We start from the raw sequence: 72,089 nt of genomic DNA on the forward strand, positions 1-72,089 counted from the left end.
GCTAAACATCTTCACAAATCACCTTATACATATATTTACAGCCACAGAAGCATGTTATAACACTTCAAACATTAAGAAAACCATTCAGACAGAAGTTACATGCCAAAATTTGTAAATGCATTGAAAACGCTATTCAGGAGCTGAAAAGCACTTTAGAGCAATACAAAAATGCAAGTCTCAAAAACTGAATCTAGGGGCTAAACATCTTCACTTAACACCTTTTCCATATATTTACAGCCACAGAAGCCTGTTATAACACTTCAAACATCAAGAAGACCATTCAGACAGAAGTTACATGCCAAACTTTGGAAATGCATTGAAAACGCTATTCAGGAGCTGAAAAGCACTTTAGATCAATAAAGAAATGAAAGTCTCAAAAACGGAATCTAATGGCTAAACATCTTCACAAATCACCTTATACATATATTTACAGCCACAGAAGCATGTTATAACACTTCAAACATCAAGAAAACCATTCAGAAAGAAGTTACATGCCAAACTTTGTAAATGCATTGAAAACGCTATTCAGGAGCTGAAAAGCACTTTAGAGCAATACAAAAATGCAAGTCTCAAAAATTGAATCTAGGGGCTAAACATCTTCACTTAACACCTTTTCAATATATTTACAGCCACAGAAGCCTGTTATAACACTTCAAACATCAAGAAGACCATTCAGACAGAAGTTACATGCCAAACTTTGGAAATGCATTGAAAACGCTATTCAGGAGCTGAAAAGCACTTTAGAGCAATACAAAAATGAAAGTCTCAAAAACTGAATATAGGGTCTAAACATCTACACCAAACACCTTTTGCATATATTTACAGCCACAGAAGCATGTTATAACACTTCAAACATCAAGAAGACCATTCAGACAGAAGTTACATGCCAAACTTTGGAAATGCATTGAAAACGCTATTCAGGAGCTGAAAAGCACTTTAGAGCAATACAAAAATGAAAGTCTGAAAAACTGAATCTAGGGGCTAAACATCTACACCAAACACCTTTTGCATATATTTACAGCCACAGAAGCATGTTATAACACTTCAAACATCAAGAAGACCATTCAGACAGAAGTTACATGCCAAACTTTGGAAATGCATTGAAAACGCTATCAGGAGCTGAAAAGCACTTTAGAGCAATAAAGAAATGAAAGTCTCAAAAACGGAATCTAATGGCTAAACATCTTCACAAATCACCTTATACATATATTCACGCCACAGAAGCATGTTATAACACTATAAACATCAAGAAAACCATTCAGACAGAAGTTACATGCCAAACTTTGTAAATTCATTGAAAACGCTATTCAGGAGCTGAAAAGCACTTTAGAGCAATACAAAAATGAAAGTCACAAAAACTGAATCTAGGGGCTAAACATCTACACAAATCACCTTATACATATATTTACAGCCACAGAAGCATGTTATAACACTTCAAACATCAAGAAAACCATTCAGAAAGAAGTTACATGCCAAACTTTGTAAATGCATTGAAAACGCTATTCAGGAGCTGAAAAGCACTTTAGAGCAATACAAAAATGCAAGTCTCAAAAATTGAATCTAGCGGCTAAACATCTTCACTTAACACCTTTTCCATATATTTACAGCCACAGAAGCCTGTTATAACACTTCAAACATCAAGAAGACCATTCAGACAGAAGTTACATGCCAAACTTTGTAAATGCATTGAAAACGCTATTCAGGAGCTGAAAAGCACTTTAGAGCAATAAAGAAATGAAAGTCTCAAAAACGGAATATAGGGGCTAAATATCTTCACAAAACACCTTTTCCATGTATACACAGCCACAGAAGCATCTTTATAACACTTCAAACATCAAGAAAACCATTCAGACAGAAGTTACATGCCAAACTTTGTAAATGCATTGAAAACGCTATTCAGGAGCTGAAAAGCACTTTAGAGCAATACAAAAATGCAAGTCTCAAAAATTGAATCTAGGGGCTAAACATCTTCACTTAACACCTTTTCAATATATTTACAGCCACAGAAGCCTGTTATAACACTTCAAACATCAAGAAGACCATTCAGACAGAAGTTACATGCCAAACTTTGGAAATGCATTGAAAACGCTATTCAGGAGCTGAAAAGCACTTTAGAGCAATACAAAAATGAAAGTCTCAAAAACTGAATATAGGGTCTAAACATCTACACCAAACACCTTTTGCATATATTTACAGCCACAGAAGCATGTTATAACACTTCAAACATCAAGAAGACCATTCAGACAGAAGTTACATGCCAAACTTTGGAAATGCATTGAAAACGCTATTCAGGAGCTGAAAAGCACTTTAGAGCAATACAAAAATGAAAGTCTGAAAAGCTGAATCTAGGGGCTAAACATCTACACCAAACACCTTTTGCATATATTTACAGCCACAGAAGCATGTTATAACACTTCAAACATCAAGAAGACCATTCAGACAGAAGTTACATGCCAAACTTTGGAAATGCATTGAAAACGCTATCAGGAGCTGAAAAGCACTTTAGAGCAATAAAGAAATGAAAGTCTCAAAAACGGAATCTAATGGCTAAACATCTTCACAAATCACCTTATACATATATTCACGCCACAGAAGCATGTTATAACACTATAAACATCAAGAAAACCATTCAGACAGAAGTTACATGCCAAACTTTGTAAATTCATTGAAAACGCTATTCAGGAGCTGAAAAGCACTTTAGAGCAATACAAAAATGAAAGTCACAAAAACTGAATCTAGGGGCTAAACATCTACACAAATCACCTTATACATATATTTACAGCCACAGAAGCATGTTATAACACTTCAAACATCAAGAAAACCATTCAGAAAGAAGTTACATGCCAAACTTTGTAAATGCATTGAAAACGCTATTCAGGAGCTGAAAAGCACTTTAGAGCAATACAAAAATGCAAGTCTCAAAAATTGAATCTAGGGGCTAAACATCTTCACTTAACACCTTTTCCATATATTTACAGCCACAGAAGCCTGTTATAACACTTCAAACATCAAGAAGACCATTCAGACAGAAGTTACATGCCAAACTTTGTAAATGCATTGAAAACGCTATTCAGGAGCTGAAAAGCACTTTAGAGCAATAAAGAAATGAAAGTCTCAAAAACGGAATATAGGGGCTAAATAACTTCACAAAACACCTTTTCCATGTATACACAGCCACAGAAGCATCTTTATAACACTTCAAACATCAAGAAAACCATTCAGACAGAAGTTACATGCCAAACTTTGTAAATGCATTGAAAACGCTATTCAGGAGCTGAAAAGCACTTTAGAGCAATACAAAAATGAAACTCTCAAAAACGGAATCTAGGGGCTAAACATCTTCACTTAACACCTTTTCCATGTATACACAGCCACAGAAGCATCTTTATAACACTTCAAACATCAAGAAAACCATTCAGTCAGAAGTTACATGCCAAACTTTGTAAATGCATTGAAAACGCTATTCAGGAGCTGAAAAGCACTTTAGAGCAATAAAGAAATGAAAGTCTCAAAAACTGAATCTAGGGGCTAAATATCTTCACAAAACACCTTTTCCATGTATACACAGCCACAGAAGCATCTTTATAACACTTCAAACATCAAGAAAACCATTCAGACAGAAGTTACATGCCAAACTTTGTAAATGCATTGAAAACGCTATTCAGGAGCTGAAAAGCACTTTAGAGCAATAAAGAAATGAAAGTCTCAAAAACGGAATCTAATGGCTAAACATCTTCACAAATCACCTTATACATATATTTACAGCCACAGAAGCATGTTATAACACTTCAAACATTAAGAAAACCATTCAGACAGAAGTTACATGCCAAAATTTGTAAATGCATTGAAAACGCTATTCAGGAGCTGAAAAGCACTTTAGAGCAATACAAAAATGCAAGTCTCAAAAACTGAATCTAGGGGCTAAACATCTTCACTTAACACCTTTTCCATATATTTACAGCCACAGAAGCCTGTTATAACACTTCAAACATCAAGAAGACCATTCAGACAGAAGTTACATGCCAAACTTTGGAAATGCATTGAAAACGCTATTCAGGAGCTGAAAAGCACTTTAGATCAATAAAGAAATGAAAGTCTCAAAAACGGAATCTAATGGCTAAACATCTTCACAAATCACCTTATACATATATTTACAGCCACAGAAGCATGTTATAACACTTCAAACATCAAGAAAACCATTCAGAAAGAAGTTACATGCCAAACTTTGTAAATGCATTGAAAACGCTATTCAGGAGCTGAAAAGCACTTTAGAGCAATACAAAAATGCAAGTCTCAAAAATTGAATCTAGGGGCTAAACATCTTCACTTAACACCTTTTCAATATATTTACAGCCACAGAAGCCTGTTATAACACTTCAAACATCAAGAAGACCATTCAGACAGAAGTTACATGCCAAACTTTGGAAATGCATTGAAAACGCTATTCAGGAGCTGAAAAGCACTTTAGAGCAATACAAAAATGAAAGTCTCAAAAACTGAATATAGGGTCTAAACATCTACACCAATCACCTTTTGCATATATTTACAGCCACAGAAGCATGTTATAACACTTCAAACATCAAGAAGACCATTCAGACAGAAGTTACATGCCAAACTTTGGAAATGCATTGAAAACGCTATTCAGGAGCTGAAAAGCACTTTAGAGCAATACAAAAATGAAAGTCTGAAAAACTGAATCTAGGGGCTAAACATCTACACCAAACACCTTTTGCATATATTTACAGCCACAGAAGCATGTTATAACACTTCAAACATCAAGAAGACCATTCAGACAGAAGTTACATGCCAAACTTTGGAAATGCATTGAAAACGCTATCAGGAGCTGAAAAGCACTTTAGAGCAATAAAGAAATGAAAGTCTCAAAAACGGAATCTAATGGCTAAACATCTTCACAAATCACCTTATACATATATTCACGCCACAGAAGCATGTTATAACACTATAAACATCAAGAAAACCATTCAGACAGAAGTTACATGCCAAACTTTGTAAATTCATTGAAAACGCTATTCAGGAGCTGAAAAGCACTTTAGAGCAATACAAAAATGAAAGTCACAAAAACTGAATCTAGGGGCTAAACATCTACACAAATCACCTTATACATATATTTACAGCCACAGAAGCATGTTATAACACTTCAAACATCAAGAAAACCATTCAGAAAGAAGTTACATGCCAAACTTTGTAAATGCATTGAAAACGCTATTCAGGAGCTGAAAAGCACTTTAGAGCAATACAAAAATGCAAGTCTCAAAAATTGAATCTAGGGGCTAAACATCTTCACTTAACACCTTTTCCATATATTTACAGCCACAGAAGCCTGTTATAACACTTCAAACATCAAGAAGACCATTCAGACAGAAGTTACATGCCAAACTTTGTAAATGCATTGAAAACGCTATTCAGGAGCTGAAAAGCACTTTAGAGCAATAAAGAAATGAAAGTCTCAAAAACGGAATATAGGGGCTAAATATCTTCACAAAACACCTTTTCCATGTATACACAGCCACAGAAGCATCTTTATAACACTTCAAACATCAAGAAAACCATTCAGACAGAAGTTACATGCCAAACTTTGTAAATGCATTGAAAACGCTATTCAGGAGCTGAAAAGCACTTTAGATCAATAAAGAAATGAAAGTCTCAAAAACGGAATCTAATGGCTAAACATCTTCACAAATCACCTTATACATATATTTACAGCCACAGAAGCATGTTATAACACTTCAAACATCAAGAAAACCATTCAGAAAGAAGTTACATGCCAAACTTTGTAAATGCATTGAAAACGCTATTCAGGAGCTGAAAAGCACTTTAGAGCAATACAAAAATGCAAGTCTCAAAAATTGAATCTAGGGGCTAAACATCTTCACTTAACACCTTTTCAATATATTTACAGCCACAGAAGCCTGTTATAACACTTCAAACATCAAGAAGACCATTCAGACAGAAGTTACATGCCAAACTTTGGAAATGCATTGAAAACGCTATTCAGGAGCTGAAAAGCACTTTAGAGCAATACAAAAATGAAAGTCTCAAAAACTGAATATAGGGTCTAAACATCTACACCAAACACCTTTTGCATATATTTACAGCCACAGAAGCATGTTATAACACTTCAAACATCAAGAAGACCATTCAGACAGAAGTTACATGCCAAACTTTGGAAATGCATTGAAAACGCTATTCAGGAGCTGAAAAGCACTTTAGAGCAATACAAAAATGAAAGTCTGAAAAACTGAATCTAGGGGCTAAACATCTACACCAAACACCTTTTGCATATATTTACAGCCACAGAAGCATGTTATAACACTTCAAACATCAAGAAGACCATTCAGACAGAAGTTACATGCCAAACTTTGGAAATGCATTGAAAACGCTATCAGGAGCTGAAAAGCACTTTAGAGCAATAAAGAAATGAAAGTCTCAAAAACGGAATCTAATGGCTAAACATCTTCACAAATCACCTTATACATATATTCACGCCACAGAAGCATGTTATAACACTATAAACATCAAGAAAACCATTCAGACAGAAGTTACATGCCAAACTTTGTAAATTCATTGAAAACGCTATTCAGGAGCTGAAAAGCACTTTAGAGCAATACAAAAATGAAAGTCACAAAAACTGAATCTAGGGGCTAAACATCTACACAAATCACCTTATACATATATTTACAGCCACAGAAGCATGTTATAACACTTCAAACATCAAGAAAACCATTCAGAAAGAAGTTACATGCCAAACTTTGTAAATGCATTGAAAACGCTATTCAGGAGCTGAAAAGCACTTTAGAGCAATACAAAAATGCAAGTCTCAAAAATTGAATCTAGGGGCTAAACATCTTCACTTAACACCTTTTCCATATATTTACAGCCACAGAAGCCTGTTATAACACTTCAAACATCAAGAAGACCATTCAGACAGAAGTTACATGCCAAACTTTGTAAATGCATTGAAAACGCTATTCAGGAGCTGAAAAGCACTTTAGAGCAATAAAGAAATGAAAGTCTCAAAAACGGAATATAGGGGCTAAATATCTTCACAAAACACCTTTTCCATGTATACACAGCCACAGAAGCATCTTTATAACACTTCAAACATCAAGAAAACCATTCAGACAGAAGTTACATGCCAAACTTTGTAAATGCATTGAAAACGCTATTCAGGAGCTGAAAAGCACTTTAGAGCAATACAAAAATGCAAGTCTCAAAAATTGAATCTAGGGGCTAAACATCTTCACTTAACACCTTTTCAATATATTTACAGCCACAGAAGCCTGTTATAACACTTCAAACATCAAGAAGACCATTCAGACAGAAGTTACATGCCAAACTTTGGAAATGCATTGAAAACGCTATTCAGGAGCTGAAAAGCACTTTAGAGCAATACAAAAATGAAAGTCTCAAAAACTGAATATAGGGTCTAAACATCTACACCAAACACCTTTTGCATATATTTACAGCCACAGAAGCATGTTATAACACTTCAAACATCAAGAAGACCATTCAGACAGAAGTTACATGCCAAACTTTGGAAATGCATTGAAAACGCTATTCAGGAGCTGAAAAGCACTTTAGAGCAATACAAAAATGAAAGTCTGAAAAGCTGAATCTAGGGGCTAAACATCTACACCAAACACCTTTTGCATATATTTACAGCCACAGAAGCATGTTATAACACTTCAAACATCAAGAAGACCATTCAGACAGAAGTTACATGCCAAACTTTGGAAATGCATTGAAAACGCTATCAGGAGCTGAAAAGCACTTTAGAGCAATAAAGAAATGAAAGTCTCAAAAACGGAATCTAATGGCTAAACATCTTCACAAATCACCTTATACATATATTCACGCCACAGAAGCATGTTATAACACTATAAACATCAAGAAAACCATTCAGACAGAAGTTACATGCCAAACTTTGTAAATTCATTGAAAACGCTATTCAGGAGCTGAAAAGCACTTTAGAGCAATACAAAAATGAAAGTCACAAAAACTGAATCTAGGGGCTAAACATCTACACAAATCACCTTATACATATATTTACAGCCACAGAAGCATGTTATAACACTTCAAACATCAAGAAAACCATTCAGAAAGAAGTTACATGCCAAACTTTGTAAATGCATTGAAAACGCTATTCAGGAGCTGAAAAGCACTTTAGAGCAATACAAAAATGCAAGTCTCAAAAATTGAATCTAGGGGCTAAACATCTTCACTTAACACCTTTTCCATATATTTACAGCCACAGAAGCCTGTTATAACACTTCAAACATCAAGAAGACCATTCAGACAGAAGTTACATGCCAAACTTTGTAAATGCATTGAAAACGCTATTCAGGAGCTGAAAAGCACTTTAGAGCAATAAAGAAATGAAAGTCTCAAAAACGGAATATAGGGGCTAAATAACTTCACAAAACACCTTTTCCATGTATACACAGCCACAGAAGCATCTTTATAACACTTCAAACATCAAGAAAACCATTCAGACAGAAGTTACATGCCAAACTTTGTAAATGCATTGAAAACGCTATTCAGGAGCTGAAAAGCACTTTAGAGCAATACAAAAATGAAACTCTCAAAAACGGAATCTAGGGGCTAAACATCTTCACTTAACACCTTTTCCATGTATACACAGCCACAGAAGCATCTTTATAACACTTCAAACATCAAGAAAACCATTCAGTCAGAAGTTACATGCCAAATTTTGTAAATGCATTGAAAACGCTATTCAGGAGCTGAAAAGCACTTTAGAGCAATAAAGAAATGAAAGTCTCAAAAACTGAATCTAGGGGCTAAATATCTTCACAAAACACCTTTTCCATGTATACACAGCCACAGAAGCATCTTTATAACACTTCAAACATCAAGAAAACCATTCAGACAGAAGTTACATGCCAAACTTTGTAAATGCATTGAAAACGCTATTCAGGAGCTGAAAAGCACTTTAGAGCAATAAAGAAATGAAAGTCTCAAAAACGGAATCTAATGGCTAAACATCTTCACAAATCACCTTATACATATATTTACAGCCACAGAAGCATGTTATAACACTTCAAACATTAAGAAAACCATTCAGACAGAAGTTACATGCCAAAATTTGTAAATGCATTGAAAACGCTATTCAGGAGCTGAAAAGCACTTTAGAGCAATACAAAAATGCAAGTCTCAAAAACTGAATCTAGGGGCTAAACATCTTCACTTAACACCTTTTCCATATATTTACAGCCACAGAAGCCTGTTATAACACTTCAAACATCAAGAAGACCATTCAGACAGAAGTTACATGCCAAACTTTGGAAATGCATTGAAAACGCTATTCAGGAGCTGAAAAGCACTTTAGATCAATAAAGAAATGAAAGTCTCAAAAACGGAATCTAATGGCTAAACATCTTCACAAATCACCTTATACATATATTTACAGCCACAGAAGCATGTTATAACACTTCAAACATCAAGAAAACCATTCAGAAAGAAGTTACATGCCAAACTTTGTAAATGCATTGAAAACGCTATTCAGGAGCTGAAAAGCACTTTAGAGCAATACAAAAATGCAAGTCTCAAAAATTGAATCTAGGGGCTAAACATCTTCACTTAACACCTTTTCAATATATTTACAGCCACAGAAGCCTGTTATAACACTTCAAACATCAAGAAGACCATTCAGACAGAAATTACATGCCAAACTTTGGAAATGCATTGAAAACGCTATTCAGGAGCTGAAAAGCACTTTAGAGCAATACAAAAATGAAAGTCTCAAAAACTGAATATAGGGTCTAAACATCTACACCAATCACCTTTTGCATATATTTACAGCCACAGAAGCATGTTATAACACTTCAAACATCAAGAAGACCATTCAGACAGAAGTTACATGCCAAACTTTGGAAATGCATTGAAAACGCTATTCAGGAGCTGAAAAGCACTTTAGAGCAATACAAAAATGAAAGTCTGAAAAACTGAATCTAGGGGCTAAACATCTACACCAAACACCTTTTGCATATATTTACAGCCACAGAAGCATGTTATAACACTTCAAACATCAAGAAGACCATTCAGACAGAAGTTACATGCCAAACTTTGGAAATGCATTGAAAACGCTATCAGGAGCTGAAAAGCACTTTAGAGCAATAAAGAAATGAAAGTCTCAAAAACGGAATCTAATGGCTAAACATCTTCACAAATCACCTTATACATATATTCACGCCACAGAAGCATGTTATAACACTATAAACATCAAGAAAACCATTCAGACAGAAGTTACATGCCAAACTTTGTAAATTCATTGAAAACGCTATTCAGGAGCTGAAAAGCACTTTAGAGCAATACAAAAATGAAAGTCACAAAAACTGAATCTAGGGGCTAAACATCTACACAAATCACCTTATACATATATTTACAGCCACAGAAGCATGTTATAACACTTCAAACATCAAGAAAACCATTCAGAAAGAAGTTACATGCCAAACTTTGTAAATGCATTGAAAACGCTATTCAGGAGCTGAAAAGCACTTTAGAGCAATACAAAAATGCAAGTCTCAAAAATTGAATCTAGGGGCTAAACATCTTCACTTAACACCTTTTCCATATATTTACAGCCACAGAAGCCTGTTATAACACTTCAAACATCAAGAAGACCATTCAGACAGAAGTTACATGCCAAACTTTGTAAATGCATTGAAAACGCTATTCAGGAGCTGAAAAGCACTTTAGAGCAATAAAGAAATGAAAGTCTCAAAAACGGAATATAGGGGCTAAATATCTTCACAAAACACCTTTTCCATGTATACACAGCCACAGAAGCATCTTTATAACACTTCAAACATCAAGAAAACCATTCAGACAGAAGTTACATGCCAAACTTTGTAAATGCATTGAAAACGCTATTCAGGAGCTGAAAAGCACTTTAGAGCAATACAAAAATGAAACTCTCAAAAACGGAATCTAGGGGCTAAACATCTTCACTTAACACCTTTTCCATGTATACACAGCCACAGAAGCATCTTTATAACACTTCAAACATCAAGAAAACCATTCAGTCAGAAGTTACATGCCAAACTTTGTAAATGCATTGAAAACGCTATTCAGGAGCTGAAAAGCACTTTAGAGCAATAAAGAAATGAAAGTCTCAAAAACTGAATCTAGGGGCTAAATATCTTCACAAAACACCTTTTCCATGTATACACAGCCACAGAAGCATCTTTATAACACTTCAAACATCAAGAAAACCATTCAGACAGAAGTTACATGCCAAACTTTGTAAATGCATTGAAAACGCTATTCAGGAGCTGAAAAGCACTTTAGAGCAATAAAGAAATGAAAGTCTCAAAAACGGAATCTAATGGCTAAACATCTTCACAAATCACCTTATACATATATTTACAGCCACAGAAGCATGTTATAACACTTCAAACATTAAGAAAACCATTCAGACAGAAGTTACATGCCAAAATTTGTAAATGCATTGAAAACGCTATTCAGGAGCTGAAAAGCACTTTAGAGCAATACAAAAATGCAAGTCTCAAAAACTGAATCTAGGGGCTAAACATCTTCACTTAACACCTTTTCCATATATTTACAGCCACAGAAGCCTGTTATAACACTTCAAACATCAAGAAGACCATTCAGACAGAAGTTACATGCCAAACTTTGTAAATGCATTGAAAACGCTATTCAGGAGCTGAAAAGCACTTTAGAGCAATAAAGAAATGAAAGTCTCAAAAACGGAATATAGGGGCTAAATATCTTCACAAAACACCTTTTCCATGTATACACAGCCACAGAAGCATCTTTATAACACTTCAAACATCAAGAAAACCATTCAGACAGAAGTTACATGCCAAACTTTGTAAATGCATTGAAAACGCTATTCAGGAGCTGAAAAGCACTTTAGAGCAATACAAAAATGAAACTCTCAAAAACGGAATCTAGGGGCTAAACATCTTCACTTAACACCTTTTCCATGTATACACAGCCACAGAAGCATCTTTATAACACTTCAAACATCAAGAAAACCATTCAGACAGAAGTTACATGCCAAACTTTGTAAATGCATTGAAAACGCTATTCAGGAGCTGAAAAGCACTTTAGAGCAATAAAGAAATGAAAGTCTCAAAAACGGAATCTAATGGCTAAACATCTTCACAAATCACCTTATACATATATTTACAGCCACAGAAGCATGTTATAACACTTCAAACATTAAGAAAACCATTCAGACAGAAGTTACATGCCAAACTTTGTAAATGCATTGAAAACGCTATTCAGGAGCTGAAAAGCACTTTAGAGCAATACAAAAATGCAAGTCTCAAAAACTGAATCTAGGGGCTAAACATCTTCACAAATCACCTTATACATATATTTACAGCCACAGAAGCATGTTATAACACTTCAAACATCAAGAAGACCATTCAGACAGAAGTTACATGCCAAACTTTGTAAATGCATTGAAAACGCTATTCAGGAGCTGAAAAGCACTTTAGAGCAATAAAGAAATGAAAGTCTCAAAAACGGAATATAGGGGCTAAATATCTTCACAAAACACCTTTTCCGTGTATACACAGCCACAGAAGCATCTTTATAACACTTCAAACATCAAGAAAACCATTCAGACAGAAGTTACATGCCAAACTTTGTAAATGCATTGAAAACGCTATTCAGGAGCTGAAAAGCACTTTAGAGCAATACAAAAATGAAACTCTCAAAAACGGAATCTAGGGGCTAAACATCTTCACTTAACACCTTTTCCATGTATACACAGCCACAGAAGCATCTTTATAACACTTCAAACATCAAGAAAACCATTCATCAGAAGTTACATGCCAAACTTTGTAAATGCATTGAAAACGCTATTCAGGAGCTGAAAAGCACTTTAGAGCAATAAAGAAATGAAAGTCTCAAAAACTGAATCTAGGGGCTAAATATCTTCACAAAACACCTTTTCCATGTATACACAGCCACAGAAGCATCTTTATAACACTTCAAACATCAAGAAAACCATTCAGACAGAAGTTACATGCCAAACTTTGTAAATGCATTGAAAACGCTATTCAGGAGCTGAAAAGCACTTTAGAGCAATAAAGAAATGAAAGTCTCAAAAACGGAATCTAATGGCTAAACATCTTCACAAATCACCTTATACATATATTTACAGCCACAGAAGCATGTTATAACACTTCAAACATTAAGAAAACCATTCAGACAGAAGTTACATGCCAAAATTTGTAAATGCATTGAAAACGCTATTCAGGAGCTGAAAAGCACTTTAGAGCAATACAAAAATGCAAGTCTCAAAAACTGAATCTAGGGGCTAAACATCTTCACTTAACACCTTTTCCATATATTTACAGCCACAGAAGCCTGTTATAACACTTCAAACATCAAGAAGACCATTCAGACAGAAGTTACATGCCAAAGTTTGGAAATGCATTGAAAACGCTATTCAGGAGCTGAAAAGCACTTTAGATCAATAAAGAAATGAAAGTCTCAAAAACGGAATCTAATGGCTAAACATCTTCACAAATCACCTTATACATATATTTACAGCCACAGAAGCATGTTATAACACTTCAAACATCAAGAAAACCATTCAGAAAGAAGTTACATGCCAAACTTTGTAAATGCATTGAAAACGCTATTCAGGAGCTGAAAAGCACTTTAGAGCAATACAAAAATGCAAGTCTCAAAAATTGAATCTAGGGGCTAAACATCTTCACTTAACACCTTTTCAATATATTTACAGCCACAGAAGCCTGTTATAACACTTCAAACATCAAGAAGACCATTCAGACAGAAGTTACATGCCAAACTTTGGAAATGCATTGAAAACGCTATTCAGGAGCTGAAAAGCACTTTAGAGCAATACAAAAATGAAAGTCTCAAAAACTGAATATAGGGTCTAAACATCTACACCAAACACCATTTGCATATATTTACAGCCACAGAAGCATGTTATAACACTTCAAACATCAAGAAGACCATTCAGACAGAAGTTACATGCCAAACTTTGGAAATGCATTGAAAACGCTATTCAGGAGCTGAAAAGCACTTTAGAGCAATAAAGAAATGAAAGTCTCAAAAACGGAATCTAATGGCTAAACATCTTCACAAATCACCTTATCCTGTTCTCGTTCCTTGGCTCGCCGGCGAGCCAGAAACACTGCGCCCCCTCCCTCAGTGAGAACGCACTCAATTCCCATTTTTTTTTTTTTTCGACTAGTACACATGTTATACATCGTTGGAAAGCTACGATTCTTGTGCTTCCATTGAAATAAACCAATTCAAGCTCAACTCGCAACAGAAAGTACAATCAACGTCTTTGTCCGGTGACCGTTCATTCAACAATGCCAGAGAAAAAAGTTGTACTTACCTACGATGACTTAGGAATGTTCCAGGTATGCACACAACTCATCAAAACCTCATCTGCTTACATTCCCAAGGGTCCAAAGTATCAAACCATGTCGAGTAGTTGTCCAAACAATGAATTATATCCACACATAGCCACGATCTTGTTGCTTCATTGTTCCGTCGTCAATTTTTTTTTTGGATTTGTGTCACAAGTAATTGCTCAAAGCTATTCATGTGAGTACACTAGAACCCCAAGGATAGTTTTAAAATGGCCGCTACACTCTGACCTCTTGATAGACACCTTGGTTGAGCCAATAGGAGCTTCCATGCCCCGGTGACAGACCTCTAAAGCCAACCAGGTCTGTGCGTCCTGCCCCCCCATGCCCCCCCCCCCCCCGCCCGCTCTACACGATTTTTTCTAACTGGCTTACAATGGCACTGAAATGAGCTAGGTATCCTTGTAGCTTAGCGCTAGCTGTAAATGGCGATACCCCATATGCCAGGGTTTGTGGAGCCTTCAAAATAAAAGTCGATTGCGCAATATGTCAGTGTTCTTTGTGCGCCAATCCTGGGAATCAGATAAAGCACTCCAATGTGTTCATGCTTCAGTTTTTGTGTTTCAGTAATATTAATGAGGGATTTAGCTGTTATTTATGATAGTTCTAAGTACCACCTTTCATTAGAGATAACAATTATACCTTTTTATCCTAAGAATTTGACCTTGGTTACAAGGGTTTTCTGGACTCTCCAAAAGGCCCTTTTTAGAAAACGCATGGATGTACTCTTATAAAAACATGTGTCAAATATGAATATATTGTGGTATTATGTTTGACTTTTGATCTGAATTGGGTAAGTCTTCAACCTGTGGTCCAATGCTGTCTTCCAGCTAATACCTACCACCTCTAGGCCTCTTCAGGCCTCTGTTTTCAACACAAAATCTAGGCGGAAATAGAAACTTTCACTTTCCTTGTGTTCAAGCTTCTATGACTCAACACCAGTAGGACTGACAGGGGTCCTGACAACAAGGAACATAACTTCAGAGTGTCAGCTTTCAAAAGAGTCCATTTACATGCATGTACTCCAAATGGTTCAAGAACAGCAGTCAATTTAGTTTGGGTATGCTGTTTAGGCGTTTTTGGGCACATTTAACAGGATCCATCAATAAAGAAATGAAAGTCTCAAAAACGGAATCTAATGGCTAAACATCTTCACAAATCACCTTATACATATATTTACAGCCACAGAAGCATGTTATAACACTTCAAACATCAAGAAAACCATTCAGAAAGAAGTTACATGCGAAACTTTGTAAATGCATTGAAAACGCTATTCAGGAGCTGAAAAGCACTTTAGAGCAATACAAAAATGCAAGTCTCAAAAATTGAATCTAGGGGCTAAACATCTTCACTTAACACCTTTTCAATATATTTACAGCCACAGAAGCCTGTTATAACACTTCAAACATCAAGAAGACCATTCAGACAGAAGTTACATGCCAAACTTTGGAAATGCATTGAAAACGCTATTCAGGAGCTGAAAAGCACTTTAGAGCAATACAAAAATGAAAGTCTCAAAAACTGAATATAGGGTCTAAACATCTACACCAAACACCATTTGCATATATTTACAGCCACAGAAGCATGTTATAACACTTCAAACATCAAGAAGACCATTCAGACAGAAGTTACATGCCAAACTTTGGAAATGCATTGAAAACGCTATTCAGGAGCTGAAAAGCACTTTAGAGCAATAAAGAAATGAAAGTCTCAAAAACGGAATCTAATGGCTAAACATCTTCACAAATCACCTTATACATATATTTACAGCCACAGAAGCATGTTATAACACTTCAAACATTAAGAAAACCATTCAGACAGAAGTTACATGCCAAAATTTGTAAATGCATTGAAAACGCTATTCAGGAGCTGAAAAGCACTTTAGAGCAATACAAAAATGCAAGTCTCAAAAACTGAATCTAGGGGCTAAACATCTTCACTTAACACCTTTTCCATGTATACACAGCCACAGAAGCATCTTTATAACACTTCAAACATCAAGAAGACCATTCAGACAGAAGTTACATGCCAAACTTTGGAAATGCATTGAAAACGCTATTCAGGAGCTGAAAAGCACTTTAGAGCAATACAAAAATGCAAGTCTCAAAAACTGAATCTAGGGGCTAAACATCTTCACAAACACCTTTTGCATATATTTACAGCCACGGAAGCATGTTATAACACTTCAAACATCAAGAAGACCATTCAGACAGAAGTTACATGCCAAACTTTGGAAATGCATTGAAAACGCTATTCAGGAGCTGAAAAGCACTTTAGAGCAATAAAGAAATGAAAGTCTCAAAAACGGAATCTAATGGCTAAACATCTTCACTTAACACCTTTTCTATGTATACACAGCCACAGAAGCATCTTTATAACACTTCAAACATCAAGAAAACCATTCAGTCAGAAGTTACATGCCAAACTTTGGAAATGCATTGAAAACGCTATTCAGGAGCTGAAAAGCACTTTAGAGCAATACAAAAATGCAAGTCTCAAAAATTGAATCTAGGGGCTAAACATCTCCACTTAACACCTTTTCCATATATTTACAGCCACAGAAGCCTGTTATAACACTTCAAACATCAAGAAGACAATTCAGACAGAAGTTACATGCCAAACTTTGGAAATGCATTGAAAACGCTATTCAGGAGCTGAAAAGCACTTTAGAGCAATACAAAAATGAAAGTCTCAAAAACTGAATATAGGGGCTAAATATCTTCACAAAACACCTTTTCCATGTATACACAGCCACAGAAGCATCTTTATAACACTTCAAACATCAAGAAAACCATTCAGACAGAAGTTACATGCCAAAATTTGTAAATGCATTGAAAACGCTATTCAGGAGCTGAAAAGCACTTTAGAGCAATACAAAAATGCAAGTCTCAAAAACTGAATCTAGGGGCTAAACATCTTCACTTAACACCTTTTCCATGTATACACAGCCACAGAAGCATCTTTATAACACTTCAAACATCAAGAAGACCATTCAGACAGAAGTTACATGCCAAACTTTGGAAATGCATTGAAAACGCTATTCAGGAGCTGAAAAGCACTTTAGAGCAATACAAAAATGCAAGTCTCAAAAACTGAATCTAGGGGCTAAACATCTTCACAAACACCTTTTGCATATATTTACAGCCACAGAAGCATGTTATAACACTTCAAACATCAAGAAGACCATTCAGACAGAAGTTACATGCCAAACTTTGGAAATGCATTGAAAACGCTATTCAGGAGCTGAAAAGCACTTTAGAGCAATACAAAAATGCAAGTCTCAAAAACTGAATCTAGGGGCTAAACATCTTCACTATATATTTGGCTGTAAATATATGTATAAGGTGATTTGTGAAGATGTTTAGCCCCTAGATTCAGTTTTTGTGACTTTCATTTTTGTATTTATTCTAAAGTGCTTTTCAGCTCCTGAATAGCGTTTTCAATGAATTTACAAAGTTTGGCATGTAACTTCTGTCTGAATGGTTTTCTTGATGTTTATAGTGTTATAACATGCTTCTGTGGCGTGTTTGTATTGTAGAGCAATACAAAAATGAAAGTCACAAAAACTGAATCTAGGGGCTAAACATCTTCACAAATCACCTTATACATATATTTACAGCCACAGAAGCATGTTATAACACTTCAAACATCAAGAAAACCATTCAGAAAGAAGTTACATGCCAAACTTTGTAAATGCATTGAAAACGCTATTCAGGAGCTGAAAAGCACTTTAGAGCAATACAAAAATGAAACTCTCAAAAACGGAATCTAGGGGCTAAACATCTTCACTTAACACCTTTTCCATGTATACACAGCCACAGAAGCATCTTTATAACACTTCAAACATCAAGAAAACCATTCAGTCAGAAGTTACATGCCAAACTTTGTAAATGCATTGAAAACGCTATTCAGGAGCTGAAAAGCACTTTAGAGCAATAAAGAAATGAAAGTCTCAAAAACTGAATCTAGGGGCTAAACATCTTCACTTAACGCCTTTTCCATGTATACACAGCCACAGAAGCATCTTTATAACACTTCAAACATCAAGAAGACCATTCAGACAGAAGTTACATGCCAAACTTTGGAAATGCATTGAAAACGCTATTCAGGAGCTGAAAAGCACTTTAGAGCATACAAAAATGCAAGTCTCAAAAACGGAATCTAATGGCTAAACATCTTTACAATTCACCTAATACATATATTTACAGCCACAGAAGCATGTTATAACACTTCAAACATCAAGAAAACCATTCAGTCAGAAGTTACATGCCAAACTTTGGAAATGCATTGAAAACGCTATTCAGGAGCTGAAAAGCACTTTAGAGCAATACAAAAATGCAAGTCTCAAAAATTGAATCTAGGGGCTAAACATCTCCACTTAACACCTTTTCCATATATTTACAGCCACAGAAGCCTGTTATAACACTTCAAACATCAAGAAGACAATTCAGACAGAAGTTACATGCCAAACTTTGGAAATGCATTGAAAACGCTATTCAGGAGCTGAAAAGCACTTTAGAGCAATACAAAAATGAAAGTCTCAAAAACTGAATATAGGGGCTAAATATCTTCACAAAACACCTTTTCCATATATTTACAGCCACAGAAGCCTGTTATAACACTTCAAACATCAAGAAGACCATTCAGACAGAAGTTACATGCCAAACTTTGTAAATGCATTGAAAACACTATTCAGGAGCTGAAAAGCACTTTAGAGCAATACAAAAATGCAAGTCTCAAAAACTGAATCTAGGGGCTAAACATCTTCACTATATATTTGGCTGTAAATATATGTATAAGGTGATTTGTGAAGATGTTTAGCCCCTAGATTCAGTTTTTGTGACTTTCATTTTTGTATTGCTCTAAAGTGCTTTTCAGCTCCTGAATAGCGTTTTCAATGAATTTACAAAGTTTGGCATGTAACTTCTGTCTGAATGGTTTTCTTGATGTTTATAGTGTTATAACATGCTTCTGTGGCGTGTTTGTATTGTAGAGCAATACAAAAATGAAAGTCACAAAAACTGAATCTAGGGGCTAAACATCTTCACAAATCACCTTATACATATATTTACAGCCACAGAAGCATGTTATAACATTTCAAACATCAAGAAAACCATTCAGAAAGAAGTTACATGCCAAACTTTGTAAATGCATTGAAAACGCTATTCAGGAGCTGAAAAGCACTTTAGAGCAATACAAAAATGCAAGTCTCAAAAATTGAATCTAGGGGCTAAACATCTTCACTTAACACCTTTTCCATATATTTACAGCCACAGAAGCCTGTTATAACACTTCAAACATCAAGAAGACCATTCAGACAGAAGTTACATGCCAAACTTTGGAAATGCATTGAAAACGCTATTCAGGAGCTGAAAAGCACTTTAGAGCAATAAAGAAATGAAAGTCTCAAAAACGGAATCTAATGGCTAAACATCTTCACAAATCACCTTATACATATATTCACGCCACAGAAGCATGTTATAACACTATAAACATCAAGAAAACCATTCAGACAGAAGTTACATGCCAAACTTTGTAAATGAATTGAAAACGCTATTCAGGAGCTGAAAAGCACTTTAGAGCAATACAAAAATGCAAGTCTCAAAAATTGAATCTAGGGGCTAAACATCTTCACTTAACACCTTTTCCATATATTTACAGCCACAGAAGCCTGTTATAACACTTCAAACATCAAGAAGACCATTCAGACAGAAGTTACATGCCAAACTTTGGAAATGCATTGAAAACGCTATTCAGGAGCTGAAAAGCACTTTAGAGCAATACAAAAATGAAAGTCTCAAAAACTGAATATAGGGGCTAAACATCTACACCAAACACCTTTTGCATATATTTACAGCCACAGAAGCATGTTATCACACTTCAAACATCAAGAAGACCATTCAGACAGAAGTTACATGCCAAACTTTGGAAATGCATTGAAAACGCTATTCAGGAGCTGAAAAGCACTTTAGAGCAATAAAGAAATGAAAGTCTCAAAAACGGAATCTAGGGGCTAAACATCTTCACTTAACACCTTTTCCATGTATACACAGCCACAGAAGCATCTTTATAACACTTCAAACATCAAGAAAACCATTCAGTCAGAAGTTACATGCCAAACTTTGTAAATGCATTGAAAACGCTATTCAGGAGCTGAAAAGCACTTTAGAGCAATAAAGAAATGAAAGTCTCAAAAACTGAATCTAGGGGCTAAATATCTTCACAAAACACCTTTTCCATGTATACACAGCCACAGAAGCATCTTTATAACACTTCAAACATCAAGAAAACCATTCAGACAGAAGTTACATGCCAAACTTTGTAAATGCATTGAAAACGCTATTCAGGAGCTGAAAAGCACTTTAGAGCAATACAAAAATGAAAGTCTGAAAAACTGAATCTAGGGGCTAAACATCTACACCAAACACCTTTTGCATATATTTACAGCCACAGAAGCATGTTATAACACTTCAAACATCAAGAAGACCATTCAGACAGAAGTTACATGCCAAACTTTGTAAATGCATTGAAAACGCTATTCAGGAGCTGAAAAGCACTTTAGAGCAATACAAAAATGAAAGTCTCAAAAACTGAATATAGGGGCTAAATATCTTCACAAAACACCTTTTCCATGTATACACAGCCACAGAAGCATCTTTATAACACTTCAAACATCAAGAAAACCATTCAGACAGAAGTTACATGCCAAAATTTGTAAATGCATTGAAAACGCTATTCAGGAGCTGAAAAGCACTTTAGAGCAATACAAAAATGCAAGTCTCAAAAACTGAATCTAGGGGCTAAACATCTTCACTTAACACCTTTTCCATGTATACACAGCCACAGAAGCATCTTTATAACACTTCAAACATCAAGAAGACCATTCAGACAGAAGTTACATGCCAAACTTTGGAAATGCATTGAAAACGCTATTCAGGAGCTGAAAAGCACTTTAGAGCAATACAAAAATGCAAGTCTCAAAAACTGAATCTAGGGGCTAAACATCTTCACAAACACCTTTTGCATATATTTACAGCCACAGAAGCATGTTATAACACTTCAAACATCAAGAAGACCATTCAGACAGAAGTTACATGCCAAACTTTGGAAATGCATTGAAAACGCTATTCAGGAGCTGAAAAGCACTTTAGAGCAATACAAAAATGCAAGTCTCAAAAACTGAATCTAGGGGCTAAACATCTTCACTATATATTTGGCTGTAAATATATGTATAAGGTGATTTGTGAAGATGTTTAGCCCCTAGATTCAGTTTTTGTGACTTTCATTTTTGTATTTATTCTAAAGTGCTTTTCAGCTCCTGAATAGCGTTTTCAATGAATTTACAAAGTTTGGCATGTAACTTCTGTCTGAATGGTTTTCTTGATGTTTATAGTGTTATAACATGCTTCTGTGGCGTGTTTGTATTGTAGAGCAATACAAAAATGAAAGTCTCAAAAACTGAATATAGGGTCTAAACATCTACACCAAACACCATTTGCATATATTTACAGCCACAGAAGCATGTTATAACACTTCAAACATCAAGAAGACCATTCAGACAGAAGTTACATGCCAAACTTTGGAAATGCATTGAAAACGCTATTCAGGAGCTGAAAAGCACTTTAGAGCAATAAAGAAATGAAAGTCTCAAAAACGGAATCTAATGGCTAAACATCTTCACAAATCACCTTATACATATATTTACAGCCACAGAAGCATGTTATAACACTTCAAACATTAAGAAAACCATTCAGACAGAAGTTACATGCCAAAATTTGTAAATGCATTGAAAACGCTATTCAGGAGCTGAAAAGCACTTTAGAGCAATACAAAAATGCAAGTCTCAAAAACTGAATCTAGGGGCTAAACATCTTCACTTAACACCTTTTCCATGTATACACAGCCACAGAAGCATCTTTATAACACTTCAAACATCAAGAAGACCATTCAGACAGAAGTTACATGCCAAACTTTGGAAATGCATTGAAAACGCTATTCAGGAGCTGAAAAGCACTTTAGAGCAATACAAAAATGCAAGTCTCAAAAACTGAATCTAGGGGCTAAACATCTTCACAAACACCTTTTGCATATATTTACAGCCACGGAAGCATGTTATAACACTTCAAACATCAAGAAGACCATTCAGACAGAAGTTACATGCCAAACTTTGGAAATGCATTGAAAACGCTATTCAGGAGCTGAAAAGCACTTTAGAGCAATAAAGAAATGAAAGTCTCAAAAACGGAATCTAATGGCTAAACATCTTCACTTAACACCTTTTCTATGTATACACAGCCACAGAAGCATCTTTATAACACTTCAAACATCAAGAAAACCATTCAGTCAGAAGTTACATGCCAAACTTTGGAAATGCATTGAAAACGCTATTCAGGAGCTGAAAAGCACTTTAGAGCAATACAAAAATGCAAGTCTCAAAAATTGAATCTAGGGGCTAAACATCTCCACTTAACACCTTTTCCATATATTTACAGCCACAGAAGCCTGTTATAACACTTCAAACATCAAGAAGACAATTCAGACAGAAGTTACATGCCAAACTTTGGAAATGCATTGAAAACGCTATTCAGGAGCTGAAAAGCACTTTAGAGCAATACAAAAATGAAAGTCTCAAAAACTGAATATAGGGGCTAAATATCTTCACAAAACACCTTTTCCATGTATACACAGCCACAGAAGCATCTTTATAACACTTCAAACATCAAGAAAACCATTCAGACAGAAGTTACATGCCAAAATTTGTAAATGCATTGAAAACGCTATTCAGGAGCTGAAAAGCACTTTAGAGCAATACAAAAATGCAAGTCTCAAAAACTGAATCTAGGGGCTAAACATCTTCACTTAACACCTTTTCCATGTATACACAGCCACAGAAGCATCTTTATAACACTTCAAACATCAAGAAGACCATTCAGAAAGAAGTTACATGCCAAACTTTGGAAATGCATTGAAAACGCTATTCAGGAGCTGAAAAGCACTTTAGAGCAATACAAAAATGCAAGTCTCAAAAACTGAATCTAGGGGCTAAACATCTTCACAAACACCTTTTGCATATATTTACAGCCACAGAAGCATGTTATAACACTTCAAACATCAAGAAGACCATTCAGACAGAAGTTACATGCCAAACTTTGGAAATGCATTGAAAACGCTATTCAGGAGCTGAAAAGCACTTTAGAGCAATACAAAAATGCAAGTCTCAAAAACTGAATCTAGGGGCTAAACATCTTCACTATATATTTGGCTGTAAATATATGTATAAGGTGATTTGTGAAGATGTTTAGCCCCTAGATTCAGTTTTTGTGACTTTCATTTTTGTATTTATTCTAAAGTGCTTTTCAGCTCCTGAATAGCGTTTTCAATGAATTTACAAAGTTTGGCATGTAACTTCTGTCTGAATGGTTTTCTTGATGTTTATAGTGTTATAACATGCTTCTGTGGCGTGTTTGTATTGTAGAGCAATACAAAAATGAAAGTCACAAAAACTGAATCTAGGGGCTAAACATCTTCACAAATCACCTTATACATATATTTACAGCCACAGAAGCATGTTATAACACTTCAAACATCAAGAAAACCATTCAGAAAGAAGTTACATGCCAAACTTTGTAAATGCATTGAAAACGCTATTCAGGAGCTGAAAAGCACTTTAGAGCAATACAAAAATGCAAGTCTCAAAAATTGAATCTAGGGGCTAAACATCTTCACTTAACACCTTTTCCATATATTTACAGCCACAGAAGCCTGTTATAACACTTCAAACATCAAGAAGACCATTCAGACAGAAGTTACATGCCAAACTTTGTAAATGCATTGAAAACGCTATTCAGGAGCTGAAAAGCACTTTAGAGCAATAAAGAAATGAAAGTCTCAAAAACGGAATATAGGGGCTAAATATCTTCACAAAACACCTTTTCCATGTATACACAGCCACAGAAGCATCTTTATAACACTTCAAACATCAAGAAAACCATTCAGACAGAAGTTACATGCCAAACTTTGTAAATGCATTGAAAACGCTATTCAGGAGCTGAAAAGCACTTTAGAGCAATAAAGAAATGAAAGTCTCAAAAACGGAATCTAATGGCTAAACATCTTCACAAATCACCTTATACATATATTCACGCCACAGAAGCATGTTATAACACTATAAACATCAAGAAAACCATTCAGACAGAAGTTACATGCCAAACTTTGTAAATGAATTGAAAACGCTATTCAGGAGCTGAAAAGCACTTTAGAGCAATACAAAAATGCAAGTCTCAAAAATTGAATCTAGGGGCTAAACATCTTCACTTAACACCTTTTCCATATATTTACAGCCACAGAAGCCTGTTATAACACTTCAAACATCAAGAAGACCATTCAGACAGAAGTTACATGCCAAACTTTGGAAATGCATTGAAAACGCTATTCAGGAGCTGAAAAGCACTTTAGAGCAATACAAAAATGAAAGTCTCAAAAACTGAATATAGGGGCTAAACATCTACACCAAACACCTTTTGCATATATTTACAGCCACAGAAGCATGTTATCACACTTCAAACATCAAGAAGACCATTCAGACAGAAGTTACATGCCAAACTTTGGAAATGCATTGAAAACGCTATTCAGGAGCTGAAAAGCACTTTAGAGCAATAAAGAAATGAAAGTCTCAAAAACTGAATCTAGGGGCTAAACATCTTCACTTAACACCTTTTCCATGTATACACAGCCACAGAAGCATCTTTATAACACTTCAAACATCAAGAAAACCATTCAGTCAGAAGTTACATGCCAAACTTTGTAAATGCATTGAAAACGCTATTCAGGAGCTGAAAAGCACTTTAGAGCAATAAAGAAATGAAAGTCTCAAAAACTGAATCTAGGGGCTAAATATCTTCACAAAACACCTTTTCCATGTATACACAGCCACAGAAGCATCTTTATAACACTTCAAACATCAAGAAAACCATTCAGACAGAAGTTACATGCCAAACTTTGTAAATGCATTGAAAACGCTATTCAGGAGCTGAAAAGCACTTTAGAGCAATACAAAAATGAAAGTCTGAAAAACTGAATCTAGGGGCTAAACATCTACACCAAACACCTTTTGCATATATTTACAGCCACAGAAGCATGTTATAACACTTCAAACATCAAGAAGACCATTCAGACAGAAGTTACATGCCAAACTTTGTAAATGCATTGAAAACGCTATTCAGGAGCTGAAAAGCACTTTAGAGCAATACAAAAATGAAAGTCTCAAAAACTGAATATAGGGGCTAAATATCTTCACAAAACACCTTTTCCATGTATACACAGCCACAGAAGCATCTTTATAACACTTCAAACATCAAGAAAACCATTCAGACAGAAGTTACATGCCAAAATTTGTAAATGCATTGAAAACGCTATTCAGGAGCTGAAAAGCACTTTAGAGCAATACAAAAATGCAAGTCTCAAAAACTGAATCTAGGGGCTAAACATCTTCACTTAACACCTTTTCCATGTATACACAGCCACAGAAGCATCTTTATAACACTTCAAACATCAAGAAGACCATTCAGACAGAAGTTACATGCCAAACTTTGGAAATGCATTGAAAACGCTATTCAGGAGCTGAAAAGCACTTTAGAGCAATACAAAAATGCAAGTCTCAAAAACTGAATCTAGGGGCTAAACATCTTCACAAACACCTTTTGCATATATTTACAGCCAGAGAAGCATGTTATAACACTTCAAACATCAAGAAGACCATTCAGACAGAAGTTACATGCCAAACTTTGGAAATGCATTGAAAACGCTATTCAGGAGCTGAAAAGCACTTTAGAGCAATACAAAAATGCAAGTCTCAAAAACTGAATCTAGGGGCTAAACATCTTCACTATATATTTGGCTGTAAATATATGTATAAGGTGATTTGTGAAGATGTTTAGCCCCTAGATTCAGTTTTTGTGACTTTCATTTTTGTATTTATTCTAAAGTGCTTTTCAGCTCCTGAATAGCGTTTTCAATGAATTTACAAAGTTTGGCATGTAACTTCTGTCTGAATGGTTTTCTTGATGTTTATAGTGTTATAACATGCTTCTGTGGCGTGTTTGTATTGTAGAGCAATACAAAAATGAAAGTCACAAAAACTGAATCTAGGGGCTAAACATCTTCACAAATCACCTTTTACATATATTTACAGCCACAGAAGCATGTTATAACACTTCAAACATCAAGAAAACCATTCAGAAAGAAGTTACATGCCAAACTTTGTAAATGCATTGAAAACGCTATTCAGGAGCTGAAAAGCACTTTAGAGCAATACAAAAATGCAAGTCTCAAAAATTGAATCTAGGGGCTAAACATCTTCACTTAACACCTTTTCCATATATTTACAGCCACAGAAGCCTGTTATAACACTTCAAACATCAAGAAGACCATTCAGACAGAAGTTACATGCCAAACTTTGTAAATGCATTGAAAACGCTATTCAGGAGCTGAAAAGCACTTTAGAGCAATAAAGAAATGAAAGTCTCAAAAACGGAATATAGGGGCTAAATATCTTCACAAAACACCTTTTCCATGTATACACAGCCACAGAAGCATCTTTATAACACTTCAAACATCAAGAAAACCATTCAGACAGAAGTTACATGCCAAACTTTGTAAATGCATTGAAAACGCTATTCAGGAGCTGAAAAGCACTTTAGAGCAATACAAAAATGAAAGTCTCAAAAACGGAATCTAGGGGCTAAACATCTTCACTTAACACCTTTTCCATGTATACACAGCCACAGAAGCATCTTTATAACACTTCAAACATCAAGAAAACCATTCAGTCAGAAGTTACATGCCAAACTTTGTAAATGCATTGAAAACGCTATTCAGGAGCTGAAAAGCACTTTAGAGCAATAAAGAAATGAAAGTCTCAAAAACTGAATCTAGGGGCTAAATATCTTCACAAAACACCTTTTCCATGTATACACAGCCACAGAAGCATCTTTATAACACTTCAAACATCAAGAAAACCATTCAGACAGAAGTTACATGCCAAACTTTGTAAATGCATTGAAAACGCTATTCAGGAGCTGAAAAGCACTTTAGAGCAATAAAGAAATGAAAGTCTCAAAAACGGAATCTAATGGCTAAACATCTTCACAAATCACCTTATACATATATTTACAGCCACAGAAGCATGTTATAACACTTCAAACATTAAGAAAACCATTCAGACAGAAGTTACATGCCAAAATTTGTAAATGCATTGAAAACGCTATTCAGGAGCTGAAAAGCACTTTAGAGCAATACAAAAATGCAAGTCTCAAAAACTGAATCTAGGGGCTAAACATCTTCACTTAACACCTTTTCCATGTATACACAGCCACAGAAGCATCTTTATAACACTTCAAACATCAAGAAGACCATTCAGACAGAAGTTACATGCCAAACTTTGGAAATGCATTGAAAACGCTATTCAGGAGCTGAAAAGCACTTTAGAGCATACAAAAATGCAAGTCTCAAAAACGGAATCTAATGGATAAACATCTTTACAAATCACCTAATACATATATTTACAGCCACAGAAGCATGTTATAACACTTCAAACATCAAGAAAACCATTCAGTCAGAAGTTACATGCCAAACTTTGGAAATGCATTGAAAACGCTATTCAGGAGCTGAAAAGCACTTTAGAGCAATACAAAAATGCAAGTCTCAAAAATTGAATCTAGGGGCTAAACATCTCCACTTAACACCTTTTCCATATATTTACAGCCACAGAAGCCTGTTATAACACTTCAAACATCAAGAAGACAATTCAGACAGAAGTTACATGCCAAACTTTGGAAATGCATTGAAAACGCTATTCAGGAGCTGAAAAGCACTTTAGAGCAATACAAAAATGAAAGTCTCAAAAACTGAATATAGGGGCTAAATATCTTCACAAAACACCTTTTCCATATATTTACAGCCACAGAAGCCTGTTATAACACTTCAAACATCAAGAAGACCATTCAGACAGAAGTTACATGCCAAACTTTGTAAATGCATTGAAAACGCTATTCAGGAGCTGAAAAGCACTTTAGAGCAATACAAAAATGCAAGTCTCAAAAACTGAATCTAGGGGCTAAACATCTTCACTATATATTTGGCTGTAAATATATGTATAAGGTGATTTGTGAAGATGTTTAGCCCCTAGATTCAGTTTTTGTGACTTTCATTTTTGTATTGCTCTAAAGTGCTTTTCAGCTCCTGAATAGCGTTTTCAATGAATTTACAAAGTTTGGCATGTAACTTCTGTCTGAATGGTTTTCTTGATGTTTATAGTGTTATAACATGCTTCTGTGGCGTGTTTGTATTGTAGAGCAATACAAAAATGAAAGTCACAAAAACTGAATCTAGGGGCTAAACATCTTCACAAATCACCTTATACATATATTTACAGCCACAGAAGCATGTTATAACATTTCAAACATCAAGAAAACCATTCAGAAAGAAGTTACATGCCAAACTTTGTAAATGCATTGAAAACGCTATTCAGGAGCTGAAAAGCACTTTAGAGCAATACAAAAATGCAAGTCTCAAAAATTGAATCTAGGGGCTAAACATCTTCACTTAACACCTTTTCGATATATTTACAGCCACAGAAGCCTGTTATAACACTTCAAACATCAAGAAGACCATTCAGACAGAAGTTACATGCCAAACTTTGGAAATGCATTGAAAACGCTATTCAGGAGCTGAAAAGCACTTTAGAGCAATAAAGAAATGAAAGTCTCAAAAACGGAATCTAATGGCTAAACATCTTCACAAATCACCTTATACATATATTCACGCCACAGAAGCATGTTATAACACTATAAACATCAAGAAAACCATTCAGACAGAAGTTACATGCCAAACTTTGTAAATGAATTGAAAACGCTATTCAGGAGCTGAAAAGCACTTTAGAGCAATACAAAAATGCAAGTCTCAAAAATTGAATCTAGGGGCTAAACATCTTCACTTAACACCTTTTCCATATATTTACAGCCACAGAAGCCTGTTATAACACTTCAAACATCAAGAAGACCATTCAGACAGAAGTTACATGCCAAACTTTGGAAATGCATTGAAAACGCTATTCAGGAGCTGAAAAGCACTTTAGAGCAATACAAAAATGAAAGTCTCAAAAACTGAATATAGGGGCTAAACATCTACACCAAACACCTTTTGCATATATTTACAGCCACAGAAGCATGTTATCACACTTCAAACATCAAGAAGACCATTCAGACAGAAGTTACATGCCAAACTTTGGAAATGCATTGAAAACGCTATTCAGGAGCTGAAAAGCACTTTAGAGCAATAAAGAAATGAAAGTCTCAAAAACGGAATCTAGGGGCTAAACATCTTCACTTAACACCTTTTCCATGTATACACAGCTACAGAAGCATCTTTATAACACTTCAAATATCAAGAAAACCATTCAGTCAGAAGTTACATGCCAAACTTTGTAAATGCATTGAAAACGCTATTCAGGAGCTGAAAAGCACTTTAGAGCAATAAAGAAATGAAAGTCTCAAAAACTGAATCTAGGGGCTAAATATCTTCACAAAACACCTTTTCCATGTATACACAGCCACAGAAGCATCTTTATAACACTTCAAACATCAAGAAAACCATTCAGACAGAAGTTACATGCCAAACTTTGTAAATGCATTGAAAACGCTATTCAGGAGCTGAAAAGCACTTTAGAGCAATACAAAAATGAAAGTCTGAAAAACTGAATCTAGGGGCTAAACATCTACACCAAACACCTTTTGCATATATTTACAGCCACAGAAGCATGTTATAACACTTCAAACATCAAGAAGACCATTCAGACAGAAGTTACATGCCAAACTTTGTAAATGCATTGAAAACGCTATTCAGGAGCTGAAAAGCACTTTAGAGCAATACAAAAATGAAAGTCTCAAAAATTGAATCTAGGGGCTAAACATCTTCACTTAACACCTTTTCCATATATTTACAGCCACAGAAGCCTGTTATAACACTTCAAACATCAAGAAGACCATTCAGACAGAAGTTACATGCCAAACTTTGGAAATGCATTGAAAACGCTATTCAGGAGCTGAAAAGCACTTTAGAGCAATACAAAAATGAAAGTCTCAAAAACTGAATATAGGGGCTAAACATCTACACCAAACACCTTTTGCATATATTTACAGCCACAGAAGCATGTTATCACACTTCAAACATCAAGAAGACCATTCAGACAGAAGTTACATGCCAAACTTTGGAAATGCATTGAAAACGCTATTCAGGAGCTGAAAAGCACTTTAGAGCAATAAAGAAATGAAAGTCTCAAAAACGGAATCTAGGGGCTAAACATCTTCACTTAACACCTTTTCCATGTATACACAGCCACAGAAGCATCTTTATAACACTTCAAACATCAAGAAAACCATTCAGTCAGAAGTTACATGCCAAACTTTGTAAATGCATTGAAAACGCTATTCAGGAGCTGAAAAGCACTTTAGAGCAATAAAGAAATGAAAGTCTCAAAAACTGAATCTAGGGGCTAAATATCTTCACAAAACACCTTTTCCATGTATACACAGCCACAGAAGCATCTTTATAACACTTCAAACATCAAGAAAACCATTCAGTCAGAAGTTACATGCCAAACTTTGTAAATGCATTGAAAACGCTATTCAGGAGCTGAAAAGCACTTTAGAGCAATACAAAAATGAAAGTCTGAAAAACTGAATCTAGGGGCTAAACATCTACACCAAACACCTTTTGCATATATTTACAGCCACAGAAGCATGTTATAACACTTCAAACATCAAGAAGACCATTCAGACAGAAGTTACATGCCAAACTTTGTAAATGCATTGAAAACGCTATTCAGGAGCTGAAAAGCACTTTAGAGCAATACAAAAATGCAAGTCTCAAAAACTGAATCTAGGGGCTAAACATCTTCACTATATATTTGGCTGTAAATATATGTATAAGGTGATTTGTGAAGATGTTTAGCCCCTAGATTCAGTTTTTGTGACTTTCATTTTTGTATTTATTCTAAAGTGCTTTTCAGCTCCTGAATAGCGTTTTCAATGAATTTACAAAGTTTGGCATGTAACTTCTGTCTGAATGGTTTTCTTGATGTTTATAGTGTTATAACATGCTTCTGTGGCGTGTTTGTATTGTAGAGCAATACAAAAATGAAAGTCTCAAAAATTGAATCTAGGGGCTAAACATCTTCACAAATCACCTTATACATATATTTACAGCCACAGAAGCCTGTTATAACACTTCAAACATCAAGAAGACCATTCAGACAGAAGTTACATGCCAAACTTTGTAAATGCATTGAAAACGCTATTCAGGAGCTGAAAAGCACTTTAGAGCAATACAAAAATGCAAGTCTCAAAAATTGAATCTAGGGGCTAAACATCTTCACTTAACACCTTTTGCATATATTTACAGCCACAGAAGCATGTTATCACACTTCAAACATCAAGAAGACCATTCAGACAGAAGTTACATGCCAAACTTTGGAAATGCATTGAAAACGCTATTCAGGAGCTGAAAAGCACTTTAGAGCAATAAAGAAATGAAAGTCTCAAAAACGGAATCTAGGGGCTAAACATCTTCACTTAACACCTTTTCCATGTATACACAGCCACAGAAGCATCTTTATAACACTTCAAACATCAAGAAAACCATTCAGTCAGAAGTTACATGCCAAACTTTGTAAATGCATTGAAAACGCTATTCAGGAGCTGAAAAGCACTTTAGAGCAATAAAGAAATGAAAGTCTCAAAAACTGAATCTAGGGGCTAAATATCTTCACAAAACACCTTTTCCATGTATACACAGCCACAGAAGCATCTTTATAACACTTCAAACATCAAGAAAACCATTCAGACAGAAGTTACATGCCAAACTTTGTAAATGCATTGAAAACGCTATTCAGGAGCTGAAAAGCACTTTAGAGCAATACAAAAATGAAAGTCTGAAAAACTGAATCTAGGGGCTAAACATCTACACCAAACACCTTTTGCATATATTTACAGCCACAGAAGCATGTTATAACACTTCAAACATCAAGAAGACCATTCAGACAGAAGTTACATGTCAAACTTTGGAAATGCATTGAAAACGCTATTCAGGAGCTGAAGAGCACTTTAGAGCAATACAAAAATGAAAGTCTCAAAAACTGAATATAGGGGCTAAATATCTTCACAAAACACCTTTTCCATGTATACACAGCCACAGAAGCATCTTTATAACACTTCAAACATCAAGAAAACCATTCAGACAGAAGTTACATGCCAAACTTTGTAAATGCATTGAAAACGCTATTCAGGAGCTGAAAAGCACTTTAGAGCAATACAAAAATGAAAGTCTGAAAAACTGAATCTAGGGGCTAAACATCTACACCAAACACCTTTTGCATATATTTACAGCCACAGAAGCATGTTATAACACTTCAAACATCAAGAAGACCATTCAGACAGAAGTTACATGTCAAACTTTGGAAATGCATTGAAAACGCTATTCAGGAGCTGAAAAGCACTTTAGAGCAATAAAGAAATGAAAGTCTCAAAAACGGAATCTAATGGCTAAACATCTTCACAAATCACCTTATACATATATTTACAGCCACAGAAGCATGTTATAACACTTCAAACATTAAGAAAACCATTCAGACAGAAGTTACATGCCAAACTTTGGAAATGCATTGAAAACGCTATTCAGGAGCTGAAAAGCACTTTAGAGCAATACAAAAATGAAAGTCTCAAAAACTGAATCTAGGGGCTAAATATCTTCACAAAACACCTTTTCCATGTATACACAGCCACAGAAGCATCTTTATAACACTTCAAACATCAAGAAGACCATTCAGACAGAAGTTACATGCCAAACTTTGGAAATGCATTGAAAACGCTATTCAGGAGCTGAAAAGCACTTTAGAGCTATACAAAAATGCAAGTCTCAGAAACGGAATCTAATGGCTAAACATCTTTACAAATCACCTAATACATATATTTACAGCCACAGAAGCATGTTATAACACTTCAAACATCAAGAAAACCATTCAGACAGAAGTTACATGCCAAAATTTGTAAATGCATTGAAAACGCTATTCAGGAGCTGAAAAGCACTTTAGAGCAATAAAGAAATGAAAGTCTCAAAAACGGAATCTAGGGGCTAAACATCTTCACTTAACACCTTTTCCATGTATACACAGCCACAGAAGCATCTTTATAACACTTCAAACATCAAGAAAACCATTCAGTCAGAAGTTACATGCCAAACTTTGTAAATGCATTGAAAACGCTATTCAGGAGCTGAAAAGCACTTTAGAGCAATAAAGAAATGAAAGTCTCAAAAACTGAATCTAGGGGCTAAACATCTTCACTATATATTTGGCTGTAAATATATGTATAAGGTGATTTGTGAAGATGTTTAGCCCCTAGATTCAGTTTTTGTGACTTTCATTTTTGTATTGCTCTAAAGTGCTTTTCAGCTCCTGAATAGCGTTTTCAATGAATTTACAAAGTTTGGCATGTAACTTCTGTCTGAATGGTTTTCTTGATGTTTATAGTGTTATAACATGCTTCTGTGGAGTGTTTGTATTGTAGAGCAATACAAAAATGAAAGTCACAAAAACTGAATCTAGGGGCTAAACATCTTCACAAATCACCTTATACATATATTTACAGCCACAGAAGCATGTTATAACACTTCAAACATCAAGAAAACCATTCAGAAAGAAGTTACATGCCAAACTTTGTAAATGCATTGAAAACGCTATTCAGGAGCTGAAAAGCACTTTAGAGCAATACAAAAATGCAAGTCTCAAAAATTGAATCTAGGGGCTAAACATCTTCACTTAACACCTTTTCAATATATTTACAGCCACAGAAGCCTGTTATAACACTTCAAACATCAAGAAGACCATTCAGACAGAAGTTACATGCCAAACTTTGGAAATGCATTGAAAACGCTATTCAGGAGCTGAAAAGCACTTTAGAGCAATAAAGAAATGAAAGTCTCAAAAACGGAATCTAATGGCTAAACATCTTCACAAATCACCTTATACATATATTCACGCCACAGAAGCATGTTATAACACTATAAACATCAAGAAAACCATTCTGACAGAAGTTACATGCCAAACTTTGTAAATTCATTGAAAACGCTATTCAGGAGCTGAAAAGCACTTTAGAGCAATACAAAAATGAAAGTCACAAAAACTGAATCTAGGGGCTAAACATCTTCACAAATCACCTTATACATATATTTACAGCCACAGAAGCATGTTATAACACTTCAAACATCAAGAAAACCATTCAGAAAGAAGTTACATGCCAAACTTTGTAAATGCATTGAAAACGCTATTCAGGAGCTGAAAAGCACTTTAGAGCAATACAAAAATGAAACTCTCAAAAACGGAATCTAGGGGCTAAACATCTTCACTTAACACCTTTTCCATATATTTACAGCCACAGAAGCCTGTTATAACACTTCAAACATCAAGAAGACCATTCAGACAGAAGTTACATGCCAAACTTTGGAAATGCATTGAAAACGCTATTCAGGAGCTGAAAAGCACTTTAGAGCAATACAAAAATGAAAGTCTCAAAAATTGAATCTAGGGGCTAAACATCTTCACTTAACACCTTTTCCATATATTTACAGCCACAGAAGCATGTTATAACACTTCAAACATCAAGAAGACCATTCAGACAGAAGTTACATGCCAAACTTTGGAAATGCATTGAAAACACTATTCAGGAGCTGAAACGCACTTTAGAGCAATACAAAAATGAAAGTCTCAAAAACTGAATATAGGGGCTAAATATCTTCACAAAACACCTTTTCCATGTACACACAGCCACAGAAGCATCTTTATAACACTTCAAACATCAAGAAAACCATTCAGACAGAAGTTACATGCCAAACTTTGTAAATGCATTGAAAACGCTATTCAGGAGCTGAAAAGCACTTAGAGCAATACAAAAATGCAAGTCTCAAAAACGGAATCTAGGGGCTAAACATCTTCACATAACACCTTTTCCATGTATACACAGCCACAGAAGCATCTTTATAACACTTCAAACATCAAGAAAACCATTCAGTCAGAAGTTACATGCCAAACTTTGGAAATGCATTGAAAACGCTATTCAGGAGCTGAAAAGCACTTTAGAGCAATAAAGAAATGAAAGTCTCAAAAACTGAATCTAGGGGCTAAATATCTTCACAAAACACCTTTTCCATGTATACACAGCCACAGAAGCATCTTTATAACACTTCAAACATCAAGAAAACCATTCAGACAGAAGTTACATGCCAAACTTTGTAAATGCATTGAAAACGCTATTCAGGAGCTGAAAAGCACTTTAGAGCAATACAAAAATGAAAGTCTGAAAAACTGAATCTAGGGGCTAAACATCTACACCAAACACCTTTTGCATATATTTACAGCCACAGAAGCATGTTATAACACTTCAAACATCAAGAAGACCATTCAGACAGAAGTTACATGTCAAACTTTGGAAATGCATTGAAAACGCTATTCAGGAGCTGAAAAGCACTTTAGAGCAATAAAGAAATGAAAGTCTCAAAAACTGAATCTAATGGCTAAACATCTTCACAAATCACCTTATACATATATTTACAGCCACAGAAGCATGTTATAACACTTCAAACATTAAGAAAACCATTCAGACAGAAGTTACATGCCAAACTTTGGAAATGCATTGAAAACGCTATTCAGGAGCTGAAAAGCACTTTAGAGCAATACAAAAATGAAAGTCTCAAAAACTGAATCTAGGGGCTAAATATCTTCACAAAACACCTTTTCCATGTATACACAGCCACAGAAGCATCTTTATAACACTTCAAACATCAAGAAGACCATTCAGACAGAAGTTACATGCCAAACTTTGGAAATGCATTGAAAACGCTATTCAGGAGCTGAAAAGCACTTTAGAGCTATACAAAAATGCAAGTCTCAGAAACGGAATCTAATGGCTAAACATCTTTACAAATCACCTAATACATATATTTACAGCCACAGAAGCATGTTATAACACTTCAAACATCAAGAAAACCATTCAGACAGAAGTTACATGCCAAAATTTGTAAATGCATTGAAAACGCTATTCAGGAGCTGAAAAGCACTTTAGAGCAATAAAGAAATGAAAGTCTCAAAAACGGAATCTAGGGGCTAAACATCTTCACTTAACACCTTTTCCATGTATACACAGCCACAGAAGCATCTTTATAACACTTCAAACATCAAGAAAACCATTCAGTCAGAAGTTACATGCCAAACTTTGTAAATGCATTGAAAACGCTATTCAGGAGCTGAAAAGCACTTTAGAGCAATAAAGAAATGAAAGTCTCAAAAACTGAATCTAGGGGCTAAACATCTTCACTATATATTTGGCTGTAAATATATGTATAAGGTGATTTGTGAAGATGTTTAGCCCCTAGATTCAGTTTTTGTGACTTTCATTTTTGTATTGCTCTAAAGTACTTTTCAGCTCCTGAATAGCGTTTTCAATGAATTTACAAAGTTTGGCATGTAACTTCTGTCTGAATGGTTTTCTTGATGTTTATAGTGTTATAACATGCTTCTGTGGAGTGTTTGTATTGTAGAGCAATACAAAAATGAAAGTCACAAAAACTGAATCTAGGGGCTAAACATCTTCACAAATCACCTTATACATATATTTACAGCCACAGAAGCATGTTATAACACTTCAAACATCAAGAAAACCATTCAGAAAGAAGTTACATGCCAAACTTTGTAAATGCATTGAAAACGCTATTCAGGAGCTGAAAAGCACTTTAGAGCAATACAAAAATGAAACTCTCAAAAACGGAATCTAGGGGCTAAACATCTTCACTTAACACCTTTTCCATATATTTACAGCCACAGAAGCCTGTTATAACACTTCAAACATCAAGAAGACCATTCAGACAGAAGTTACATGCCAAACTTTGGAAATGCATTGAAAACGCTATTCAGGAGCTGAAAAGCACTTTAGAGCAATACAAAAATGAAAGTCTCAAAAATTGAATCTAGGGGCTAAACATCTTCACTTAACACCTTTTCCATATATTTACAGCCACAGAAGCATGTTATAACACTTCAAACATCAAGAAGACCATTCAGACAGAAGTTACATGCCAAACTTTGGAAATGCATTGAAAACACTATTCAGGAGCTGAAACGCACTTTAGAGCAATACAAAAATGAAAGTCTCAAAAACTGAATATAGGGGCTAAATATCTTCACAAAACACCTTTTCCATGTACACACAGCCACAGAAGCATCTTTATAACACTTCAAACATCAAGAAAACCATTCAGACAGAAGTTACATGCCAAACTTTGTAAATGCATTGAAAACGCTATTCAGGAGCTGAAAAGCACTTTAGAGCAATACAAAAATGCAAGTCTCAAAAACGGAATCTAGGGGCTAAACATCTTCACATAACACCTTTTCCATGTATACACAGCCACAGAAGCATCTTTATAACACTTCAAACATCAAGAAAACCATTCAGTCAGAAGTTACATGCCAAACTTTGGAAATGCATTGAAAACGCTATTCAGGAGCTGAAAAGCACTTTAGAGCAATAAAGAAATGAAAGTCTCAAAAACTGAATCTAGGGGCTAAATATCTTCACAAAACACCTTTTCCATGTATACACAGCCACAGAAGCATCTTTATAACACTTCAAACATCAAGAAAACCATTCAGACAGAAGTTACATGCCAAACTTTGTAAATGCATTGAAAACGCTATTCAGGAGCTGAAAAGCACTTTAGAGCAATACAAAAATGAAAGTCTGAAAAACTGAATCTAGGGGCTAAACATCTAGACCAAACACCTTTTGCATATATTTACAGCCACAGAAGCATGTTATAACACTTCAAACATCAAGACCATTCTGACAGAAGTTACATGGCAAATTTTGGAAATGCATTGAAAACGCTATTCAGGAGCTGAAAAGTACTTTAGAGCAATAAAGAAATGAAAGTCTCAAAAACGGAATCTAATGGCTAAACATCTTCACAAATCACCTTATACATATATTTACAGCCACAGAAGCATGTTATAACACTTCAAACATTAAGAAAACCATTCAGACAGAAGTTACATGCCAAAATTTGTAAATGCATTGAAAACGCTATTCAGCAGCTGAAAAGCACTTTAGAGCAATACAAAAATGCAAGTCTCAAAAACTGAATCTAGGGGCTAAACATCTTCACTTAACACCTTTTCCATGTATACACAGCCACAGAAGCATCTTTATAACACTTCAAACATCAAGAAGACCATTCAGACAGAAGTTACATGCCAAACTTTGGAAATGCATTGAAAACGCTATTCAGGAGCTGAAAAGCACTTTAGAGCAATACAAAAATGAAAGTCTCAAAAAGTGGATCTAATGGCTAAACATCTTCACAAAACACCTTTTCCATTTATAAACAGCCGCAGAAGCATCTTTATAACACTTCAAACATCAAGAAGACCATTCAGACAGAAGTTACATGCCAAACTTTGGAAATGCATTGAAAACGCTATTCAGGAGCTGAAAAGCACTTTAGAGCAATACAAAAATGAAAGTCTCAAAAATTGAATCTAGGGGCTAAACATCTTCACTTAACACCTTTTCCATATATCTACAGCCACAGAAGCATGTTATAACACTTTAAACATCAAGAAGACCATTCAGACAGAAGTTACATGCCAAACTTTGTAAATGCATTGAAAACGCTATTCAGGAGCTGAAAAGCACTTCAGAGCAATACAAAAATGCAAGTCTCAAAAACTGAATCTAGGGGCTAAACATCTTCACTTAACACCTTTTCCATGTATACACAGCCACAGAAGCATCTTTATAACACTTCAAACATCAAGAAGACCATTCAGTCAGAAGTTACATGCCAAACTTTGGAAATGCATTGAAAACGCTATTCAGGAGCTGAAAAGCACTTGAGAGCAATACTAAAATGAAACTCTCAAAAACGGAATCTAGGGGCTAAACATCTTCACTTAACACCTTTTCCATGTATACACAGCCACAGAAGCATCTTTATAACACTTCAAACATCAAGAAAACCATTCAGTCAGAAGTTACATGCCAAACTTTGTAAATGCATTGAAAACGCTATTCAGGAGCTGAAAAGCACTTTAGAGCAATACAAAAATGAAAGTCTGAGAAACTGAATCTAGGGGCTAAACATCTACACCAAACACCTTTTGCATATATTTACAGCCACAGATGCATGTTATAACACTTCAAACATCAAGAAGACCATTCAGACAGAAATACATGTCAAACTTTGGAAATGCATTGAAAACGCTATTCAGGAGCTGAAAAGCACTTTAGAGCAATACAAAAATGCAAGTCTCAAAAACGGAATCTAGGGGCTAAACATCTTCACATAACACCTTTTCCATGTATACACAGCCACAGAAGCATCTTTATAACACTTCAAACATCAAGAAAACCATTCAGTCAGAAGTTACATGCCAAACTTTGGAAATGCATTGAAAACGCTATTCAGGAGCTGAAAAGCACTTTAGAGCAATAAAGAAATGAAAGTCTCAAAAACTGAATCTAGGGGCTAAATATCTTCACAAAACACCTTTTCCATGTATACACAGCCACAGAAGCATCTTTATAACACTTCAAACATCAAGAAAACCATTCAGACAGAAGTTACATGCCAAACTTTGTAAATGCATTGAAAACGCTATTCAGGAGCTGAAAAGCACTTTAGAGCAATACAAAAATGAAAGTCTGAAAAACTGAATCTAGGGGCTAAACATCTAGACCAAACACCTTTTGCATATATTTACAGCCACAGAAGCATGTTATAACACTTCAAACATCAAGACCATTCTGACAGAAGTTACATGGCAAATTTTGGAAATGCATTGAAAACGCTATTCAGGAGCTGAAAAGTACTTTAGAGCAATAAAGAAATGAAAGTCTCAAAAACGGAATCTAATGGCTAAACATCTTCACAAATCACCTTATACATATATTTACAGCCACAGAAGCATGTTATAACACTTCAAACATTAAGAAAACCATTCAGACAGAAGTTACATGCCAAAATTTGTAAATGCATTGAAAACGCTATTCAGCAGCTGAAAAGCACTTTAGAGCAATACAAAAATGCAAGTCTCAAAAACTGAATCTAGGGGCTAAACATCTTCACTTAACACCTTTTCCATGTATACACAGCCACAGAAGCATCTTTATAACACTTCAAACATCAAGAAGACCATTCAGACAGAAGTTACATGCCAAACTTTGGAAATGCATTGAAAACGCTATTCAGGAGCTGAAAAGCACTTTAGAGCAATACAAAAATGAAAGTCTCAAAAACTGAATCTAGGGGCTAAATATCTTCACAAAACACCTTTTCCATGTATACACAGCCACAGAAGCATCTGTATAACACTTCAAACATCAAGAAAACCATTCAGACAGAAGTTACATGCCAAACTTTGTAAATGCATTGAAAACGCTATTCAGGAGCTGAAAAGCACTTTAGAGCAATACAAAAATGCAAGTCTCAAAAACTGAATCTAGGGGCTAACCATCTTCACTTAACACCTTTTCATTGAATACACAGCCACAGAAGCATCTTTATAACACTTCAAACATCAAGAAGACCATTCAGACAGAAGTTACATGCCAAACTTTTGAAATGCATTGAAAACGCTATTCAGGAGCTGAAAAGCACTTTAGAGCAATACAAAAATGAAAGTCTCAAAAATTGAATCTAGGGGCTAAACATCTTCACTTAACACCTTTTCCATATATTTACAGCCACAGAAGCATGTTATAACACTTTAAACATCAAGAAGACCATTCAGACAGAAGTTACATGCCAAACTTTGTAAATGCATTGAAAACGCTATTCAGGAGCTGAAAAGCACTTCAGAGCAATACAAAAATGCAAGTCTCAAAAACTGAATCTAGGGGCTAAACATCTTCACTTAACACCTTTTCCATGTATACACAGCCACAGAAGCATCTTTATAACATTTCAAACATCAAGAAGACCATTCAGTCAGAAGTTACATGCCAAACTTTGGAAATGCATTGAAAACGCTATTCAGGAGCTGAAAAGCACTTGAGAGCAATACTAAAATGAAACTCTCAAAAACGGAATCTAGGGGCTAAACATCTTCACTTAACACCTTTTCCATGTATACACAGCCACAGAAGCATCTTTATAACACTTCAAACATCAAGAAAACCATTCAGTCAGAAGTTACATGCCAAACTTTGTAAATGCATTGAAAACGCTATTCAGGAGCTGAAAAGCACTTTAGAGCAATACAAAAATGAAAGTCTGAGAAACTGAATCTAGGGGCTAAACATCTACACCAAACACCTTTTGCATATATTTACAGCCACAGATGCATGTTATAACACTTCAAACATCAAGAAGACCATTCAGACAGAAATACATGTCAAACTTTGGAAATGCATTGAAAACGCTATTCAGGAGCTGAAAAGCACTTTAGAGCAATAAAGAAATGAAAGTCTCAAAAACGGAATCTAATGGCTAAACATCTTCACAAATCACCTTATACATATATTTACAGCCACAGAAGCATGTTATAACACTTCAAACATTAAGAAAACCATTCAGACAGAAGTTACATGCCAAAATTTGTAAATGCATTGAAAACGCTATTCAGGAGCTGAAAAGCACTTTAGAGCAATACAAAAATGAAAGTCTGAAAAACTGAATCTAGGGGCTAAACATCTACACCAAACACCTTTTGCATACATTTACAGCCAAAGAAGCATGTTATAACACTTCAAACATCAAGAAGACCATTCAGACAGAAGTTACATGTCAAACTTTGGAAATGCATTGAAAACGCTATTCAGGAGCTGAAAAGCACTTTAGAGCAATAAAGAAATGAAAGTCTCAAAAACGGAATCTAATGGCTGAACATCTTCAAAAATCACCTTATACATATATTTACTGCCACAGAAGCATGTTATAACACTTCAAACATCAAGAAAACCATTCAGACAGAAGTTACATGCCAAACTTTGTAAATGCATTGAAAACGCTATTCAGGAGCTGAAAAGCACTTTAGAGCAATACAAAAATGAAAGTCTGAAAAACTGAATCTAGGGGCTAAACATCTAGACCAAACACCTTTTGCATATATTTACAGCCACAGAAGCATGTTATAACACTTCAAACATCAAGACCATTCTGACAGAAGTTACATGGCAAATTTTGGAAATGCATTGAAAACGCTATTCAGGAGCTGAAAAGTACTTTAGAGCAATAAAGAAATGAAAGTCTCAAAAACGGAATCTAATGGCTAAACATCTTCACAAATCACCTTATACATATATTTACAGCCACAGAAGCATGTTATAACACTTCAAACATTAAGAAAACCATTCAGACAGAAGTTACATGCCAAAATTTGTAAATGCATTGAAAACGCTATTCAGCAGCTGAAAAGCACTTTAGAGCAATACAAAAATGCAAGTCTCAAAAACTGAATCTAGGGGCTAAACATCTTCACTTAACACCTTTTCCATGTATACACAGCCACAGAAGCATCTTTATAACACTTCAAACATCAAGAAGACCATTCAGACAGAAGTTACATGCCAAACTTTGGAAATGCATTGAAAACGCTATTCAGGAGCTGAAAAGCACTTTAGAGCAATACAAAAATGAAAGTCTCAAAAACTGAATCTAGGGGCTAAATATCTTCACAAAACACCTTTTCCATGTATACACAGCCACAGAAGCATCTGTATAACACTTCAAACATCAAGAAAACCATTCAGACAGAAGTTACATGCCAAACTTTGTAAATGCATTGAAAACGCTATTCAGGAGCTGAAAAGCACTTTAGAGCAATACAAAAATGCAAGTCTCAAAAACTGAATCTAGGGGCTAACCATCTTCACTTAACACCTTTTCCTTGAATACACAGCCACAGAAGCATCTTTATAACACTTCAAACATCAAGAAGACCATTCAGACAGAAGTTACATGCCAAACTTTTGAAATGCATTGAAAACGCTATTCAGGAGCTGAAAAGCACTTTAGAGCAATACAAAAATGAAAGTCTCAAAAATTGAATCTAGGGGCTAAACATCTTCACTTAACACCTTTTCCATATATTTACAGCCACAGAAGCATGTTATAACACTTTAAACATCAAGAAGACCATTCAGACAGAAGTTACATGCCAAACTTTGTAAATGCATTGAAAACGCTATTCAGGAGCTGAAAAGCACTTCAGAGCAATACAAAAATGCAAGTCTCAAAAACTGAATCTAGGGGCTAAACATCTTCACTTAACACCTTTTCCATGTATACACAGCCACAGAAGCATCTTTATAACACTTCAAACATCAAGAAGACCATTCAGTCAGAAGTTACATGCCAAACTTTGGAAATGCATTGAAAACGCTATTCAGGAGCTGAAAAGCACTTGAGAGCAATACTAAAATGAAACTCTCAAAAACGGAATCTAGGGGCTAAACATCTTCACTTAACACCTTTTCCATGTATACACAGCCACAGAAGCATCTTTATAACACTTCAAACATCAAGAAAACCATTCAGTCAGAAGTTACATGCCAAACTTTGTAAATGCATTGAAAACGCTATTCAGGAGCTGAAAAGCACTTTAGAGCAATACAAAAATGAAAGTCTGAGAAACTGAATCTAGGGGCTAAACATCTACACCAAACACCTTTTGCATATATTTACAGCCACAGATGCATGTTATAACACTTCAAACATCAAGAAGACCATTCAGACAGAAATACATGTCAAACTTTGGAAATGCATTGAAAACGCTATTCAGGAGCTGAAAAGCACTTTAGAGCAATAAAGAAATGAAAGTCTCAAAAACGGAATCTAATGGCTAAACATCTTCACAAATCACCTTATACATATATTTACAGCCACAGAAGCATGTTATAACACTTCAAACATTAAGAAAACCATTCAGACAGAAGTTACATGCCAAAATTTGTAAATGCATTGAAAACGCTATTCAGGAGCTGAAAAGCACTTTAGAGCAATACAAAAATGAAAGTCTGAAAAACTGAATCTAGGGGCTAAACATCTACACCAAACACCTTTTGCATACATTTACAGCCAAAGAAGCATGTTATAACACTTCAAACATCAAGAAGACCATTCAGACAGAAGTTACATGTCAAACTTTGGAAATGCATTGAAAACGCTATTCAGGAGCTGAAAAGCACTTTAGAGCAATAAAGAAATGAAAGTCTCAAAAACGGAATCTAATGGCTGAACATCTTCAAAAATCACCTTATACATATATTTACTGCCACAGAAGCATGTTATAACACTTCAAACATCAAGAAAACCATTCAGACAGAAGTTACATGCCAAAATTTGTAAATGCATTGAAAACGCTATTCAGGAGCTGAAAAGCACTTTAGAGCAATACAAAAATGCAAGTCTCAAAAACTGAATCTAGGGGCTAAACATCTTCACTTAACACCTTTTCCATGTATACACAGCCACAGAAGCATCTTTATAACACTTCAAACATCAAGAAGAACATTCAGACAGAAGTTACATGCCAAACTTTGGAAATGCATTGAAAACGCTATTCAGGAGCTGAAAAGCACTTTAGAGCAATACAAAAATGCAAATCTCAAAAACGGAATCTAATGGCTAAACATCTTCACAAATCACCTAATACATATATTTACAGCCACAGAAGCATGTTATAACACTTCAAACATCAAGAAAACCATTCAGACAGAAGTTACATGCCAAACTTTGGAAATGCATTGAAAACGCTATTCAGGAGCTGAAAAGCACTTTAGAGCAATACAAAAATGCAAGTCTCAAAACTGAATCTAGGGGCTAAACATCTTCACTTAACACCTTTTCCATGTATACACAGCCACAGAAGCATCTTTATAACACTTCAAACATCAAGAAAACCATTCAGTCAGAAGTTACATGCCAAACTTTGTAAATGCATTGAAAACGCTATTCAGGAGCTGAAAAGCACTTTAGAGCAATACAAAAATGCAAGTCTCAAAAACTGAATCTAGGGGCTAAACATCTTCACTTAACACCTTTTCCATGTATACAAAGCCACAGAAGCATCTTTATAACACTTCAAACATCAAGAAGACCATTCAGACAGAAGTTACATGCCAAACTTTGGAAAAGCATTGAAAACGCTATTCAGGAGCTGAAAAGCACTTTAGAGCAATACAAAAATGAAAGTCTCAAAAATTGAATCTAGGGGCTAAACATCTTCACTTAACACCTTTTCCATATATTTACAGCCACAGAAGCATGTTATAACACTTTAAACATCAAAAAGACCATTCAGACAGAAGTTACATGCCAAACTTTGTAAATGCATTGAAAACGCTATTCAGGAGCTGAAAAGCACTTCAGAGCAATACAAAAGTGCAAGTCTCAAAAACTGAATCTAGGGGCTAAACATCTTCACTTAACACCTTTTCCATGTATACACAGCCACAGAAGCATCTTTATAACACTTCAAACATCTAGAAAACCATTCAGTCAGAAGTTACATGCCAAACTTTGGAAATGCATTGAAAACGCTATTCAGGAGCTGAAAAGCACTTTAGAGCAATACAAAAATGAAAGTCTGAAAAACTGAATCTAGGGGCTAAACATCTACACCAAACACCTTTTGCATATATTTACAGCCACAGAAGCATGTTATAACACTTCAAACATCAAGAAGACCATTCAGACAGAAGTTACATGTCAAACTTTGGAAATGCATTGAAAACGCTATTCAGGAGCTGAAAAGCACTTTAGAGCAATAAAGAAATGAAAGTCTCAAAAACGGAATCTAATGGCTAAACATCTTCACAAATCACCTTATACATATATTTACAGCCACAGAAGCATGTTATAACACTTCAAACATTAAGAAAACCATTCAGACAGAAGTTACATGCCAAAATTTGTAAATGCATTGAAAACGCTATTCAGGAGCTGAAAAGCACTTTAGAGCAATACAAAAATGAAAGTCTGAAAAACTGAATCTAGGGGCTAAACATCTACACCAAACACCTTTTGCATATATTTACAGCCACAGAAGCATGTTATAACACTTCAAACATCAAGAAGACCATTCAGACAGAAGTTACATGCCAAACTTTGGAAATGCATTGAAAACGCTATTCAGGAGCTGAAAAGCACTTTAGAGCAATACAAAAATGCAAGTCTCAAAAACTGAATCTAGGGGCTAAACATCTTCACTTAACACCTTTTCCATGTATACACAGCCACAGAAGCATATTTATAACACTTCAAACATCAAGAAGACCATTCAGACAGAAGTTACATGCCAAACTTTGGAAATGCATTGAAAACGCTATTCAGGAGCTGAAAATCACTTTAGAGCAATACAAAAATGCAAGTCTCAAAAACGGAATCTAATGGCTAAACATCTTCACAAATCACCTAATACATATATTTACAGCCACAGAAGCATGTTATAACACTTCAAACATCAAGAAAACCATTCAGACAGAAGTTACATGCCAAACTTTGTAAATGCATTGAAAACGCTATTCAGGAGCTGAAAAGCACTTTAGAGCAATACAAAAATGAAAGTCTCAAAAACTGAATCTAGGGGCTAAACATCTTCACTTAACACCTTTTCCATGTATACACAGCCACAGAAGCATCTTTATAACACTTCAAACATCAAGAAAACCATTCAGTCAGAAGTTACATGCCAAACTTTGGAAATGCATTGAAAACGCTATTCAGGAGCTGAAAAGCACTTTAGAGCAATACAAAAATGAAAGTCTCAAAAACTGAATCTAGGGGCTAAATATCTTCACAAAACACATTTTCCATGTATACACAGCCACAGAAGCATCTTTATAACACTTCAAACATCAAGAAAACCATTCAGACAGAAGTTACATGCCAAACTTTGTAAATGCATTGAAAACGCTATTCAGGAGCTGAAAAGCACTTTAGAGCAATAAAGAAATGAAAGTCTCAAAAACGGAATCTAATGGCTAAACATCTTCACAAATCACCTTATACATATATTTACGCCACAGAAGCATGTTATAACACTATAAACATCAAGAAAACCATTCAGACAGAAGTTACATGCCAAACTTTGTAAATTCATTGAAAACGCTATTCAGGAGCTGAAAAGCACTTTAGAGCAATACAAAAATGAAAGTCACAAAAACTGATTCTAGGGGCTAAACATCTACACAAATCACCTTATACATATATTTACAGCCACAGAAGCATGTTATAACACTTCAAATCTCAAGAAAACCATTCAGAAAGAAGTTACATGCCAAACTTTGTAAATGCATTGAAAACGCTTTTCAGGAGCTGAAAAGCACTTTAGAGCAATACAAAAATGAAAGTCTCAAAATTTGAATCTAGGGGCTAAACATCTTCACTTAACACCTTTTCCATATATTTACAGCCACAGAAGCATGTTATAACACTTCAAACATCAAGAAGACCATTCAGACAGAAGTTACATGCCAAACTTTGGAAATGCATTGAAAACGCTATTCAGGAGCTGAAACGCACTTTAGAGCAATACAAAAATGAAAGTCTCAAAAACTGAATATAGGGGCTAAATATCTTCACAAAACACCTTTTCCATGTATACACAGCCACAGAAGCATCTTTATAACACTTCAAACATCAAGAAAACCATTCAGACAGAAGTTACATGCCAAACTTTGTAAATGCATTGAAAACGCTATTCAGGAGCTGAAAAGCACTTTAGAGCAATACAAAAATGCAAGTCTCAAAAACGGAATCTAGGGGCTAAACATCTTCACATAACACCTTTTCCATGTATACACAGCCACAGAAGCATCTTTATAACACTTCAAACATCAAGAAAACCATTCAGTCAGAAGTTACATGCCAAACTTTGGAAATGCATTGAAAACGCTATTCAGGAGCTGAAAAGCACTTTAGAGCAATAAAGAAATGAAAGTCTCAAAAACTGAATCTAGGGGCTAAATATCTTCACAAAACACCTTTTCCATGTATACACAGCCACAGAAGCATCTTTATAACACTTCAAACATCAAGAAAACCATTCAGACAGAAGTTACATGCCAAACTTTGTAAATGCATTGAAAACGCTATTCAGCAGCTGAAAAGCACTTTAGAGCAATACAAAAATGCAAGTCTCAAAAACTGAATCTAGGGGCTAAACATCTTCACTTAACACCTTTTCCATGTATACACAGCCACAGAAGCATCTTTATAACACTTCAAACATCAAGAAGACCATTCAGACAGAAGTTACATGCCAAACTTTGGAAATGCATTGAAAACGCTATTCAGGAGCTGAAAAGCACTTTAGAGCAATACAAAAATGAAAGTCTCAAAAACTGAATCTAGGGGCTAAATATCTTCACAAAACACCTTTTCCATGTATACACAGCCACAGAAGCATCTGTATAACACTTCAAACATCAAGAAAACCATTCAGACAGAAGTTACATGCCAAACTTTGTAAATGCATTGAAAACGCTATTCAGGAGCTGAAAAGCACTTTAGAGCAATACAAAAATGCAAGTCTCAAAAACTGAATCTAGGGGCTAAACATCTTCACTTAACACCTTTTCCATGTATACACAGCCAAAGAAGCATCTTTATAACACTTCAAACATCAAGAAGACCATTCAGACAGAAGTTACATGCCAAACTTTTGAAATGCATTGAAAACGCTATTCAGGAGCTGAAAAGCACTTTAGAGCAATACAAAAATGAAAGTCTCAAAAATTGAATCTAGGGGCTAAACATCTTCACTTAACACCTTTTCCATATATTTACAGCCACAGAAGCATGTTATAACACTTTAAACATCAAGAAGACCATTCAGACAGAAGTTACATGCCAAACTTTGTAAATGCATTGAAAACGCTATTCAGGAGCTGAAAAGCACTTCAGAGCAATACAAAAATGCAAGTCTCAAAAACTGAATCTAGGGGCTAAACATCTTCACTTAACACCTTTTCCACAGCCACAGAAGCATCTTTATAACACTTCAAACATCAAGAAAACCATTCAGTCAGAAGTTACATGCCAAACTTTGTAAATGCATTGAAAACGCTATTCAGGAGCTGAAAAGCACTTTAGAGCAATACAAAAATGAAAGTCTGAAAAACTGAATCTAGGGGCTAAACATCTACACCAAACACCTTTTGCATATATTTACAGCCACAGAAGCATGTTATAACACTTCAAACATCAAGAAGACCATTCAGACAGAAGTTACATGTCAAACTTTGGAAAAGCATTGAAAACGCTATTCAGGAGCTGAAAAGCACTTTAGAGCAATAAAGAAATGAAAGTCTCAAAAACGGAATCTAATGGCTAAACATCTTCACAAATCACCTTATACATATATTTACAGCCACAGAAGCATGTTATAACACTTCAAACATTAAGAAAACCATTCAGACAGAAGTTACATGCCAAAATTTGTAAATGCATTGAAAACGCTATTCAGGAGCTGAAAAGCACTTTAGAGCAATACAAAAATGAAAGTCTTAAAAACTGAATTTAGGGGCTAAACATCTACACCAAACACCTTTTGCATACATTTACAGCCACAGAAGCATGTTATAACACTTCAAACATCAAGAAGACCATTCAGACAGAAGTTAAATGTCAAACTTTGGAAATGCATTGAAAACGCTATTCAGGAGCTGAAAAGCACTTTAGAGCAATAAAGAAATGAAAGTCTCAAAAACGGAATCTAATGGCTGAACATCTTCACAAATCACCTTATACATATATTTACAGCCACAGAAGCATGTTATAACACTTCAAACATTAAGAAAACCATTCAGACAGAAGTTACATGCCAAAATTTGTAAATGCATTGAAAACGCTATTCAGGAGCTGAAAAGCACTTTAGAGCAATACAAAAATGCAAGTCTCAAAAACTGAATCTAGGGGCTAAACATCTTCACTTAACACCTTTTCCATGTATACACAGCCACAGAAGCATCTTTATAACACTTCAAACATCAAGAAGACCATTCAGACAGAAGTTACATGCCAAACTTTGGAAATGCATTGAAAACGCTATTCAGGAGCTGAAAAGCACTTTAGAGCAATACAAAAATGAAAGTCTCAAAAATTGAATCTAGGGGCTAAACATCTTCACTTAACACCTTTTCCATATATCTACAGCCACAGAAGCATGTTATAACACTTTAAACATCAAGAAGACCATTCAGACAGAAGTTACATGCCAAACTTTGTAAATGCATTGAAAACGCTATTCAGGAGCTGAAAAGCACTTTAGAGCAATACAAAAATGAAAGTCTGAAAAACTGAATCTAGGGGCTAAACATCTACACCAAACACCTTTTGCATACATTTACAGCCACAGAAGCATGTTATAACACTTCAAACATCAAGAAGACCATTCAGACAGAAGTTACATGTCAAACTTTGGAAATGCATTGAAAACGCTATTCAGGAGCTGAAAAGCACTTTAGAGCAATAAAGAAATGAAAGTCTCAAAAACGGAATCTAATGGCTGAACATCTTCACAAATCACCTTATACATATATTTACAGCCACAGAAGCATGTTATAACACTTCAAACACCAAGAAAACCATTCAGACAGAAGTTACATGCCAAAATTTGTAAATGCATTGAAAACGCTATTCAGGAGCTGAAAAGCACTTTAGAGCAATACAAAAATGAAAGTCTGAAAAACTGAATCTAGGGGCTAAACATCTACACCAAACACCTTTTGCATATATTTACAGCCACAGAAGCATGTTATAACACTTCAAACATCAAGAAGACCATTCAGACAGAAGTTACATGTCAAACTTTGGAAATGCATTGAAAACGCTATTCAGGAGCTGAAAAGCACTTTAGAGCAATAAAGAAATGAAAGTCTCAAAAACGGAATCTAATGGCTGAACATCTTCACAAATCACCTTATACATATATTTACAGCCACAGAAGCATGTTATAACACTTCAAACATTAAGAAAACCATTCAGACAGAAGTTACATGCCAAAATTTGTAAATGCATTGAAAACGCTATTCAGGAGCTGAAAAGCACTTTAGAGCAATACAAAAATGCAAGTCTCAAAAACTGAATCTAGGGGCTAAACATCTTCACTTAACACCTTTTCCATGTATACACAGCCACAGAAGCATCTTTATAACACTTCAAACATCAAGAAGACCATTCAGACAGAAGTTACATGCCAAACTTTGGAAATGCATTGAAAACGCTATTCAGGAGCTGAAAAGCACTTTAGAGCAATACAAAAATGAAAGTCTCAAAAATTGAATCTAGGGGCTAAACATCTTCACTTAACACCTTTTCCATATATCTACAGCCACAGAAGCATGTTATAACACTTTAAACATCATGAAGACCATTCAGACAGAAGTTACATGCCAAACTTTGTAAATGCATTGAAAACGCTATTCAGGAGCTGAAAAGCACTTCAGAGCAATACAAAAGTGCAAGTCTCAAAAACTGAATCTAGGGGCTAAACATCTTCACTTAACACCTTTTCCATGTATACACAGCCACAGAAGCATCTTTATAACACTTCAAACATCAAGAAAACCATTCAGTCAGAAGTTACATGCCAAACTTTGGAAATGCATTGAAAAAGCTATTCAGGAGCTGAAAAGCACTTTAGAGCAATACAAAAATGAAACTCTCAAAAACGGAATCTAGGGGCTAAACATCTTCACTTAACACCTTTTCCATGTATACACAGCCACAGAAGCATCTTTATAACACTTCAAACATCAAGAAAACCATTCAGTCAGAAGTTACATGCCAAACTTTGTAAATGCATTGAAAACGCTATTCAGGAGCTGAAAAGCACTTTAGAGCAATACAAAAATGCAAGTCTCAAAAACTGAATCTAGGGGCTAAACATCTTCACTTAACACCTTTTCCATGTATACACAGCCACAGAAGCATCTTTATAACACTTCAAACATCAAGAAGACCATTCAGACAGAAGTTACATGCCAAACTTTGGAAATGCATTGAAAACGCTATTCAGGAGCTGAAAAGCACTTTAGAGCAATACAAAAATGAAAGTCTCAAAAATTGAATCTAGGGGCTAAACATCTTCACTTAACACCTTTTCCATATATCTACAGCCACAGAAGCATGTTATAACACTTTAAACATCAAGAAGACCATTCAGACAGAAGTTACATGCCAAACTTTGTAAATGCATTGAAAACGCTATTCAGGAGCTGAAAAGCACTTCAGAGCAATACAAAAGTGCAAGTCTCAAAAACTGAATCTAGGGGCTAAACATCTTCACTTAACACCTTTTCCATGTATACACAGCCACAGAAGCATCTTTATAACACTTCAAACATCAAGAAAACCATTCAGTCAGAAGTTACATGCCAAACTTTGGAAATGCATTGAAAAAGCTATTCAGGAGCTGAAAAGCACTTTAGAGCAATACAAAAATGAAACTCTCAAAAACGGAATCTAGGGGCTAAACATCTTCACTTAACACCTTTTCCATGTATACACAGCCACAGAAGCATCTTTATAACACTTCAAACATCAAGAAAACCATTCAGTCAGAAGTTACATGCCAAACTTTGTAAATGCATTGAAAACGCTATTCAGGAGCTGAAAAGCACTTTAGAGCAATACAAAAATGAAAGTCTGAAAAACTGAATCTAGGGGCTAAACATCTACACCAAACACCTTTTGCATATATTTACAGCCAGAGAAGCATGTTATAACACTTCAAACATCAAGAAGACAGAAGTTACATGTCAAACTTTGGAAATGCATTGAAAACGCTATTCAGGAGCTGAAAAGCACTTTAGAGCAATACAAAAATGAAACTCTCAAAAACGGAATCTAGGGGCTAAACATCTTCACTTAACACCTTTTCCATGTATACACATCCACAGAAGCATCTTTATAACACTTCAAACATCAAGAAAACCATTCAGTCAGAAGTTACATGCCAAACTTTGTAAATGCATTGAAAACGCTATTCAGGAGCTGAAAAGCACTTTAGAGCAATACAAAAATGAAAGTCTGAAAAACTGAATCTAGGGGCTAAACATCTACACCAAACACCTTTTGCATATATTTACAGCCACAGAAGCATGTTATAACACTTCAAACATCAAGAAGACCATTCAGACAGAAGTTACATGTCAAACTTTGGAAATGCATTGAAAACGCTATTCAGGAGCTGAAAAGCACTTTAGAGCAATAAAGAAATGAAAGTCTCAAAAACGGAATCTAATGGCTAAACATCTTCACAAATCACCTTATACAGATATTTACAGACACAGAAGCATGTTATAACACTTCAAACATTAAGAAAACCATTCAGACAGAAGTTACATGCCAAAATTTGTAAATGCATTGAAAACGCTATTCAGGAGCTGAAAAGCACTTTAGAGCAATACAAAAATGAAAGTCTGAAAAACTGAATCTAGGGGCTAAACATCTACACCAAACACCTTTTGCATACATTTACAGCCACAGAAGCATGTTATAACACTTCAAACATCAAGAAGACCATTCAGACAGAAGTTACATGTCAAACTTTGGAAATGCATTGAAAACTCTATTCAGGAGCTGAAAAGCACTTTAGAGCAATAAAGAAATGAAAGTCTCAAAAACGGAATCTAATGGCTGAACATCTTCACAAATCACCTTATACATATATTTACAGCCACAGAAGCATGTTATAACACTTCAAACATCAAGAAAACCATTCAGACAGAAGTTACATGCCAAACTTTGTAAATGCATTGAAAACGCTATTCAGGAGCTGAAAAGCACTTTAGAGCAATACAAAAATGAAAGTCTGAAAAACTGAATCTAGGGGCTAAACATCTACACCAAACACCTTTTGCATATATTTACAGCCACAGAAGCATGTTATAACACTTCAAACATCAAGAAGACCATTCAGACAGAAGTTACATGCCAAACTTTGGAAATGCATTGAAAACGCTATTCAGGAGCTGAAAAGCACTTTAGAGCAATACAAAAATGAAAGTCTCAAAAAGTGGATCTAATGGCTAAACATCTTCACAAAACACCTTTTCCATTTATAAACAGCCGCAGAAGCATCTTTATAACACTTCAAACATCAAGAAGACCATTCAGACAGAAGTTACATGCCAAACTTTGGAAATGCATTGAAAACGCTATTCAGGAGCTGAAAAGCACTTTAGAGCAATACAAAAATGAAAGTCTCAAAAATTGAATCTAGGGGCTAAACATCTTCACTTAACACCTTTTCCATATATCTACAGCCACAGAAGCATGTTATAACACTTTAAACATCAAGAAGACCATTCAGACAGAAGTTACATGCCAAACTTTGTAAATGCATTGAAAACGCTATTCAGGAGCTGAAAAGCACTTCAGAGCAATACAAAAGTGCAAGTCTCAAAAACTGAATCTAGGGGCTAAACATCTTCACTTAACACCTTTTCCATGTATACACAGCCACAGAAGCATCTTTATAACACTTCAAACATCAAGAAAACCATTCAGTCAGAATTTACATGCCAAACTTTGGAAATGCATTGAAAAAGCTATTCAGGAGCTGAAAAGCACTTTAGAGCAATACAAAAATGAAACTCTCAAAAACGGAATCTAGGGGCTAAACATCTTCACTTAACACCTTTTCCATGTATACACAGCCACAGAAGCATCTTTATAACACTTCAAACATCAAGAAAACCATTCAGTCAGAAGTTACATGCCAAACTTTGTAAATGCATTGAAAACGCTATTCAGGAGCTGAAAAGCACTTTAGAGCAATACAAAAATGAAAGTCTGAAAAACTGAATCTAGGGGCTAAACATCTACACCAAACACCTTTTGCATATATTTACAGCCACAGAAGCATGTTATAACACTTCAAACATCAAGAAGACCATTCAGACAGAAGTTACATGTCAAACTTTGGAAATGCATTGAAAACGCTATTCAGGAGCTGTAAAGCACTTTAGAGCAATACAAAAATGAAACTCTCAAAAACGGAATCTAGGGGCTAAACATCTTCACTTAACACCTTTTCCATGTATACACATCCACAGAAGCATCTTTATAACACTTCAAACATCAAGAAAACCATTCAGTCAGAAGTTACATGCCAAACTTTGTAAATGCATTGAAAACGCTATTCAGGAGCTGAAAAGCACTTTAGAGCAATACAAAAATGAAAGTCTGAAAAACTGAATCTAGGGGCTAAACATCTACACCAAACACCTTTTGCATATATTTACAGCCACAGAAGCATGTTATAACACTTCAAACATCAAGAAGACCATTCAGACAGAAGTTACATGTCAAACTTTGGAAATGCATTGAAAACGCTATTCAGGAGCTGAAAAGCACTTTAGAGCAATAAAGAAATGAAAGTCTCCAAAACGGAATCTAATGGCTAAACATCTTCACAAATCACCTTATACATATATTTACAGCCACAGAAGCATGTTATAACACTTCAAACATTAAGAAAACCATTCAGACAGAAGTTACATGCCAAAATTTGTAAATGCGTTGAAAACGCTATTCAGGAGCTGAAAAGCACTTTAGAGCAATACAAAAATGAAAGTCTGAAAAACTGAATCTAGGGGCTAAACATCTACACCAAACACCTTTTGCATACATTTACAGCCACAGAAGCATGTTATAACACTTCAAACATCAAGAAGACCATTCAGACAGAAGTTACATGTCAAACTTTGGAAATGCATTGAAAACTCTATTCAGGAGCTGAAAAGCACTTTAGAGCAATAAAGAAATGAAAGTCTCAAAAACGGAATCTAATGGCTGAACATCTTCACAAATCACCTTATACATATATTTACAGCCACAGAAGCATGTTATAACACTTCAAACATCAAGAAAACCATTCAGACAGAAGTTACATGCCAAAATTTGTAAATGCATTGAAAACGCTATTCAGGAGCTTAAAAAGCACTTTAGAGCAATACAAAAATGCAAGTCTCAAAAACTGAATCTAGGGGCTAAACATCTTCACTTAACACCTTTTCCATGTATACACAGCCACAGAAGCATCTTTATAACACTTCAAACATCAAGAAGACCATTCAGACAGAAGTTACATGCCAAACTTTGGAAATGCATTGAAAACGCTATTCAGGAGCTGAAAAGCACTTTAGAGCAATAAAGAAATGAAAGTCTCAAAAACGGAATCTAATGGCTAAACATCTTCACAAATCACCTTATACATATATTTACAGCCACAGAAGCATGTTATAACACTTCAAACATTAAGAAAACCATTCTGACAGAAGTTACATGCCAAAATGTGTAAATGCATTGAAAACGCTATTCAGGAGCTGAAAAGCACTTTAGAGCAATACAAAAATGAAAGTCTGAAAAACTGAATCTTGGGGCTAAACATCTACACCAAACACCTTTTGCATATATTTACAGCCACAGAAGCATGTTATAACACTTCAAACATCAAGAAGACCATTCAGACAGAAGTTACATGCCAAACTTTGGAAATGCATTGAAAACGCTATTCAGGAGCTGAAAATCACTTTAGAGCAATACAAAAATGAAAGTCTCAAAAACTGAATCTAGGGGCTAAACATCTTCACAAAAAAACTTTTCCATGTATACACAGCCACAGAAGCATCTTTATAACACTTCAAACATCAAGAAAACCATTCAGACAGAAGTTACATGCCAAACTTTGTAAATGCATTGAAAACGCTATTCAGGAGCTGAAAAGCACTTTAGAGCAATACAAAAATGCAAGTCTCAAAAACGGAATCTAGGGGCTAAACATCTTCACTTAACACCTTTTCCATGTATACACAGCCACAGAAGCATCTTTATAACACTTCAAACATCAAGAAAACCATTCAGACAGAAGTTACATGCCAAACTTTGTAAATGCATTGAAAACGCTATTCAGGAGCTGAAAAGCACTTTAGAGCAATACAAAAATGCAAGTCTCAAAAACTGAATCTAGGGGCTAAACATCTTCACTTAACACCTTTTCCATGTATACACAGCCACAGAAGCATCTTTATAACACTTCAAACATCAAGAAGACCATTCAGACAGAAGTTACATGCCAAACTTTGGAAATGCATTGAAAACGCTATTCAGGAGCTGAAAAGCACTTTAGAGCAATACAAAAATGCAAGTCTCAAAAACTGAATCTAGGGGCTAAACATCTTCACTTAACACCTTTTCCATGTATACACAGCCACAGAAGCATCTTCATAACACTTCAAACATCAAGAAAACCATTCAGTCAGAAGTTACATGCCAAACTTTGGAAATGCATTGAAAACGCTATTCAGGAGCTGAAAAGCACTTTAGAGCAATAAAGAAATGAAAGTCTCAAAAACTGAATCTAGGGGCTAAATATCTTCACAAAACACCTTTTCCGTGTATACACAGCCACAGAAGCATCTTTATAACACTTCAAACATCAAGAAGACCATTCTGACAGAAGTTACATGCCAAAATGTGTAAATGCATTGAAAACGCTATTCAGGAGCTGAAAAGCACTTTAGAGCAATACAAAAATGCAAGTCTCAAAAACTGAATCTAGGGGCTAAACATCTTCACTTAACACCTTTTCCATGTATACACAGCCACAGAAGCATCTTCATAACACTTCAAACATCAAGAAAACCATTCAGTCAGAAGTTACATGCCAAACTTTGGAAATGCATTGAAAACGCTATTCAGGAGCTGAAAAGCACTTTAGAGCAATAAAGAAATGAAAGTCTCAAAAACTGAATCTAGGGGCTAAATATCTTCACAAAACACCTTTTCCGTGTATACACAGCCACAGAAGCATCTTTATAACACTTCAAACATCAAGAAAACCATTCAGACAGAAGTTACATGCCAAACTTTGTAAATGCATTGAAAACGCTATTCAGGAGCTGAAAAGCACTTTAGAGCAATACAAAAATGAAAGTCTGAAAAACTGAATCTAGGGGCTAAACATCTACACCAAACACCTTTTGCATATATTTACAGCCACAGAAGCATGTTATAACACTTCAAACATCAAGAAGACCATTCAGACAGAAGTTACATGCCAAACTTTGGAAATGCATTGAAAACGCTATTCAGGAGCTGAAAAGCACTTTAGAGCAATACAAAAATGCAAGTCTCAAAAACTGAATCTAGGGGCTAAACATCTTCACTTAACACCTTTTCCATGTATACACAGCCACAGAAGCATCTTTATAACACTTCAAACATAAAGAAGACCATTCAGACAGAAGTTACATGCCAAACTTTGGAAATGCATTGAAAACGCTATTCAGGAGCTGAAAAGCACTTTAGAGCAATACAAAAATGAAAGTCTCAAAAACTGAATCTAGGGGCTAAACATCTTCACAAAAAACCTTTTCCATGTATACACAGCCACAGAAGCATCTTTATAACACTTCAAACATCAAGAAAACCATTCAGACAGAAGTTACATGCCAAACTTTGTAAATGCATTGAAAACGCTATTCAGGAGCTGAAAAGCACTTTAAAGCAATACAAAAATGCAAGTCTCAAAAACGGAATCTAGGGGCTAAACATCTTCACTTAACACCTTTTCCATGTATACACAGCCACAGAAGCATCTTTATAACACTTCAAACATCAAGAAAACCATTCAGACAGAAGTTACATGCCAAACTTTGTAAATGCATTGAAAACGCTATTCAGGAGCTGAAAAGCACTTCAGAGCAATACAAAAATGCAAGTCTCAAAAACTGAATCTAGGGGCTAAACATCTTCACTTAACACCTTTTCCATGTATACACAGCCACAGAAGCATCTTTATAACACTTCAAACATCAAGAAGACCATTCAGACAGAAGTTACATGCCAAACTTTGGAAATGCATTGAAAACGCTATTCAGGAGCTGAAAAGCACTTTACAGCAATACAAAAATGCAAGTCTCAAAAACTGAATCTAGGGGCTAAACATCTTCACTTAACACCTTTTCCATGTATACACAGCCACAGAAGCATCTTCATAACACTTCAAACATCAAGAAAACCATTCAGTCAGAAGTTACATGCCAAACTTTGGAAATGCATTGAAAACGCTATTCAGGAGCTGAAAAGCACTTTAGAGCAATAAAGAAATGAAAGTCTCAAAAACTGAATCTAGGGGCTAAATATCTTCACAAAACACCTTTTCCGTGTATACACAGCCACAGAAGCATCTTTATAACACTTCAAACATCAAGAAAACCATTCAGACAGAAGTTACATGCCAAACTTTGTAAATGCATTGAAAACGCTATTCAGGAGCTGAAAAGCACTTTAGAGCAATACAAAAATGAAAGTCTGAAAAACTGAATCTAGGGGCTAAACATCTACACCAAACACCTTTTGCATATATTTACAGCCACAGAAGCATGTTATAACACTTCAAACATCAAGAAGACCATTCAGACAGAAGTTACATGCCAAACTTTGGAAATGCATTGAAAACGCTATTCAGGAGCTGAAAAGCACTTTAGAGCATTAAAGAAATGAAAGTCTCAAAAACGGAATCTAATGGCTAAACATCTTCACAAATCACCTTATACATATATGTACAGCCACGGAAGCATGTTATAACACTTCAAACATTAAGAAAACCATTCAGACAGAAGTTACATGCCAAAATTTGTAAATGCATTGAAAACGCTATTCAGGAGCTGAAAAGCACTTTAGAGCAATACAAAAATGCAAGTCTCAAAAACTGAATCTAGGGGCTAAACATCTTCACTTAACACCTTTTCCATGTATACACAGCCACAGAAGCATCTTTATAACACTTCAAACATCAAGAAGACCATTCAGACAGAAGTTACATGCCAAACTTTGGAAATCCATTGAAAACGCTATACAGGAGCTGAAAAGCACTTTAGAGCAATACAAAAATGAAAGTCTCAAAAACGGAATCTAGGGGCTAAACTTCTTCACTAAACACCTTTTCAATATATTTACAGCCACAAAAGCATGGTATAACACTTCAAGCGTCAAGAAAACCATTCAGACAGAAGTTACATGCCAAACTTTGTAAATGCATTGAAAAAGCTATTCAGGAGCTGAAAAGCACTTTAGAGCAATAAAAAAATGAAAGTCTCAAAAACGGAATCTAATGGCTAAACATCTTCACAAAACACCTTTTCCATATATTTACAGCCACAAAAGCATGGTATAACACTTCAAGCGTCAAGAAAACCATTCAGACAGGTTACATACCAAACTTTGTAAATGTATTGAAAACGCTGTAAAGGAGCTGAAAAGCACTTTAGAGCAATACAAAAATGAAAGTCTCAAAAATTGGATCTAATGGCTAAACATCTTCACAAAACACCTTTTCCATTTATAAACAGCCGCAGAAGCATCTTTATAACACTTCAAACATCAAGAAAACCATTCAGACAAAAGTTACATGCCAAACTTTGTAAATGCATTGAAAACGCTATTCAGGAGCTGAAAAGCACTTTAGAGCAATACAAAAATGCAAGTCTCAAAAACGGAATCTAGGGGCTAAACATCTTCACTTAACACCTTTTCCATGTATACACAGCCACAGAAGCATCTTTATAACACTTCAAACATCAAGAAAACCTTTCAGTCAGAAGTTACATGCCAAACTTTGGAAATGCATTGAAAACGCTATTCAGGAGCTGAAAAGCACTTTAGAGCAATAAAGAAATGAAAGTCTCAAAAACTGAATCTAGGGGCTAAATATCTTCACTTAACACCTTTTCCATGTATACACAGCCACAGAAGCATCTTTATAACACTTCAAACATCAAGAAAACCATTCAGACAGAAGTTACATGCCAAACTTTGTAAATGCATTGAAAACGCTATTCAGGAGCTGAAAAGCACTTTAGAGCAATACAAAAATGAAAGTCTGAAAAACTGAATCTAGGGGCTAAACATCTTCACTTAACACCTTTTGCATATATTTACAGCCGCAGAAGCATCTTTATAACACTTCAAACATCAAGAAAACCATTCAGACAGAAGTTACATGCCAAACTTTGGAAATGCATTGAAAACGCTATTCAGGAGCTGAAAAGCACTTTAGAGCAATAAAGAAATGAAAGTCTTAAAAACGGAATCTAATGGCTAAACATCTTCACAAATCACCTTATACATATATTTACAGCCACAGAAGCATGTTATAACACTTCAAACATTAAGAAAACCATTCAGACAGAAGTTACATGCCAAAATGTGTAAATGCATTGAAAACGCTATTCAGGAGCTGAAAAGCACTTTAGAGCAATACAAAAATGCAAGTCTCAAAAACTGAATCTAGGGGCTAAACATCTTCACTTAACACCTTTTCCATGTATACACAGCCACAGAAGCATCTTTATAACACTTCAAACATAAAGAAGACCATTCAGACAGAAGTTACATGCCAAACTTTGGAAATGCATTGAAAACGCTATTCAGGAGCTGAAAAGCACTTTAGAGCAATACAAAAATGAAAGTCTCAAAAACTGAATCTAGGGGCTAAACATCTTCACAAAAAACCTTTTCCATGTATACACAGCCACAGAAGCATCTTTATAACACTTCAAACATCAAGAAAACCATTCAGACAGAAGTTACATGCCAAACTTTGTAAATGCATTGAAAACGCTATTCAGGAGCTGAAAAGCACTTTAGAGCAATACAAAAATGAAAGTCTCAAAAACTGAATCTAGGGGCTAAACATCTTCACTTAACACCTTTTCCATGTATACACAGCCACAGAAGCATCTTTATAACACTTCAAACATCAAGAAAACCATTCAGACAGAAGTTACATGCCAAACTTTGTAAATGCATTGAAAACGCTATTCAGGAGCTGAAAAGCACTTTAGAGCAATACAAAAATGCAAGTCTCAAAAACTGAATCTAGGGGCTAAACATCTTCACTTAACACCTTTTCCATGTATACACAGCCACAGAAGCATCTTTATAACACTTCAAACATCAAGAAGACCATTCAGACAGAAGTTACATGCCAAACTTTGGAAATGCATTGAAAACGCTATTCAGGAGCTGAAAAGCACTTTAGAGCAATAAAGAAATGAAAGTCTCAAAAACGGAATCTAATGGCTAAACATCTTCACAAATCACCTTATACATATATGTACAGCCACGGAAGCATGTTATAACACTTCAAACATTAAGAAAACCATTCAGACAGAAGTTACATGCCAAAATTTGTAAATGCATTGAAAACGCTATTCAGCAGCTGAAAAGCACTTTAGAGCAATACAAAAATGAAAGTCTCAAAAACGGAATCTAGGGGCTAAACTTCTTCACTAAACACCTTTTCAATAAATTTACAGCCACAAAAGCATGGTATAACACTTCAAGCGTCAAGAAAACCATTCAGACAGAAGTTACATGCCAAACTTTGTAAATGCATTGAAAAAGCTATTCAGGAGCTGAAAAGCACTTTAGAGCAATAAAAAAATGAAAGTCTCAAAAACGGAATCTAATGGCTAAACATCTTTACAAAACACCTTTTCCATATATTTACAGCCACAAAAGCATGGTATAACACTTCAAGCGTCAAGAAAACCATTCAGACAGGTTACATACCAAACTTTGTAAATGCATTGAAAACGCTGTAAAGGAGCTGAAAAGCACTTTAGAGCAATACAAAAATGAAAGTCTCAAAAAGTGGATCTAATGGCTAAACATCTTCACAAAACACCTTTTCCATTTATAAACAGCCGCAGAAGCATCTTTATAACACTTCAAACATCAAGAAAACCATTCAGACAGAAGTTACATGCCAAACTTTGTAAATGCATTGAAAACGCTATTCAGGAGCTGAAAAGCACTTTAGAGCAATACAAAAATGAAAGTCTGAAAAACTGAATCTAGGGGCTAAACATCTAAACCAAACACCTTTTGCATATATTTACAGCCACAGAAGCATGTTATAACACTTCAAACATTAAGAAAACCATTCAGACAGAAGTTACATGCCAAAATTTGTAAATGCATTGAAAACGCTATTCAGCAGCTGAAAAGCACTTTAGAGCAATAAAGAAATGAAAGTCTCAAAAACTGAATCTAGGGGCTAAACATCTTCACAAAAAACCTTTTCCATGTATACACAGCCACAGAAGCATCTTTATAACACTTCAAACATCAAGAAAACCATTCAGACAGAAGTTACATGCCAAACTTTGTAAATGCATTGAAAACGCTATTCAGGAGCTGAAGAGCACTTTAGAGCAATACAAAAATGAAAGTCTCAAAAACTGAATCTAGGGGCTAAACATCTTCACTTAACACCTTTTCCATGTATACACAGCCACAGAAGCATCTTTATAACACTTCAAACATCAAGAAAACCATTCAGACAGAAGTTACATGCCAAACTTTGTAAATGCATTGAAAACGCTATTCAGGAGCTGAAAAGCACTTTAGAGCAATACAAAAATGCAAGTCTCAAAAACTGAATCTAGGGGCTAAACATCTTCACTTAACACCTTTTCCATGTATACACAGCCACAGAAGCATCTTTATAACACTTCAAACATCAAGAAGACCATTCAGACAGAAGTTACATGCCAAACTTTGGAAATGCATTGAAAACGCTATTCAGGAGCTGAAAAGCACTTTAGAGCAATACAAAAATGCAAGTCTCAAAAACTGAATCTAGGGGCTAAACATCTTCACTTAACACCTTTTCCATGTATACACAGCCACAGAAGCATCTTCATAACACTTCAAACATCAAGAAAACCATTCAGTCAGAAGTTACATGCCAAACTTTGGAAATGCATTGAAAACGCTATTCAGGAGCTGAAAACCACTTTAGAGCAATACAAAAATGAAAGTCTGAAAAACTGAATTTAGGGGCTAAACATCTACACCAAACACCTTTTGCATATATTTACAGCCACAGAAGCATGTTATAACACTTCAAACATCAAGAAGACCATTCAGACAGAAGTTACATGCCAAACTTTGGAAATGCATTGAAAACGCTATTCAGGAGCTGAAAAGCACTTTAGAGCATTAAAGAAATGAAAGTCTCAAAAACGGAATCTAATGGCTAAACATCTTCACAAATCACCTTATACATATATGTACAGCCACGGAAGCATGTTATAACACTTCAAACATTAAGAAAACCATTCAGACAGAAGTTACATGCCAAAATTTGTAAATGCATTGAAAACGCTATTCAGGAGCTGAAAAGCACTTTAGAGCAATACAAAAATGCAAGTCTCAAAAACTGAATCTAGGGGCTAAACATCTTCACTTAACACCTTTTCCATGTATACACAGCCACAGAAGCATCTTTATAACACTTCAAACATCAAGAAGACCATTCAGACAGAAGTTACATGCCAAACTTTGGAAATCCATTGAAAACGCTATACAGGAGCTGAAAAGCACTTTAGAGCAATACAAAAATGAAAGTCTCAAAAACGGAATCTAGGGGCTAAACTTCTTCACTAAACACCTTTTCAATATATTTACAGCCACAAAAGCATGGTATAACACTTCAAGCGTCAAGAAAACCATTCAGACAGAAGTTACATGCCAAACTTTGTAAATGCATTGAAAAAGCTATTCAGGAGCTGAAAAGCACTTTAGAGCAATAAAAAAATGAAAGTCTCAAAAACGGAATCTAATGGCTAAACATCTTCACAAAACACCTTTTCCATATATTTACAGCCACAAAAGCATGGTATAACACTTCAAGCGTCAAGAAAACCATTCAGACAGGTTACATACCAAACTTTGTAAATGCATTGAAAACGTTGTAAAGGAGCTGAAAGCACTTTAGAGCAATACAAAAATGAAAGTCTCAAAAAGTGGATCTAATGGCTAAACATCTTCACAAAACACCTTTTCCATTTATAAACAGCCGCAGAAGCATCTTTATAACACTTCAAACATCAAGAAAACCATTCAGACAAAAGTTACATGCCAAACTTTGTAAATGCATTGAAAACGCTATTCAGGAGCTGAAAAGCACTTTAGAGCAATACAAAAATGCAAGTCTCAAAAACTGAATCTAGGGGCTAAACATCTTCACTTAACACCTTTTCCATGTATACACAGCCACAGAAGCATCTTTATAACACTTCAAACATCAAGAAGACCATTCAGACAGAAGTTACATGCCAAACTTTGGAAATGCATTGAAAACGCTATACAGGAGCTGAAAAGCACTTTAGAGCAATACAAAAATGAAAGTCTGAAAAACTGAATCTAGGGGCTAAACATCTTCACTTAACACCTTTTGCATATATTTACAGCCGCAGAAGCATCTTTATAACACTTCAAACATCAAGAAAACCATTCAGACAGAAGTTACATGCCAAACTTTGCAAATGCATTGAAAACGCTATTCAGGAGCTGAAAAGCACTTTAGAGCAATACAAAAATGCAAGTCTCAAAAACGGAATCTAGGGGCTAAACATCTTCACTTAACACCTTTTCCATGTCTACACAGCCACAGAAGCATCTTTATAATACTTCAAACATCAAGAAGACCATTCAGACAGAAGTTACATGCCAAACTTTGGAAATGCATTGAAAACGCTATTCAGGAGCTGAAAAGCATTTTAGAGCAATACAAAAATGAAAGTCTCAAAAATTGAATCTAGGGGCTAAACATCTTCACTTAACACCTTTTCCATATATTTACAGCCACAGAAGCATGTTATAACACTTTAAACATCAAGAAGACCATTCAGACAGAAGTTACATGCCAAAATTTGTAAATGCATTGAAAACGCTATTCAGGAGCTGAAAAGCACTTGAGAGCAATACAAAAATGAAAGTCTCAAAAAGTGAATCTAGGGGCTAAACATCTTCACTTAACACCTTTTCCATGTATACACAGCCACAGAAGCATCTTTATAACACTTCAAACATCAAGAAAACCATTCAGTCAGAAGTTACATGCCAAACTTTGGAAATGCATTGAAAACGCTATTCAGGAGCTGAAAAGCACTTTAGAGCAATAAAGAAATGAAAGTCTCAAAAACTGAATCTAGGGGCTAAATATCTTCACAAAACACCTTTTCCGTGTATACACAGCCACAGAAGCATCTTTATAACACTTCAAACATCAAGAAAACCATTCAGACAGAAGTTACATGCCAAACTTTGTAAATGCATTGAAAACGCTATTCAGGAGCTGAAAAGCACTTTAGAGCAATACAAAAATGAAAGTCTGAAAAACTGAATCTAGGGGCTAAACATCTACACCAAACACCTTTTGCATATATTTACAGCCACAGAAGCATGTTATAACACTTCAAACATCAAGAAAACCATTCAGACAGAAGTTACATGCCAAACTTTGGAAATGCATTGAAAACGCTATTCAGGAGCTGAAAAGCACTTTAGAGCAATAAAGAAATGAAAGTCTCAAAAACGGAATCTAATGGCTAAACATCTTCACAAATCACCTTATACATATATGTACAGCCACGGAAGCATGTTATAACACTTCAAACATTAAGAAAACCATTCAGACAGAAGTTACATGCCAAAATTTGTAAATGCATTGAAAACGCTATTCAGGAGCTGAAAAGCACTTTAGAGCAATACAAAAATGCAAGTCTCAAAAACTGAATCTAGGGGCTAAACATCTTCACTTAACACCTTTTCCATGTATACACAGCCACAGAAGCATCTTTATAACACTTCAAACATCAAGAAGACCATTCAGACAGAAGTTACATGCCAAACTTTGGAAATGCATTGAAAACGCTATTCAGGAGCTGAAAAGCACTTTAGAGCAATACAAAAATGCAAGTCTCAAAAACTGAATCTAGGGGCTAAACATCTTCACTTAACACCTTTTCCATGTATACACAGCCACAGAAGCATCTTTATAACACTTCAAACATCAAGAAGACCATTCAGACAGAAGTTACATGCCAAACTTTGGAAATGCATTGAAAACGCTATACAGGAGCTGAAAAGCACTTTAGAGCAATACAAAAATGAAAGTCTCAAAAACGGAATCTAGGGGCTAAACTTCTTCACTAAACACCTTTTCAATATATTTACAGCCACAAAAGCATGGTATAACACTTCAAGCGTCAAGAAAACCATTCAGACAGAAGTTACATGCCAAACTTTGTAAATGCATTGAAAAAGCTATTCAGGAGCTGAAAAGCACTTTAGAGCAATAAAAAAATGAAAGTCTCAAAAACGGAATCTAATGGCTAAACATCTTCACAAAACACCTTTTCCATATATTTACAGCAACAGAAGCATGGTATAACACTTCAAGCGTCAAGAAAACCATTCAGACAGGTACATACCAAACTTTGTAAATGCATTGAAAACGCTGTAAAGGAGCTGAAAAGCACTTTAGAGCAATACAAAAATGAAAGTCTCAAAAAGTGGATCTAATGGCTAAACATCTTCACAAAACACCTTTTCCATTTATAAACAGCCGCAGAAGCATCTTTATAACACTTCAAACATCAAGAAAACCATTCAGACAGAAGTTACATGCCAAACTTTGTAAATGCATTGAAAACGCTATTCAGGAGCTGAAAAGCACTTTAGAGCAATACAAAAATGAAAGTCTCAAAAACTGAATCTAGGGGCTAAACATCTTCACTTAACACCTTTTCCATGTATACACAGCCACAGAAGCATCTTTATAACACTTCAAACATCAAGAAAACCATTCAGACAGAAGTTACATGCCAAACTTTGCAAATGCATTGAAAACGCTATTCAGGAGCTGAAAAGCACTTTAGAGCAATACAAAAATGCAAGTCTCAAAAACGGAATCTAGGGGCTAAACATCTTCACTTAACACCTTTTCCATGTCTACACAGCCACAGAAGCATCTTTATAATACTTCAAACATCAAGAAGACCATTCAGACAGAAGTTACATGCCAAACTTTGGAAATGCATTGAAAACGCTATTCAGGAGCTGAAAAGCATTTTAGAGCAATACAAAAATGAAAGTCTCAAAAATTGAATCTAGGGGCTAAACATCTTCACTTAACACCTTTTCCATATATTTACAGCCACAGAAGCATGTTATAACACTTTAAACATCAAGAAGACCATTCAGACAGAAGTTACATGCCAAAATTTGTAAATGCATTGAAAACGCTATTCAGGAGCTGAAAAGCACTTGAGAGCAATACAAAAATGAAAGTCTCAAAAAGTGAATCTAGGGGCTAAACATCTTCACTTAACACCTTTTCCATGTATACACAGCCACAGAAGCATCTTTATAACACTTCAAACATCAAGAAAACCATTCAGTCAGAAGTTACATGCCAAACTTTGGAAATGCATTGAAAACGCTATTCAGGAGCTGAAAAGCACTTTAGAGCAATAAAGAAATGAAAGTCTCAAAAACTGAATCTAGGGGCTAAATATCTTCACAAAACACCTTTTCCGTGTATACACAGCCACAGAAGCATCTTTATAACACTTCAAACATCAAGAAAACCATTCAGACAGAAGTTACATGCCAAACTTTGTAAATGCATTGAAAACGCTATTCAGGAGCTGAAAAGCACTTTAGAGCAATACAAAAATGAAAGTCTGAAAAACTGAATCTAGGGGCTAAACATCTACACCAAACACCTTTTGCATATATTTACAGCCACAGAAGCATGTTATAACACTTCAAACATCAAGAAAACCATTCAGACAGAAGTTACATGCCAAACTTTGGAAATGCATTGAAAACGCTATTCAGGAGCTGAAAAGCACTTTAGAGCAATAAAGAAATGAAAGTCTCAAAAACGGAATCTAATGGCTAAACATCTTCACAAATCACCTTATACATATATGTACAGCCACGGAAGCATGTTATAACACTTCAAACATTAAGAAAACCATTCAGACAGAAGTTACATGCCAAAATTTGTAAATGCATTGAAAACGCTATTCAGGAGCTGAAAAGCACTTTAGAGCAATACAAAAATGCAAGTCTCAAAAACTGAATCTAGGGGCTAAACATCTTCACTTAACACCTTTTCCATGTATACACAGCCACAGAAGCATCTTTATAACACTTCAAACATCAAGAAGACCATTCAGACAGAAGTTACATGCCAAACTTTGGAAATGCATTGAAAACGCTATTCAGGAGCTGAAAAGCACTTTAGAGCAATACAAAAATGCAAGTCTCAAAAACTGAATCTAGGGGCTAAACATCTTCACTTAACACCTTTTCCATGTATACACAGCCACAGAAGCATCTTTATAACACTTCAAACATCAAGAAGACCATTCAGACAGAAGTTACATGCCAAACTTTGGAAATGCATTGAAAACGCTATACAGGAGCTGAAAAGCACTTTAGAGCAATACAAAAATGAAAGTCTCAAAAACGGAATCTAGGGGCTAAACTTCTTCACTAAACACCTTTTCAATATATTTACAGCCACAAAAGCATGGTATAACACTTCAAGCGTCAAGAAAACCATTCAGACAGAAGTTACATGCCAAACTTTGTAAATGCATTGAAAAAGCTATTCAGGAGCTGAAAAGCACTTTAGAGCAATAAAAAAATGAAAGTCTCAAAAACGGAATCTAATGGCTAAACATCTTCACAAAACACCTTTTCCATATATTTACAGCAACAGAAGCATGGTATAACACTTCAAGCGTCAAGAAAACCATTCAGACAGGTACATACCAAACTTTGTAAATGCATTGAAAACGCTGTAAAGGAGCTGAAAAGCACTTTAGAGCAATACAAAAATGAAAGTCTCAAAAAGTGGATCTAATGGCTAAACATCTTCACAAAACACCTTTTCCATTTATAAACAGCCGCAGAAGCATCTTTATAACACTTCAAACATCAAGAAAACCATTCAGACAGAAGTTACATGCCAAACTTTGTAAATGCATTGAAAACGCTATTCAGGAGCTGAAAAGCACTTTAGAGCAATACAAAAATGAAAGTCTCAAAAACTGAATCTAGGGGCTAAACATCTTCACTTAACACCTTTTCCATGTATACACAGCCACAGAAGCATCTTTATAACACTTCAAACATCAAGAAGACCATTCAGACAGAAGTTACATGCCAAACTTTGGAAATGCATTGAAAACGCTATACAGGAGCTGAAAAGCACTTTAGAGCAATACAAAAATGAAAGTCTCAAAAACGGAATCTAGGGGCTAAACTTCTTCACTAAACACCTTTTCAATATATTTACAGCCACAAAAGCATGGTATAACACTTCAAGCGTCAAGAAAACCATTCAGACAGAAGTTACATGCCAAACTTTGTAAATGCATTGAAAAAGCTATTCAGGAGCTGAAAAGCACTTTAGAGCAATAAAAAAATGAAAGTCTCAAAAACGGAATCTAATGGCTAAACATCTTTACAAAACACCTTTTCCATATATTTACAGCCACAGACGCATGGTATAACACTTCAAGCATCAAGAAAACCATTCAGACAGGTACATACCAAACTTTGTAAATGCATTGAAAACGCTGTAAAGGAGCTGAAAAGCACTTTAGAGCAATACAAAAATGAAAGTCTCAAAAAGTGGATCTAATGGCTAAACATCTTCACAAAACACCTTTTCCATTTATAAACAGCCGCAGAAGCATCTTTATAACACTTCAAACATCAAGAAAACCATTCAGACAGAAGTTACATGTCAAACTTTGGAAATGCATTGAAAACGCTATTCAGGAGCTGAAAAGCACTTTAGAGCAATACAAAAATGAAAGTCTGAAAAACTGAATCTAGGGGCTAAACATCTACACCAAACACCTTTTGCATATATTTACAGCCACAGAAGCATGTTATAACACTTCAAACATCAAGAAGACCATTCAGACAGAAGTTACATGCCAAACTTTGGAAATGCATTGAAAACGCTATTCAGGAGCTGAAAAGCACTTTAGAGCAATACAAAAATGAAAGTCTCAAAAACTGAATCTAGGGGCTAAACATCTTCACTTAACACCTTTTCCATGTATACACAGCCACAGAAGCATCTTTATAACACTTCAAACATCAAGAAAACCATTCAGACAGAAGTTACATGCCAAACTTTGTAAATGCATTTAAAACGCTATTCAGGAGCTGAAAAGCACTTTAGAGCAATACAAAAATGCAAGTCTCAAAAACTGAATCTAGGGGCTAAACATCTTCACTTAACACCTTTTCCATGTATACACAGCCACAGAAGCATCTTTATAACACTTCAAACATCAAGAAGACCATTCAGACAGAAGTTACATGCCAAACTTTGGAAATGCATTGAAAACGCTATTCAGGAGCTGAAAAGCACTTTAGAGCAATACAAAAATGCAAGTCTCAAAAACTGAATCTAGGGGCTAAATATCTTCACAAAACACCTTTTCCATGTATACACAGCCACAGAAGCATCTTTATAACACTTCAAACATCAAGAAGACCATTCAGACAGAAGTTACATGCCAAACTTTGGAAATGCATTGAAAACGCTATACAGGAGCTGAAAAGCACTTTAGAGCAATACAAAAATGAAAGTCTCAAAAACGGAATCTAGGGGCTAAACTTCTTCACTAAACACCTTTTCAATATATTTACAGC

Source organism: Hypomesus nipponensis, chromosome 26, assembly GCF_054491055.1.
Source record: "Hypomesus nipponensis isolate SF chromosome 26, ASM5449105v1, whole genome shotgun sequence".
In the NCBI taxonomy this organism is placed as follows: Eukaryota; Metazoa; Chordata; class Actinopteri; order Osmeriformes; family Osmeridae; genus Hypomesus; species Hypomesus nipponensis.